The sequence below is a fragment of the Pinus tabuliformis genome, chromosome 3_1 (assembly GCF_031772625.1).
Source record: "Pinus tabuliformis cultivar Carrire ecotype Pingquan chromosome 3_1, CPIR1, whole genome shotgun sequence".
Taxonomy (NCBI): domain Eukaryota; kingdom Viridiplantae; phylum Streptophyta; class Pinopsida; order Pinales; family Pinaceae; genus Pinus; species Pinus tabuliformis.
In genome coordinates, this window is record NC_142301.1 from 299,550,444 (window position 1) to 299,622,532 (window position 72,089).

The following is a 72,089-nucleotide window of genomic DNA, read 5'->3' on the forward strand; positions in this document are numbered from 1 at the left end:
TTGGAATGGAGGCCTTGTCATGGGAGTGAATGTGGGTTTAGTTCAGTGAAAGGCTAGGTTAACTTAGGGGTCGGGAACCTCAAGTGGTTGATTAGCTCCTGGGAGTCCTGTAGCACCGGCAGGAGTGTTGGTTCATCAGTTCCACTTCCTTAAGGTGATATAGGAGGTCAAATCATGTCATAGTAACTCTTTGTCACATATTTACCCTAGTGGAATGGTAAGCTTCGGTAAGTGTGTGAGGAGGGTGTTACAAAGAGGTATCAGAGTGGGTTCCATTATCTTTGGTTGATGTTTTGTTTTTGTTCTCTTTCGGTGATATCTAATACCATAGAGTGGTATCAGAGCATTGTTCATCACTTTTAATGGATGGGAAGAATCTGTTTGTCATGCATGCATGAAGGATGTATATGTGTTTGTTATGTATGCATGGTGGTAGTCATTGTGATAGTTGTGTTTCCTTATAGGAGTTGATGATGTTGTTGTTGGGATATGTTAGTCATGAATAAATATCGATGGTATATGAATTTGTTATGCATGTCACAGTGTATAGGTTATTTTGCATGAATTTTTATGGTTATGGTTATGCATGCATAGTAGGTTAGGCATGCATCATGGTGTTCATTATGTAATTTGTTTCATCATGATGCTAATGCGTTGGATGAAATAGAGTAGGAGAAGCAGATTATTAGAGCAAGGTTGCAGCACTAGACCTCATGGTAAGAGCAGATCGTCATACAAGTTGTATGTTTGGCATGCAAATATGTTGGTTAATAGTTGTTATAATCATTATGGTCATATGCATGTTTGTCATTTTATTGTTTTTGTGGTTAAATGCATGATAGATGATATTCGATCAATGCTTTCATATGCACATGCGTTAGATAGTCATGTATGGTAGTAACTTGTTGTTATATGCATTCTAGTCGTACACCTGATGATTATGGTCATTGCATTTAAGATCTTGATATTATATGTATCGTGTTAATCTGGATGGTCCTATGAAAATGGTTATGGTTATGGTATTTAGGTACAAATCAAAATATTTGTGATATTGTGTCATACTAATCTAGATTGACTTGTGCAGATGTGATAATCTCCCCTGAGATACATTGAGGTATGAGTTTGATTATGTCATCTATTTGGCTTATCTGACATGGTATTTTACATGTTGTTTGAATGTTTGATCCATTACATGATATGAGTATGTGTCTCTGAGATTGTTTGAAGGAATGATATTGTTTTAAGATGGTTGTACTAACACATATGAGCTGAGACAGTTGATATGTACATGAGTGTAAGTGGGTGTTAGTTGTAGTATTATGATTGATGATTGTGAGTTCACTATTGAGTATGACATGGATATTAGTCTCGATAAAGGTTGATTTGAAATTAATAGACACGATGTCTTGATATTTGTAATGTGTGATTTAAATGTGTGAACAGTTGTAAGGCCACATGCCTGGTATTAGCATGGCAAGGTAACATTTAATTTGTTTATGTAACTAATAACTCGGTGATGCGATAGCAGATAGTAACACTCAATTGTAGCAAGGTAAAAGGTCAAAGAAAGGAATTGGGTGAGAATTCCTTTGGTTATGTTTGAAAACCACAATTCCAAATGGATGAGTGCTTTGCATGAATACATGAATTTTTCTTAACCTAGATTTTGTCTGAAATTATATGGATATGTGCTAAATTCATGAACAACTGCCTTCCATTTTTACCTATATTCATCAAGGAATTGGAGTTCTATGAGAAGTGTAGATGTTTAGTTACAAGGCAATGTGCATGGCACAACAAGGTAAGGTAACCAATGTATTGTTATGTTTATTTATGCACTGACAGTTATGTGTTTATGGCAGTACAGTGTAGGGATTACATGAAGAAAGAGACTGCCATGAGATATTGAAGAAGGCTTGGGTTGAGATTTCCCTTGAAATCATTGGGAACCCATGGGGTTGAGTCAAGGTGTTTGCTGCTAGTTTGTACTTTTGGTCTTTTTTCATTTGTTTGTGCTTGATTTGCAATTTCATTTATGTTTGATGCATGGCTATGCCACTTTGTTTATGGTGTCGTATTGTTATTGTTTTTCATGGTTTTCTTCTTGTTTGTTCCTTGTGCTTGCATTTTATGTTTTGAGGGTCATGGGAATTGATTTGGGAAAGAGGAAAGTTAATGGAGCTTGGTGAGAGCTAGATGAAACTCAACAGGTAATGTAAGAATCAGATGAAGCTCGGTGCATGTATAAGGGTGATTAAAGGCAAGAGTATGACAACTCGTTTGATTGGTTGGGTCCATTGGGATAAATGGACGATGAAAGGACAATCATGAGAAAGGTAAGGAGAAAGGTAAAGTAAATGGATTTGAGGCGTCAGATGCCTTATCTTCGTCTGGAATTGTTTTCTCAATGTTGTCCATGATTGGCATGAATAAAGGGAGTTCTCTTAACCTTGACCTTTTGATATCTGGTAATATTGTTGTGATTATGATTATGATGATGTCTGTATATGTATATATATGTGTGTATGTATGTTGTTGTCTGACAGGGTCGTCAGGGATCATGATCGTTTTATGTTAATTTTTATTTGTATATATGTATGTATGTATGGCGTTTTCTAAGAGGGTCATCAAGAAGCATTCTTGTGGAGGAATGATTTCTTATGTAGGTGAATGACATGAAGATGTTCCTGGTTTATGAGGAATCAAGTGGGAAGAGTAACCCTAACATATCTACATGGTGAGTATCATGTGGATATGAATTGATATTATATGCTCGTACTATGCCTATGTTTACGTTCTGGATAGGTGATGTTGAGGGATACATCAGTAGAATGGAAGCAATGTAATCGGTGGCATGCTGGAACATGCATGAATAATGGAAGGACACTAGAAGCAAGGTTTCTTGGTAGATTCAATGTGTGGTCTATGGATTTTTATTAATATTGTTGTATGTATGTTGTACATGTTGCACCTGTGATGTTGTGTGCATGCGGTGTTGTGTATATATGGTGTTGTACACATGTTTTTTATGTAGTGCTATGTACAAATGGTCTAATGTACATGTTGTTTATGCAATGTTATGTACAGATGGTGTTGTGTACATGTTGTTTATACAATGCTATGTATAGATGGCATTGTGTACATGTTTTTATGTAGTGTTGTGTACAGATGGTGTTGTGTGCATGTTGGATTTGCGGTGTTGAGTACATATGGTATTGTGCGCATGTTGGATATGTGGTGTTGTGTGTATGATTGTACATGTGGTGTTGTGTGCATGTGGTGTCATGTACATGTTGTACATGGAATGCTATGTTCAAGTGGTGTTGTGTACATGTTGTGCATCTAGTGTTTTGCATATGTGGTGTTGTGTACGTGCCATGCATGTGGTGTTGTGTATATGTTGTGCAGGTGGTGTTGTGTACATGTCATGCATGTGATGTTGTGTACACATTGTGCAGGTGGTGTTGTGTACATGTGGTGTTGTGTATACATTGTGAAAGTGGTGTTGTGTACATGAGGTGTTGTGTACATGTTGTGCAAGTGGTGTTGTGTACATGTTGCACATGTGGTACTGTTTCACATATGGTATTGTGTGCATGCCGTAAATGTTTTGATGTGCACATGTGGAATTGTGTGCATGTTGTATATGTTGTTTTGTGTACATGTGGTAGAGTGTATGTGCATTACGTATTCGTGGTATCATGACATGTGTATTCATTGTGTTTTACTCTGTGTATGTATATGTATTGTGTTGTACACCTGATGTAGGTGTATGTGTTGTGTTGTACACTGAGTGTATGTGTATGTGTTGTATACTGGATGTAGGTGTATGTATTGTGTTGTGTTGTACACCAGATGTAGGTGTATGTATTGTCTTTTGTTGTACACTGGGTGTAGGTGTATGTATTGCGTCGTACACCATATGCAAGTGTATGTGTTGTTTTGTACATCCGGTATAGATATATGTGTTGTATGTTAGGTGAACGTGCATGTATTGTAAGGCCTTGTATGTCGTGTGTGGTTGTATGTGTGTGATACACATTATGTGTATGTGTACATATTTCAAGAGAAGTGAAGGCACTGGGTGCTTTCCAGATGCAATAATAGATCTGGTGTGTGTATGAAAAGGACAAAGGACAATGGCAGAAGAAAAGAACCAATTGAAGGATAAGTATATGTATTTTATTTTAGTTTTATTTATTCATGTAATTTATGAATATGATTTATGATGATTACATGTGATATATGATTCTGATTTATTATGGTCGAGTTTTGACCTAGCCATATGTGATATGTTAATACATGATGATTTGATCAAGCAACTAGTTTGACTTGTTGTGACGGGAAGTGAACATAGTTTCAAATGTACCTTCTTGACAAGCCATCAATGAGGTATGATGTGAATTTATTTCAATTTATTTTGAATAACATGGAAATTATGTGCTTAGTATAGGAAAACATGAAAATTCTCGGTTGGGTGGTTGAAACTGATTTCAAACATTAGAAGTAGTAGCATAAGGAATTGGAACAAGAAGTAGTATGATGGTAAAGGACTTCAGGAGTAGGGCCATTATGGGACACTGGTACCCAATAGTGTCCATTGATTACTATGAGCATGCTATGATGGTATGATGGTTTTGAGGCAGGGCTATTCTTTGGTTTTTGGACCTTTCAACGTGAATAAACCTTACCAAGGGATGGATTGCCCTGGATAGTGAATGTTGGGGAACTTGGAAGCTGAGTGATTTCACAGAAGGGGATGACCAGATTGCTTGAGGAAATATGTAGCAGAGAAGGGAAGGTCAGGGAATGTATTTTTTTTGGTCATTAGGATTGTGAGATGGAATAGAAGCACATTGGGAGTGCACCTTGGAACAATGAGCATGTAACTGTTCACTTAGAGGACAAGTGGCACAGGATTGTGGCACTAGAATTTGGATGTAGATTTGATTTTGACATTGGATTCTCGACTTCCTGGGAAGGAGGTGAATCCTAGTATTACTTTGAGGGTAGAGGTGTGAGCCTCTGGATTCCATTATTCCTGATGCAGGTATCGTATCCTTTTATTTGCTGGTTGAGCAAATGTGTATATGAGTATATTATTGTAAATACTATATCAAGCTAGATTTTTATAAAACTCCATAGGTAGTATGATTATTTGTTGGTTGAAATAAATTAGTATGAGTATATATGTGGTTGTTATTGTAAATTTTGTAATGAGTTGTGTTATAAATCTTCAGTAAACGATATGTTTTTCATGTTTCAACAGGTTGTTCATTGTAAATATTGCATCGAGTTGAGTTATAAAGCTCCATGGGTAGTATGCTTTTCTTTTCAGCAGTCTTGTTAGTTGTGGGAGTCATAGAACATTGAGGATGGTGTTCCCCTAAGGGGGAGGGGTTTGTCATAGCCCTGAGTTAAAAGTTCATGTAATAAAGTTAAAAAAGGAAAAATAAGACCAAGGTCATGGGACACATATTCCAAGCTAAATGTTTGCAAAAAATCTTAGTGGGTGTTCATTTTAGTCTATTATGGCTAAAGGAAATTGGCAAAAGCAATGGAAAGGCTTTGAAAAGGAAAAGATGCATTAATTAGTATTTTATTTATGAAAATGATGTAAAGTAGGAGAAAATGGAGGTGAAATGTTATAGCTTTCATGTGAGGAGGGAAATGAAGGAAAACTAATGGAAAATGAAGAAAATATATGCCTCATGGATAAAAATGCTTTTGACAATCAGTTCTGGGACTTTTGACAATTTTTGGGTGGAGCTCTCTCTCCATTCACTCTCTCACACTTAGAGAATTCTTGGAACATTATAGTATTCGAGGGACAAAGGAAAAAGAAGGACAAGAAAGCAAAGGGAAGAAAAGATTGAGAAAGGAAGAGTGGGATCAAATGTCTACAATAGGATTACTTGCAATTATCTAGTTACATGTATGATTTCCTTGCTATGTTTGGCATGAATAGTACATGGATGTGTGTATTTAGTTCTCTTGTTGTCATTGGCATGGGTTTTTCCCTGTGTGATAGTGGATTTCAGCTTTGCCTTGCCATATTTGGATAACCATTGTGGGATGGGGTTTATCTTACTTGTTTGAGATGAATTGTTGGATGGTTTCAAAACTTACTGGGGCAGTGTTAGGAAAAATAAGAAGGCCTAGAAATCCTTTTACCAATAATGGTTGAATACACAGTAAAGCCTGGTTATGAATACCCTCATTAGGCCTGGGAATCCCTTTACCAGTAATGGCAGGATACACAATAAATCCTAGAAGTGAATACACTCATTGGGCATAGGAATCCCTTAACTTGTAATGGCATGATACACGGTAAAGCCTAGAGGGTGGAGACGGAGAAATTACACACGATTTAGGTGGAGAGATATGGAGGCATCCATGATTCTTTAGGGCCTAGTAATCCCTTGATCGATATATAGCGAGATTGCAGTAAATGGTGTAGTGTATGTTTATTGTTCGGCCCCAGGAAACGCTTGGTAGGATACATGGTAAAGTCTCAAGAAACCTTGATTAGTTTTGTTGTGTCTCCCACATTCATGCTTAGAATATGGAATGGGTGTCTGGCTGAAAGAAATATTTTAGTTCAACCCAATCTATGGTTAGGTGGTATGTGGAAGTCCCTGACTTGGTTTGCTTTTGCATATCTTAATAATAGCTCTTTTCCTCTTGTGTTCTATGTGTAAATGTACTTGTTATTATGTGGCTTTAATCGTTACTCTATCATTTCTATTCTATTAGTTATATGTTGGTTGTAAGCATGGTTAATGATAGATTTTAGTTCTATTCCTTAACATGTTTTGATTGGTAAATGAATGGCTATTGAATGCATGACCTAATAGATGTTATTGCAGCTATTATGAGTGATCTAGTGGATCAAATTAATGCTGAAAATTGAAAGTATGTGACATAGATGGAAACACGTATAATTGGATAGATCTTGGTGATCTGAATCCAATGAAACTTGTTTCACTCAAATTCGACATCGGATACTCCTTGAATCTTGTTATGGTCGATTTGGGAAACAACTAAAAATTTTGGAAAAAAAAGTTGCAAGTACACCTAAGCAACAATCTGTACGCTGACTGGGCCATAACTTGGCAGGTTACTGGGTTCTTCATCGGCTAATGGTTGGTCGACACTTGGCATCATTTTGATTGGATTGAATTTGATGATTTTTTAGTGGTTAATGGCTTGGTTGAAGTTGCCCAATGAGGGAGTGCCACGTGGCCTCCTCATGGCAAAAAAAAATTGTTTGGAGACCAAAAAACACCCCAGGATTTGAAATTGTGACCACATACCAAGCAACCAAGTCCAACACCACTGTTCCATTGTTGTTCCTGTTAAACTTTGCAACAAAAATTATGTTTAAACTTTATTATATGGTGCATATGGGGAGCGGTCGGGCTAAGCCCTAGCCCTTGGCCACCTCTGCGCCACAGAATGGTAGGAAAGGTGCCAAGGGCTAGGCCTTTTCCCAGCCCACAACATCCCTCATCATCTTTTCTCCGTTGCATAACCAGACATCATAACCAAGAGTGAAAGAGATTGGGGGCTAGCCACAAGGGGCCAACTCTAATCCCTATGGGGCCTCATATAACTAGGATTGAGTACAAAATGAGTATGAGTGCAGAAAATGGAGGGGGCTAGCCCCTAAGGGCTAGCGCACAGTCACCACATATGCCATAGAACTAGGGGGTTGGCTAGCAATAGGGGCTAGACAGAGTCCCCAAAATCCAACCCCCTATGTGGTTGCATACCGCCACGTGACCAGAAATTTTGGGACTGTGGGCGTAATGGCGCCCTCAATGGTCCAACAAATTTGCCCATTGAGTGAGAATTGTGTTAGGTTTTGTGCACCGGTTTCACGTTTGGGGTGGTCAAGCCAGGTTGAGGCCGAATTGTAGGATGGTTAGTTGTAGAATTTGGAAAAAGGAAGAAACAAGCATAACTTTCTCAATTTTTGGTCAAATAAGTGGCAGAAAGAACCAGAATAGGGGTTTTTGATTGTGTTGGATCCATTGGAGATATCAGTTCTTGTGTTTGAGTAGTGTAAAGCATGTAAACACACTTTTGAGCATTTTTAATGAAAGAGGCCCTGCATTGGAAGTTGGACCATGGGATGTATCCCAAGAGAGTGGTGAACTCATTTATCATGCTTGTGTTATGTGTTTTAGATACGTTGGTTTTGTCTCTGTTTGGCTATAAAATTTGGTTCAAATTTACTTTTTTACGTGTTTAGTAGGTTGATCCTCTACTAAAAACACATATAAATTTAACTTCAAAATTGTTTAAAATCTTCAAGTTTACACATTCAGATCATTTTGGTATCAGAGCACAATGTTTTTGTTAAGATTTGATTTGTTTGCAAGTTGTTTTTCAGATGCTTACAAGGTTGAATCTCAAGAGAGGAGAAGGAGGAATTGTGGAGCCAAGATCTCATATTGTCTCAAGGGGAACAAACACTCCTCAAGCCTCAATAGTCATGGAACATGAAGAGGGTCCTGAAGAGATGTTCGGACATGAGAAGACTTTCAGAAAGGTGTTATTTGAGATGTAAGATATGGTTAAAGTTCTGTAGGAAGAGAGGAATTTAAGACTATATGGGGAGAGCTCAAAATCTCATGGAAGAAAATGAGACAAGCCTCCAAAAGGGAATGGAGGGAATGGTGACAATCCACCACCTTCATCTCCATCATCATCCTCATATTCATCTTCACCCTCACCTTCAACTTCTTTTACCCTTTCAAAAACACATCCAAATTCCCCAAACGGTCATAGTAAAACTCCTTTGCTAAGCTTGATATTAAGTTTGAATTGCATATGTACAATGGAGAAGTAAATTCAGAAAGTTTAGACAATTGGATTCATCATATTCAAGTGTATTATAGGATACAAAGAATTAAGGATGATGAAACCAAGATTCAACTTGCTTCTCTTAGATTGGAAGGTGCAACACTAATTTGGTGGGAAGCCAAAACTCAAGAGGACATGAAGAAACATGGTAATGTTTAATCCTATTGGAATGATTTTTTTGTTGCAATAATAAGGCAGGTTTATCCATTAGCATACATGCAGAAAAATATTATGGATTGAGAAAACTTTAGGCAATATATAGGGAAAGATGTGCAATCATATACTCAAGAATTTAGGAAAAGACCTTTGATTTTGGATTAAGGGCAAAAGGGGGGGCTCTTAGGCACCTAATCCATCTAGGTTATGGTGCATTATGTAATCAATTACTAAAGTCCAAGAAACCCTGGAAATTGAAACCAACTTTTCAACATTGTATTTATATGTACACTATTCTTAATACAAATTGGATTCATTTTCCAATAGTGATTTCAACATTTTAGAGCATAAAACTTGAAGAAATGCTTGTACTCCAAAACTTGATCCCTTTGGACACTTCATAAAACGAAGGTTAAGATGGATCTAGGTGAGTTTCAGTTGTATATGATCAAATAAAATTTATAGATAATGAAAGGTTATATATATGTATAGAATTAATTTGATAATCTACAATTTAATCACTATCCTCAGCTCGCTGAAAAAGTACTAAAATTCATTTAGCACAATCAATGTCAATATATCTTTTATATTTTTGAGATTCTAAATGTAAATAATCAAAATTATATGTATATATATACTATCTAATCATTCTAAATTTACTTGGTTATTTCACCTTAAACACATAGAAAGCATTTTCTATAAGTACACATCAAAATTTACATGAAGAATGGGTTGAATTGAAACAATTAAATCAATCTATACATACTAAAACCTATACATATATTTTATTGTATATGACAATCTCTATATTATTTTTTTATGTCAATTTCAGTTTTAATGTCAATGCAAATTTATATTTCATTTTTTTTTAATTTATATATGAGCTTTTATTTGATTTCTAAGTCATTGATTTGAATTGCGTTGATAAATTAATGATAATAATATATATCTAAATTAATAAACAATTTAGAATGAAATCAATTAATTTGTTTTGGTTTATATGTCTATTTGTTATTTCAATTTTAATATCTATTTTCATTTCCATTTCTATTTCTATTTATATTTAATATCAAATTATATTTTATTCTTTTATTTATATTTCTATTTAATGTCAATTTTTAATTCTATTATAATTTATATTTATTTTTAAATATATTGATTTCAAGCTGCATTGATGATAAAAAATAATTCTAGAACCAATGCATCAATACATCTCAAGTTAAATCGAATGTGTTTACTTGTTGATTTCTATTTCAATTTTAATTTTATCTTTTACTAAATTTATAATGAATTGATTTTGATATGCATTCATCAATAAACAATCAAAATTATACACTAAAATGAATTTATGTTAATTGGAATGAATGATTGTGATCTCTTCACCAAAGTTCTATTTTAGCAAAAATCATGATGGGTTTTTAGTTAATGGCTTCGAGTCTTATTGTTGAAAATGAATAGTTTCTTCAAAACTAAGACATGTATATTTCTCATATAGAATATAAAAAAATTCAACATAGAAAATTAACAAAAAATTAATAAAGTTTCTAATATACTTTCTTTATATATATATATATATGTATATTGCAATTAGATAGGTATATTGATTATATTTAAATATAAGTTTCTTATCTATAAAATAATAAATATTATTATATATATAATTTTCATTTTAAAAATCTCTGAAGGTTAGTTCATTTGATCAAATTCCCATTGTTAAGTACTTCGCCAGTTGGAAGGTCACAGGGTCAAATCTCCTCGATATCCTTGGGGTAGGACCGTTGTTAAGTACCTCGCCAGTTGGAAGTTCACAGGGTCAAATCTCCTTGATACCCTTGGGGTAGGACTTGCTTGTTTGTTCGACTCGTGGATCTATTCAGGTTGATCTGCTTGGATTTTCCCATAGATTTAGTAGCTACCCAATATACCTTCGGGTTGATCTGCTTGGATTTTCCCGTAGATGTAGTAGCCACCCAATGTCCATAAACCACCCATTCAAAAAATTACATTTTAAATATAAATTATTTACCCTCTTTCCACTCATCTTCAAGACCATAGATATTTATAGAAATAAACAAAATTTGCATTTGAAGATGCAAAGTAAACCACCTATATACAAAAATTACATTGTAAGTACCCATGCTGAATTACTCTTTCCACCCATCTTCAAGACCATGGATATTTAGAGAAATAAAAAACTTTGCATTTGAAGGTGCAAAATAACATTGACGATAAAAACATGTAATGTTGTAAGAAATTTACTCTACAACTCATCTAAATGGAGTATACAAACACTCACTCGTAAAGGTGTGTGTAATTAATTTGGTAAAGGTGTCTAATTAAATTAATTAGAGATGGTTAACAATGTAGATGACGATCAGAATCAGAGGTAACTTTTGATAAGCCAAAGTCATTGCATTACTTCTTCTTCATAGCCCATTGTAGAAACACAAAAGGCAATGAAACCAACAATATTATAGGATGACCAAAAATATATAAATCGATTTCTGTTTAGCTTCCAAAGATCTACCAAGTGTCGATATACATGCATGTACATAGAGAAACATAAATTCTATCTCGATAAATGATGTAACGACATGGACACTTATTATCCCTGCTCAATATTTTATTGACTTGAGATGAGTCTAAGTTTGACTAAAAAAATTAAGTGATATCCCCAAAGTTAATATTAGTGAAACAATTTAGTTTATTTTGTAAAAATATTATATCTTATTAGTCTCTTCCCTCCAGGAATGGACTATAGTAATCGTTCTCGACGGATATAGTATTAGTTGACCTGCTCTTAGTCCCCGGTCATCAGCAATTAACCAAAGTTTTATTCCCAATCCTGATTTTACATCTTATTTGGCCTCTTTCCAAAAAACCCAAGCTAGACGTCAAAAACCAAAGCTAATAACTATATATTATCTTGCATTTTCACCGGTCTTTCTCATTCATCCTTCACAGCTGCATGAAGTAATGCTATCTTTGCGTTAGCATTAATTTGCAACATTTAATGTTAAGAAAACTTATGATGCGGATTACACTAATTTATAAGTAGCTGAAGTTGCCACTTGTTGCGATCGGTTACTGCATGTTGCATGCTTCGGTGTCTGCATGTTGATTCGGTGTCTGCATGTTCTGTTCATGTGTTGCTCGTAGTATTTACGCTAGCTTCTCTGGCTTCTTTATGCAAGTAGGTCTGGATTCTTTCTGCAACTCGCATCATCAATGAGTGAGGAACTAAGAGCAGCGTGCAATGAAGCGCTGCAAATTCTCAATACTATTGACCAGTGTGACTCCTCTGTTTATACTTCTTTGCTGTACGGATGTGTCAAGGAGAAAGCCCTTGCAGATGGTAAACGCGTCCATGCCCACATGGCTCAGACGGGATTTCAGGCAGACTTCTTTATAGAAAACACGCTGCTCAATTACAAACACAGAACAGTGGTCAGAGAAACCAACAAATATCAGTCAGGTGAATTTTTTTGTTCATCTCCCTGTTCTTCTGATTTTGTTAAATTTTTGATATAAGATGAATTCCATAGTGGTAACGAAATATAACTCACCTCGGCGAGTGTTAGCTGCTTGCTTTCCACCTTCTTGCTGTGCAAACAGCTGCTCAGCAGCTCCCCGAGCCTTATCTTGAGCTTCTAATTGCTTCGCTGGGCTACAAATGCCTCTTTTGTTGCCTCTTTTGCCTACAAGTGTCTCAAAAGAGAGAATGGTACCTATAAGGGACTAGAAAATCTGTTAATTTCCAGCTTTATAATCTTGCAAATACCTGAGACAGCATAAACAGGAACGAAATTTCAATGTATGAATGGGATATGTAAGTCTGTTTTCATTGCATTAACAGAATTTTGGACAGATCATTAATCTTATTTAGGAGCAGATTTAATGTTCTGCAATAGGAACTTCATATTAGTGGAAAGACTGCAATTATGTATTTTAGCTTGAAATTAAATCTCTACTTGTTTTATGCATTGCATGTTTATAAGTAGAGCACCTAATAAGGGACTAGAAAATCTGTTAATTTCCAGCTTTATAATCTTGCAAATACCTGAGACAGCAAACAAAAAATTACAAACCAATTTTCCTATTTGTTTGCTCTCGCCGTATGTACAGCGTAGTATATTTATCCCTGCAATTTGTTTACAGTGATTGGAGAACATATATTTTTCTCGTCTTGCTCCTCATGCCCTCTGTATTTTATATCTATCTTTATTCGATAAACAAGTATAAAATTCGATAGGGAAGCATTAAACAATTTCTTCCGAAACACTGCACTGCTCAACTCTTAATTAGAATTTAAAATATCAAATCCATACAGTTCTCTCAGACCTGAAGAATTCAAAGATATGAAATAACAGTAAAATCATGATAACCTAGGGGTGATTTAACAGAGAAAAATAAAGAAAGGAGAACTTTTAACGAATCAAGCCAGGAATAATTGCTTACAGAGCGCCGGAAAACAGAAAATTATGCAAGCCGAGGTTATTTGGTGTTTTCTGTTTTTCGGACAGTGAATCTTATAAATAAGGAAATATAATCTTTATCTTATCCGCTGAGAAAAAATAAAAAATAGAAAACTAGGAAAGAAACCTACATGCAGTTGGGTTTCTTGATCTCTACCTGCAGTTGGGCTGAACCAGGTTTCCTGGGCCGTCGTGGTATAGCTATAATCACTGATGTCAAGGGAGCAGCAGCAGAAATCCAGAATAGCTTGGGATTCCTCTTGCTCTGCCATACAACAAAAAATAATGAGAAACTGGATCATTTCAGCACTTGCATGTTGCCTGATTCAAATTCAAAGTTTAACAATGTTATTAACAAACGTTAGAAGACAACGGCATTCTTGATTTGCTTAGGGGAATGAGAAGACACAGGCAGAATAAGGGGCACAAAATCTGGGAAATTGAAATGGGCGACAGGACCTTTCAGGTAATACACTGCGGCGTCATAAGCACGGGTTGCCTGTTCAGCGGTTTTGTATGATCCCAACCATAACTTCGCTCAACATTTGCGCATCCAAATTTCAAAGAAAGTTGCAGTGATCTGAGCATGGTTCCGAGAAGCAGAGAGCTTCTAAGTTTTTTCGCTCAGCTATCCAACATGCACTTGTCACGGTTGTCCTGCGGTTCAGCCACGTTTCTATCATGCATTATGCGTTATGTTCAAACAGGGGATGACATGTTTATGCCACATAGCTTTCTCATGTCATCCAGGTCAGGTAGCTTTCTCCGCGTGTCGGCCTATGCATCATAGATAAGCGTCCACGTCATCCTGTTAGAACAAGGTCCACTAAGCACGATCTTGCATGCGCCCAGACTTCTGACAAAGGCGATCCCGATCAAACAATTCTTTAGAACGATTGACGTTTCCTCCGGCACCGTCAAAACATTGCAGAGGTTGGGTGACGTGGGATTGTAAACAATTATTGTGCGGCCCGGGGGGGTGCGGGGGCGGAACGGGTTTCGGTTCCCTGTGATCCTCGAAGCACAAAGATCCATCACTGGAAGCCAGGTACAACAGCGCTGGGCTGTGGAAAGGAGGTATCCACCAGGACGTGCCACGTGTGTCATCGTGTAAGAAGAAAATGGAATTGCCGAGTGATCTGGCAGATGATTGACATGAGTCGCCAATCAGATGGGAATGAAGGAAGAACTTGGTTGCAAGGGGCTCATAAATTTTAAACAGGTTTCCGTGGCCGTAGGTTTGTCTCTGGTGGTGGGGCCGCCTTCTCTTAATAAAAAAATTATTATGAAACATGAATATTTAAACTATATCCCTGCTGGCGAGATATTGGTTATAGCGTATAAAATTGGAATATAATTTGTTGGTTATGGAGAAATTATTTAATATTCTGTTCATGCATCACATTCTCTTTCTCAGTGCACTCTTCCTTTACTATTTCGATTTAACTGAGATTTTGAGGCATATTAATACAACGTTATTCCAGTCAAAGCAGCGCATATGGTATGGTATGCACCATTGCCAAAGTTTTGATAGACCCTGCCTCTTTTATATACTGTGCACGTTATACACCCAGGTCACTCGAATGCCAAGGTATTTTCGATGCTTCGTTGACTTCGTTTCGATCCCTACGTGGATTCTCATTGACTTACACGACCTAGTAGCAATCCTCCATGTCATACCTCTCAATTTAACATGTTCTAATTTTTATCAACATAAAGTTGTGTGTTAGGATTTCGTTCATAAATTACTATAATTAACCCCAACTTTATATTTTGTCTTTTTTACAGATAACATTGCTCCAACCATTGGAAGATATCATGATCACTCAGGCTCGGTGCTTCCATATTCGAATTGGTTGTTGGAGCCTGCCCTTAAAAAAGGACCCTGTTTCACTAGCAAATCTAGTTGGAGCCTGGATCCCATTGAGGAACCGCCTTATCACCGAGGAGACACGTATTAAGATCAACTGCTGCTCGTTCTAGCTACCTTTGCATCTACTGCCTGTGATTCTGCCTAAGCTGCTTTCTCTGCTGCCTATGCTGGTTATGAAGAATCTAAACCGACTGCTGTAACCGGGTAAACCGCCTTTTTTTCCTATGTCCTAGTGGGCTGTAGTTCCAATAGTCATTGTCCGAGCATCCAATGTGTTTCCCTTTGCTTAAGAGCTATATATTATGGCCTTTCGTTCTCCTTTAACTAAGTAGCACACGGTATCTATAAGCTTGTGTCAGGAGATAGTTTGGAATAAGCGGAACGGAACCAAGAGCGAATGATCCAGCAGTGAGATGAGCCGAAAGTAATCAGAGACAGCGACATTTATGCATGCAGGCCAATCAATTTCCACCAATAATTATGAATGTACTCGGGCGATAAGTCATTAGCTTACGAATCAAACGTAACCGGATCTGTCGTTGGGTCTCAATGTTGATATCAAAATGGATCTTAAATGGGCTATGGATATAAAGCTAAATCTATCACTGGTTTTGGAATGGATCTAACCCTTGCCTTGCTTCTGCTAGCTCTTGAACGGGCTATGCTTTGCCCTTAATGGATTAATTGCCCAAACTGGTGCTTTTGCTTGGGCAACCACATATGCATCTGGGACAGAAAGAACTGTAGATGGTACTGGAGAAATAGCAACTGAGTCAGTCCACAGGATGTATAAAAGGGCTTTACTACTTCATTTGGAACGAATGCATTTTGCTCTGCCCCTAATACAATTCTCTGTACCTTGTTAGATCTGGGACCTTCTTGCGCTGCGCCAAACGAACGGCCCGAAGCAAAGAATATTCAAGGGTATCTTGAACTACCTTGCTCAGGTTTATGCTAAATCAACAAAGGATGGTCGTTCATGGCTATGGCAGGGACTAGCTGCCTCGCAGCCATTCTTGTTTATCATAAATTTCATTCGCCATGTCCTCATTATTCTTATTGTGTAACGATGGTTCATTTGCACTATAATTCTTTGGGCGCGATGAACTGGTGTGCAATCCAGTTGGTCAACATTGCAACGCACGTGTCGAACCCTCTAGGGCTGGACATAAGATCTCCTCCCTGGCGACTTGGATAAACGTGTAGGCATCATTGAACTTGGCCACCTGAATGACTCATTTAAATATATGATTCCCCTGTCACATTGTGGATGATGTGTAGCCTTGTCAACGGTCGAAATGGCATGGGTTTCAATCAATGGTGGATGTGTTTTTAGGGTGAGTTTTCATTACATTCTTGGTGGCCTCTCTGTCCTAGTTCATTTGGCCTTGTGCCAATGAGTGTTTCGATTTGTGCAATTCTTGTCATTTGTAATGGGTTTTGCAGGTGGAAACCCTAAGCTAGACGACTTTTGGTAATAGGACGTTTCAAATTTAAGCTTCGAAGGCAAGATTTGCCTCTCCAATTTCCGCCAAATTAAATTTTATTATACATTTTTTTTAACTACTCCAATGTTATGCCTTGAATGGTATTTCATGCATTGGGGGACTATCTTTTGGTGTCATTCTCATAGTTTATTTTATTTATCGCAAGAAAAATTCCCAAAGCAATATAAGCCAGGGTAGAATGGAGGGGATGATCCCATACATCTATAACGCCATTCGGCGGTAGGCGAAGCAACGGTGTTATAATTCTTAGAACCACTTGGAGAATTCCTCTTGGCTCTCAGTTGAATTTCTTTCTCAAGTTGTTCAGTAGGCCGGAACTTACTTTCTTTTGGATTTTCATTTCTAGGTGTTGACAAATTCGTACCCTACTTGGTTTCTTCTAAATGCATAAATGATTTTCCCCGACAAACATTATTTTTCTCTTACGAGGTCTTTTAGAAAGAAAATGTTTTCATGGTTTTAACTTTCTTTCCTTTGGTTGTGTGTTAATTCTATGGTAGGTTTAGATTTATTTAAGCGCTCTCTCGATGGTGGTGAGGGTTACCCACTACTTCTCAACAAAGCAGGTTCTTTATATGTTTGATTTCTTTTAAAGGTTCATGTTTGGTTAATAGCCCAAGTTGTATAAGTTGTTTTCTTGAAGTTAAGGAAATGAAACCCTAGGTTCATCCACAAATGGGTTATCTAGCATGGAATTTCTACATAATGTTACTGTTATGTATATAGATATTTTATTTCATAAGAAATTGTTTAAACAAACTAGGTCATAATTGTATTTTTTGGTAATCTGACGCAAATTGTTCTTAATAAAAAACCTCGACATGGAATAGTTTTCTAGTTGCTTTTTCTTATTGCTGGAAATTGTTATTCCCTGGAAAATCTTTTCATTAGTACTGTGTTGTGATGATGGTGCTAGACCCGCCAACATGTAAGAGGATCTCCTTGGTAAGAAGTCCCAATTAGACCTCAGACCATTTAGTGTAGGAGTCCCAACAGTGGATCGTAAAGCAATGCCTTGACCGCGATGTCGCACAGAGGCAAGTAAGATAACTATGTCAATAGCAAGGGTGTGACTGTTGCAGTGAGCCAAGGAAGGTGTATGAAAGGTTCTAACACAGGTGGGTTGAGATGAGGGTGAAGGTGAGTTCCAAGTTGAAAGGGATTAGTCCCAACTCAGCTAGGAACACACAATACACAAGATATACACAGCTTCCGGTGGAGGAATCCACTCATATGTGGTAGTCACAACATACAAGGTAAGATAACACATATAGAACTCACAGATCAGTCCGAACGAGTGTAATGGTTGTTACAACAAGGTTCGTGTGAAAGGTTTGTTTGTTGTCCAGTAGAGTAGTCGACATAGGCAGGATAGCATTAACAACATATACAACACATTTCCATTAATAGATTATGCATTACAACAAATGAATCAGTCCAGATGTAGAACACGGATTAAAGAAACATGCATTACAGATGTTAAAGATCAATCATAGAACAGATAAAATACATGTGTGAAAATGTGTTGGCTCTTATTATATAAAGAAGTGTAGGTGCCCATCATACAATACATCCATGTAAGCCCGCTATCCCCAATAGTGCAATGTTACAGCCACATCCTCCTGCTCCTCCAAAGAGATGAACTAGCTCCATGCAATGGAGAAGCCAAGGCACGTTACAATACTATCCAAGCTCTTTCCAAGATAGTCTTATCAGAAGCTTAGCTGACCAAAAGCATATACAATGAGTTATGAGGGACTATTTATAGCAAGGGTGGGGTGACCCTTGACATTTCCCTCTGTGACAATTCAACTACCCTCATGACTCTTCACCTACTCTATGACTGCTACGTCCAACTATTGACACATGAATTACACTTGACATGACTCAACATTACAATGCACATGTACTCATGCGAGACAACATGGCTAGAGCAAGCCATGCAAGAAATCATTGACACTCGGTCCGCTATGATGAGACCAAATCTTTGACATGTTTATGATGGTGAAAGTGGTGAGTTCATGCCAAGCTTGGTCATCTGTGATGGTATACATGCATCTCATGGTGACATCCTGCTGAAGCGAACTCTTGCCTCCGTTCCAACTGGTGGATTGGTTCATCCCCTTCATCCAACTTGTCTGCTAACATGCACATGCATAGATTTTGTGAAGATCTTCAAGTGTGTGTTGGTGGTCATGCACATTAACTTGCCGAAGTACATGTTCAACTCCAGTTGGACTTGATTCTTGTCTTCACCTTGGTGAGTGTCTTGAATGGTTTGGATTGCATGAGTGCACGCAATGACATGCATGCTATTGAATCCCTTGCATGCGATCAACAACACCACTCACCATTCCTGCTCCATGTTAGCTGCTGGGATGGATCTTTAACATGTACAGGCGTAGTTTCATTCGAGAGTGCATGTTGCACCCACTGTTGTTCCTGATCTTGCTACAACTCATTTGCCTATCTGTGCAGCTTCATGTCTTTTCTTGAGTTGTTTCTTGAGTACATGCAACTCCTTATTTTTTCCATCCTCTATCTTCGTGCAACCTTCATGTCGTGTCGTCACCTCATAGCCTAAGTCTCCAAAGTTTCTTTCATTATCAGTGGATCTTCTTGATCTTGCAACTTTGTGCCGCCTTTGTGTTTTCAACAACCTTCCTCTTGCATTCGATGCATTTGCTGCGTTCATTGCATTCGCTGCATTCAATATGTTGCCTTTAGTTGTTGTTCATGATGTTTCTCATTGTGATGTTGCTGCATTCATATCTCGATTTCCTTGTCTATGAACAACTTGATGTCTTCGTGAGTAGGCAAGCTCATAAACACTTAATCGACTGCATCTTCAAGTGTGCTCTGAATAGTGTCTTCAACTTTGCCCTCTTGGAAACCATTATACCTACAATATTGAGAGACAGATGAACACCTACAATACCTGGAGACATGGCAACAGTCATGGGAAGCAATATGTCAGTCAAAAACTGAAATGAACTTGAGAACTGACTTGCAACATACCTGTGTGACTAATCATGAAGGTTGTGCAACTTTAGCCAAGAGGTCAGGAGACTGACTGCCAAGACTACGCAAGGCACAGTCTGGGCTGCTTAGAGACCGACCGAATGCTGGAACTATGCAATGCACTGTCTAGTTTGGTTGTTGACTACTAGAATTGCGCAATGCACAATCTCAGCTGGCAATGGCTGCAGGCTCAGTGACTGCATTGCACAATTTTCTAGGCCAACAGTCACTGTCCCTAATAATTGTGAAAAAAAGTCTTAGGGAACAGCTGCTAGGTAGAAATGCGCATTTTTGAAGAATAAGGGAGGGCCTTCCCTCTTAAGATTGCACAATGTTGTCTTAGTGAGGATCTTGGTGAAGCAATGTCCAAACCGAGGTTGGCTAGACTCACCGACGGGCAACTGAAAGTGAATGTGAGTGTGAATGCATGCTGATATTAAGTGTAAGCATAAGTGAATGATCATGCATGCAAATGCTGAATGAAAAATTCAGAAAATGGAACAACATGCGTGCGGGTGAGGTGAGTCCCCAAATCAGCGACCATTTGCGAAAAACAGTTTCATGTATGTGACAACAGTGAGATGTTGACGAAAACTAAAATGGTGCTAGGAAAAGCTAATAAACCTAAAAGAAAGAACAAGTGTTCAAAGAAATCAAGCAAACAATACTCATACAAGAGAAAACACAAAAAGTGATAGAAATGCAACACAAGGCATGGGAAGCGGGCTTATCCGAAAACAACTGAGCTGAATGTGCCGACAGCTCCTAGATGTGATGTGGGATACCAAAGATGCAAGGTTGATGCATCTGATTGATGATTTTTGATAACATCGAGGTTGTGACATGCATGCCACAAATCTAGGGAAAGCAACACTTGGTGGGAGGTTTCTGAAATGATCCTTGCATGTAACCTCTAACTACTAGAAAATGATCCCTGAAATAAGGGATGTCTTTGCATGCTGCCTTGGGAGAAGAAGCCCACGTTTACAAGCGAGGTTTTCTCAATCCCAAAGGGAACCGGTCAGCTCAGCTACACATGTAAGAGACTGCTTCACTGCTGGGAGAAAATGTGCATTTTTGGCTGGGAGCTGGGCTGGTTGCGCATGAGATTCATGCAATTTCTATGCAGAGCAACTGATTTCTACCTAGATTTGTGCAAATTCTCGGTTGAGCATCCCTGTTGGGGAAAATTGCGCAATTCCTACTGGCATTGTTGATTGGAAGAATTTTCCAATCTTGGATCCGAATAGGCTACCAGACAGGATTGCGCAATTTCTAGAGGGAAAGCTAGTTTCCCTCCAGAAATGCGCAATTTTCTTGGGGAAGTTGCTTAGCTTGCAGTTGTACCAAGTTCGAGTGAACAACATGTGAGGGGAATTCATCAAGCTGTGATTGACAAGCTTCCTTTGTGCAAGAAAAGCAATGAAGCTTGTGAACCTGATGAAGAAAGACAAGCTGCTGTGAAGGTTGGAAGGGAGGCTCCAAAACGAAGATAAGGCAAAATTTTGGAGGGTGGTTCTAGCCACTGCAACACTTGGTGACACACTGGTAAAACTCCAGCTCTCCGAATGGACCTTGTTCGTGAAAAGTAAGTCTAACACCTTCAGAAGTATTGCTCAGTTCTCAGCTCCTCTTGGTTTCACACTAGCTTGATTGTAAGATGTAGCATCTGCCAAACTCTTGGTTGATTGACACACATTCCAAGCCAAGTCAACAGAATTGTTTCGATTGGGGCTGAGGGGTATATTGATGCACAATCATTATAGTTGTAAGAGTCTTGGTTTCATCTTTGGTGTTGCTCCGCTGCCAGTAGGCCTGGACAGTACCCCAGCAGAGTCACATAGGAACACAAGCATGGCTCTGTTGCCAGTGAGCCTGGTCAGTACCTCGACAGAGTTACTTGCATTACCTCCCTGTGGAGGAAGCCATTATCTTCTTTCGCCTTATTCATTTTTCATTTTCTTCAAAAAAAATTCACTTTTTTCATTTTTTTCAACTGTGCATAGCACTTATTCATTTCAGAGGCGGAAGGGGGATCCTGACTTACTGAGAGCAGAAGAGGTTATTCAGGCAGAGAAGTAGTTTATGTATCTTTGACTTGCTTGTTTAGGTTTTTCCCCTCACCTTATTCTACTTGACTGAGCTAACAAGGCTTAACCCAAAAACAATCGACTAGAGCAGGTGACACTAGTTAGCACGCAAGAATTGTGTTTTCACCAAGGTTCACTTCCAACAGTACATATTTTACATAGACATATCATGGACTGGATGTAACAAGTTCTTCATATAGAGGTAGCATGACATATAACCAAGTAGTGATAGCAACACAAGGCCTCTTGTACATTACCTCGGTCATTTCAAGAGTCATACATGGTTTCACGTGAAACTATCCTATGAAACAAAACAAACGAACTAATAAACAATAAATAAAAGCAAGAGCAGAAGCAAAAGAGAAAGCAAAGCAAGTAAGTAAACAAGCATCCAAACAAACAAACAAACAAAATCAAGTGAGAAAACAAGCATGTAAGCAAAAAACTCAAAAGCAAACACTACTCCTACTCCTAAGCTAACAGTGCATGGTTCATCTCACGTGAAGTGATACTTCCAATGCAGCCACTGGCACATTAGTTGACCCATGTTAGTGAAGGCAAGGTTCGTGAACAAGACAGCTATGCGAACCAACAAACAAGAAATGTGTAACAGTGAAGAGAAACACACTCTGAGATTACAGGTGACCACAGAACAAAGATAAGTGATAATGCATGACATGCATTCTATGGTGTTGCAATGATGTTGTGCTACACTGCATGCAGATGTTGAGTGCATTCTCTTGACTGTGACATGCAAGCAAACATGAGAAAGGTAGACCACTTGTGTTGTGCATGTGTGCTTGTTGTGTAAGATTCCTCCAATGCATGAGCGATGGGATCATGTAGTTCAAGTAGAGGAAGCAAAATCAGGGTTTTTGGTTGATCTTTAGTGCAAAGAAAAGAGTGATGAGGAGCCTTGAGTGTTTCAACAATTTCCTAACTGGAAGTGAGACCAACGTTTGGACAGCAAGGGCCTGACATAACCATCAGCTTGGGCTGAAGTGCCTTGACATTTTGGGGGGTCCCGACCACATGGGTAGATAGATCATCGTAGATGAGTGCCTCGGGTAGATTAACAATGGTTGAATCAACATCGTCATCGGATGAGGAAGTGAATAGATCACGACAACCAAGATCAGAAAATTCAGGATGTTTGTTGGCATCCTCATGATTTGATGAATTGGGCAGAGGGGTAGATGAGAAGCAAATATGTTCACCCTTTGTGTTTTCAAGAAAGATAAATGAAAGATTGAATGGATTTTTCAAGGAAGATGTGTCATCTCCGCATTGTAATGATAGGTTGACATCTGAGGTGTCTTGTGAATGATCGAAAGTAGAAGCATCTGGAAATGAGTTTTCACAGGAGAAATCAGCAGTGGCAGAATCACAAGGGATGTCAGGATGAAGCAAATGAGGCACGGATGGAAGGGAGTCATCCTTCACCACGGGCTCTTATTTAGATTCCCGCACACACTCATCATAAATGATGGCATAAGTTGGTTGCATAACAACAACTCCATCAGCAGCTTGATCCTCATACACAATAGGTGAGGAGTTCGGATTAGGAGAACACAAGACAATACAATCTGGAGGATCAACAGAATGATAGGACGAAGGTCGAGGGAAAGAGTCCACTTGACAACCAACAAGCCTGCAAGCCAAATCTGCGCAAGTATCAGGAGCAGCTGGGGTGGAAGAGTGTGACAATTCAACATAAGCATGTGCATGATCTCCCACATCACTCAGTGATGATCGAGCTATTTGATGAGGTGAAGGCAGATAGTCACTTTTGACAGTGACTATGCTTGCCTATGATTGCGCAACTCCATCAGTGAAGTGTGCTGAGTGGGGTTCAGATATGTGAAGAAGATACTCAAATATTCCATAAAGAAATTCCCAATCAATTTCATCTTTTGGAAATTGGTATGAAAGATTATAAAAGCATGTGTAAAACTTATCAACGGATTCACCGAGTGCTTTTTGTAATTTCAGAATTTCTTGATCAAGTGTTTCATGGTCAACTTTATTGAAAGCACGGTCTATCTCTCTGACCAGATGAACAAGAGAATGAATAGACTTTTCGGGTACTGTGGCACACCAGTGCATTAGGTGCCCTTGAAGTGTGTATATGAACAAAGTGCATCTCATGTATTCCTCAAAGAGTCCATGTCTTTCACATGAGCCTATAACACCAACTGCGAGCCTAACCAAGGCTACGTAGCCTTCACCATCATATGTTTTATGACATAAGTTATTCGAGAGATTTTCCAAGATAATGAAGTCATTTCCATAGGACGTGCACTCCAGAAGAGCAACTCGGTAGGTAGTCATGATAGATGTGTAGAGATTCAAAACAGATGTGAGGATTCAACTTATCATCTATCCCTCCTTCTAGCGCCAGAATGTTGACGGTGTTGGACCCGCCAACACGTAAGGGTATCTCCCTAGTAAAAAGCCCCTATTAGACCTCAGACCGTTTGGTGTAGGAGTCCTAGTAGTGGGTCGTAAAGAAATTCCTTGACCGCGATGTCGCACAGAGGCAAGTAAGATAACTTTGTCAATAGCAAGGGTGTGACTGTTGTAGTGAGTCAAGGAAGGTGTATGAGACATTCTGACACAGGTGGTTTGAGATGAGGGTGAAGGTGAGTTCCAGCTTGAAAGGGATTAGTCCCAACTTGGCTAGGGACACAACGCACAGGACATACATGGCTTCCGGTGGAGCAGTCCACTCGGATGTGGTAGACACAACATACAAGGTAAGATAACACGTACATCACTCACGGATCAGTCCAAATGAGTGAAATGGATGTTACATCAAGGTTCATGTGAAAGGTATATTTGTTGTTTGGTAGAGTAGTTGACATGGACAAGACAACATATACAATACATTTCCATTAATAGATTATCCATTACAACAAATGAATCTGTTTAGATGTAGAACACAGGTTAAAGCAACATGCATTACAAGTGTTAAGGATCAGTATTACAACAGATACAATACATGTGTGAAAACGTGTTGGCTCTTATTATATAAAGAAGTGTAAGTTCCCATCATACAATACATCCATGTAAACTCGCTAGCCCCAACAGTGGAACGCTATAGCCACATCTTCCTGCTCCTACAAAGGGATGAACCAGCTCTATGCAGTGGAGAAGCCAAGGCGCGTTACAATACTGCCCAAGCTCTTTCAAAGATAGTTTTATCAGAAACTTGGCTGACCAAAAGCCTATACAATGAGTTATAAGGGACTATTTATAGAAAAGCGTGGGGTGACCATTGACATTCCCCTTTGTGATAGTTCAACTAGCCTCATGACTCTTTACCTACTCTATGATTGTTACGTCCAACTATTGACACTTGACTCACACTTCACATGACTCAACATTACAATGCACATGTACTCATTCAAGACAAAATGGCTTAATCAAGCCATGCAAGACATCACTGGCAATCGGTCCACTATGATGAAACCAACTCTTTGACATGCTTGTGATGGTGAAGGTGGTGAGTTGATGCCAAGCTTGGTCATCCGTGATGGTGTGCATGCACCTCATGGTGACATCTTATTGAAGCGAACTCTTGCCTCCATTTCTACCAATGAATTGGTTCAGCCCCTTCATCCAACTCATCTACTAACATTCGCACGCATAGAGTCTGTGCAGATATTCAAGTGTGTGTTGGTGGTCATGCACATTAACTTACTGAAGTACATGTTTAGCTCCAATTGGACTTGCTTTTTGTCTTCCCCTTGGTGAGTGTGTTGAATGGGTTGGATTGCATGCATCTGCGCAATGATATGCATGTTGTTGAATCCCTTGCATGTGATCAAAAATACTTCTCACCATATCTACTCCATGTTAGCTGTTGGGATGGATCTTTAACACGTATGGGTGCAGTTTCATCCGTGAGTGCACATTGCACCCACTCTTGTTCTTGATCCTGATGCAGCTCATTCGTCTATCTATGCAACTTCATGTTCTTTCTTGATTTGTTGCTTTAGCACATGCAACTCCTTCCTTGTTCCATCCTCTGTCTTCGCATGACCTTCATGTCACATCATCACTTCATAGTCTGAGTCTCCAAAGATTCTTTAGTTATCAGTGGATCTGCTTGATCTTGCAACTTTGTCCTGCCTGTGTTGTCAACAAGTTTCCTCTTGCATTCACTACATGCACTGCGTTCACTGCATTCGGTATGCTGCCTTCAACTATTGTTCATGATGCTGCTCATTGTGATGTTGTTGTTGTCATATCTTGATGTCCTTTTCTATGAACAACATGATGTCTTCATGAGTAGGCAAGCTCATAGACACTTAATCGACTGCATCTTCAGCTATGCCCTGAACGGTGTCCTGGACTCTTCCCTCTTGGAAACCATTGTACCTACACTGTTGAGAGGCAGATGAACACCTGCAATACCTAGAGACATGGAAACACTCATGGCAAGCAATCTGTGAGTTGAAAACCAAAATGAACTTGAGAACTGACTTGCAACATACCTGTGTGACTGATTATGAACATTTCACAATTTCAGCCGAGAGGTCGGGAGACTAACTACCAAGACTGCACAAGGTAGAGTTTGGGCTTTTGGGAGACTGACCAACTACTGGAACTATGCAATGCAAAGTCTAGTCTGGCTGCTGACTGTTGGAATTGTGCAACGCATAATATCAGTTGTCAATGGCTACAAGCTTAGTGACTGCATTGTGCAATTTTCTGGGCCAACAATTAGTATCCCTCAAAAATTTGGAAAACAATCCTAGGGAAGAGCTGCTGAGAAGAAATGCACATTTTTGGGGAGGAAGGCAGAGCCTTCCCTCTAAGGATTGCGCAATGTTGTCTTGGTGAGGCTCTTGGTGAGGCAGAGTCCGGACCGAGGTTGGTCAGATTCGCCCACGGACAACTGAAAGTGAATGTGAGTGTGAATGCATGCCGATACTGAGTGTAAGCATAATTGAATGATCATGCATGAAAATGGTGAATGAGAGATTTAGAAAATGGAACAACATGCATGTGGGTGAGACAAGTTGCTGAATCGGAAACCGTTCACAAAAAACAGTTTCATGCATGCGACAATAATGAGATGTTGACGAAAACTGAAATGGTGTTAGGACAAGCTAATATACATGTAAATGACAACAAGCATTCAAAGAATCAAGAAAACAATACTCATATAAGCGAAAACACGAAAAGAGATAGAAACGCAACACAAGGCATGGGAAGCGGGCTTATCCCAAAACAACTAAGTTGAATGTGCCAACAACTCCTAGATGTGATGTGTGATGTCAAAGCTGCAAGGTTGATGCGAGGAATGAGCTCTTCAACATCTGGTTGATGAGTTTTGATAACATCGAGGTTGTGATGTGCATGCTACAAATCTAGGGAAAGTGACACTTGGTGGGAGGTTTCTGAAATGATCCTTGCATGTAACCTCCAACTACTAGAAAATATCCCTAAAACAAAGGATGCCTTTGCATGTTGCCTTGGGAGAACCAACCCATGCATGAAAGCCAGTTTTGTTCAGTCTGGGAGGGAACAGGTCAACTCAGCTGCACATGCAAGAGACCGCTTGACTGCTGGGAGAAAATGCACGTTTTTGGCTAGGAGCTGGGCTAGCTGCCCAGGAGATTTGTGCAATTTCTGGTCAGAGAAGTTGATTGCTACCCAGATTTGCACAAATTCTGGGCTGAGCATCCCTAGTGAGGAAAATTGTGCAATTCCTGTTGGGAGTGTTCACTAGTAGAATTGCGCAATCTTGGATCCTAGTAGGTTGTTAGACATGATTACAATTTCTGGAGGGAAGGTTGGTTGCCCTTCATAAATGTGCAATTTTCTTGGGGAATCTTCTCAGCCTACAACTGGACCAAGTACGGGTGAACAATGTGCGAGGGGAATGCATCAAGCTCTGATCTATACGCTGCCTTTGTGCAAACAGAATACTGAAACTAGTGAATTTGATGAAGCAAGACAAGCTGTTGTGAAGGTTGGAAGGGAGGCTCCAAAACGAAGCTAAGGCAAAAGTTTGGAGGGTGGTTGTAGCCGCTACAACATACTGTAATGTGTTTTTTCCCCAATCTATATATATATATATATATGAAGTGACATTTTTTTTTATTTTTATTTTTAATGTTAAATGCCCACAATTATTACGGGGTCAGAATTTCATTAGTGATGTAATAGTAATGTAATTTAAATATTTCTCATCATCGTAGTGATTCCTCATACAACAACAATCACCTACATCATTTAGCTTCTAACATGTACATGAAAAAACAAGTGAAGTGACAAACAATTTTTTCGTTAGATACCCACAATTATTACCAGATTAAACTTTAGTTAGTGATATAATAGTAATGTAATTTAAATCTTTTTAATCATCATAGTTTTAGCTTGATTCCTCTTACAACAACAACCACCTACAAGATTTAGCTTCTAATCTATACATGACAAATTTATTTTTGAAATAAATTTAACATATTTCATTTTACCATGAAACTTATATTTTTATTATTTAATAATTAAATTTATGAAAACTTTATGCTAAAATAAATATACCTCTATTAATATTATTTAGGCATTTTAAATAAATATTAAAATATATTAATATGAATGTTATATATAAATGATATATAAAAATGGTTCTCAAAAATATATGTAACACAACCATTTATTTGTATTTCAATCTATGATTAACTACTTTTTCTAATTTTTATTTTTATTTTAAATTATCAAATATAAATGATAATTCCTATTTCTATTTTAATTATCAAATTTAAATGATAAATGAAATTGTTGAAATATATTATATATGTAAGAAAAATTAAGAGTACAGCGGCCGACTCATAAAATTTGAGAATTATGGAATGTATGTAACAAAAATTTATGATTTAGTGCCTATACTTATCTCACATTAATTTATATTCATTTTATGATAGTTTCTAAATGTTTTTTTTTTTTTTTTTTTAAGTTTGATTGATTAATTATTACAGAAAATATAATATTACTTATTAAATTTATTATAATTTTCTAAAAATAAGTAAAATAAAAAATATTTTCCATAAAAGCTAGTTAGGGAATATACAATCTACCGAATCGGGTAAGACAAATGTAATCATATAATATTCGCCAAAAATGCTCTTAAAAATAATAATAATAATTTTCTAAAAATAAAAATATATATTTCTTGTAATTAAAAAATGAATATATAATTAATTCAATAAATAGTTTTATAATTATAGCAAAAATAATGGTTCATGGTAATGATAAAACTTTTATCCATATTAAGGGTTTTTCCGAATTTAACGATTCAAAGATAGCTTTTTTTTGGGCAAGATTGTGAATTTTGATTATTTAGAGTGTTTTTTTAAATATATAAATAAAGAAAATACCCAAAAAAAAAAAAAAATAACTCTAAATTATGGAGATATCAAATTTATCATTTCAAAAAATTCTTGCCAAATTATATGTAATATTTAAAAAAAGCATTTTTCAAAAAAATTAAAAAACATCGGTTACTTAAATTACACTAATATAAAATATTGCTAATTCTTATTTATAATTCTCTCTTTACAATTATAATAATTTCCATCTTTTCAATATAATTAATAATAATTATTTAATTTTAAAATTATCACTAAACTTCATATCACATTAATGTATAAACAATTTTATTTCAAAGTTTTTAAACAAATTGTAGCCCAGTATCATCATGTATATTTGGAAACTACATAACACCATGTTCATTTGGAAAGTGCATTTTCATCTTATTTTGTGCAACACTTATTAAGTCTATAGCTTAGAAATCATATTTCTCTTTCTTGACAATATTTATCTTATGAAATCATATCAAATCTTTTTTAATTATAACCTTTATTGATATAAACTATTGATGAAATTTTGTGTCTTTATTGTTTTTAATTTTTTTATGAGAGTTTTTTAGAATGCAATTGTACATTTTCTCAAATAAAATACAAAATTTCCATGCAAATCTATACAAATAATTTATCCTTTTTAATTATAACCTTTATTGATATAAAATATTGATGAAATTTTGTGTCTTTATTGTTTTTAATTTTTCATGAGAGTTTTTTTAGAAGGCAATTGTACTTTTTGTCAAATAAAATACAAAATTTCCATGCAAATCTATACAAATAATAAATTAAAACGAAAAAAATATGATATTAAAATTTATAAAAAAATTATCCACAAAAGAGTTGTTATTATCTTCACCTACATAGACATAACACAATTATAAATTATCTTGTTATTTTAATTGTAATTTTTATTAATATAGAGTTGTATGTTATTATTGTTTTTCACTCTAATTTTGTTATATTTAGACTAAGTGAGAATAGCTACTCTATAGCCCCGGTTCAAATGTGGCAACTATTCATACTTTTCAAAGTCCAATAAACCTTTCAAAGTTCAATAATTAAACTAAATGGCAGGGAGCGCCATCTATGCGGCCTTGTTTGCTTCTGGAGGGGATTTGTATCTATGGTAAAGCCAATTCATTGAAGTTATTGCATGACTTTGTCAGCTTGTACAACAATAAACCAATGATTTCATATAGAGGTGTTGTCAACTCAATTGTTAAATCGAATGTACTTTGAATTTTGGAACTGAAATTTCCACATATGACCTTTATACTTGCTCATCTTTTATAAATATCCAACTTTACTGCAAACACATACTATTACCATGAAAAAATATGATGTAGGTGCATAGGCTAAGCATAAAATTTGATGAAGATTGAAAAAGAGCTTAAAAATGTTATTAGATAGTCACATGCTAATGTTGGGGGGTAATTTTGTTAAGATGTTTAAATGTTTAATTTAGGATAAAGTTTTGATTTTTTAGAAATAAAATGGAGAAGTTATTTTATAATGTAAATATAATTTTCAGTTTCCCTTATTTTGTGGAAAAGGGGAAACAATTCACAATTTTGTGACTCTTGGTTGTCATGGTTAGTTTATTTTAGGAAACAATAAAAAAAGAATGTTTGGAAGTTCCCGAGGAGAGGAGAAGAAGAGGGAAGGAGTAGAGAGGGGAGAGAGGATAAGAGAGAAACTCAATGTTTCTGTATGTAAGTACATTTCTGAAGGAAAAGCATGCACGTACCTTCAAATTTGTGTGAACAGAAAGGTAGTTTTGTGTTAATGGCATCATGAATAATGATTCGGATATGATTTGTGTGATTGTTAAATCAATAAAATATCTATGGTTACACTGGATCAATTTCTGCTTGTGAACCATTATTATTTGCAGGCTTATTGTTGTGTGTATTTATCAAATTATTTGAGAGAATGTAATTTGTTGAATCGATTTACATTAGGAGTTGGTACATTGTGGTTCCAATTGTTGTGTGATTTGTACATTATCTCTTGTATTATTGTTGTATTGGCCTCAAAATACCACAATGGAATGTGTTAATTGTGTTTTGGAAAAGTGGTTGTGTGATATTTACAACGATTTGAATGTTATTATAGAGATATACTACCTTTTTTGGAATTATGATAAATTTAAAATAAAAAACCCTACTTGATTGTTTGTTCGATTGAAAAATTTAGCATTGCAAACTCTAGTGAAGGAAGGTAGGTGAATTGTATATTGTTTCAAGGAGAAAGTTAGGGATGTTGGGAGTCGATCTAGGAAAGAGTTGAGTTGATTTATTTCTCTGAAACTACAATACATAATTTTAACATGCACTATGGAATCATTTCATAGCAATGAAAAAATAAATTGGAGAACAAGAACTACCAAATCATTTCGTAGTGACTGATTAAAATATTTTTATTTTTAGAGGACTAAGCTTCAGTTTGAAATCCATTTTAGCCTTTCCATTGCACCAATATTCTTATTCTTATTAATATTCTTATATTGAATGCATATGTTAAATATTCCATGAAATATTGTTGAATAGGATGTAAACTCGGAGATATGTGTGGAGTAGAATGGGGATATTGGCATTAGGGTAATTTGGGTGCCCTCGAGTGGTATCAATGCCTAAGAAGATCTTTAGCTTGATAGCTCAAATAGGAGGGATATGAATCTTTTAAAGAATATGGGTATGTACCAAAATAGATATGGCATGATTCTAATCTTGAAGTAGAGGATGTGAATAGGAATCTGATTTTCCTATGAAGTTGGTTTTATGAAAATAATATAGTAGAGTTTTCTGAAAGAAATCAAAAGAATCTGAAAGCAAGGATGCCAATAAAGTTCAAAGTTTGCAGCAGAAGCACAAAGTAGAGTCATAATTAGAAATATGATTAAGGTAAAAAAATAAAGTTCTGAAGTTTGAAGAAAATAGTGAAAATGCATGGAAGAAAATCTACTTAGGGAGGAAGTAGACAATATTTGTTTTGAAGACAGATCTAAAAACATAAAGTTTTGAGTAGAAAGATATTAAAATATTTTAATCTTGGAGGTAGAGCTCGCAGAGAAGACTGTAACAACAACAATATATGTTCAAACAAATATTTGGATGATGAATCCAAGATTGTAGTGAAGAACAAATAGAGTTCTTGATGATGATGGAAAAGAATCTTGTAATGGAGATGGAGGACAAGAAATTTTCTCAAAGGAGAATGGTGAGTAGTTGAATGGAGAAGTCAAAAGAGTAGAGAGTTCTCAGATGAAGATTCCTTAGGAAGGAGTCAATAGAAATGCTATGAGAAGACTAGGCATGGAAGAGCTTAGTATGGTATTTAGAAACAGGTTGATGGAGTCAACTTGTTGTAGTGGCTTGAATGCATCTCACAATAGAAAGGATATTTTCATAATGGTAAGAGGATTATGACTACTGATGGTCATAATAAATGTTCAAAGGTAAGCCATAGGAAATCAAATTGTGAAGTAGCTAAAATCAAATTATGGCTAGAGAGTTTGAGAGAACTGGTACAAAAATATGAGGAAGACTAGGGTTATAGATGGATTCTTTGAAAGAGTGTAAAATGGAATTTATTGATGGTGAAGCTGAGACAGATATCAAATGCTCACTTGATGGAGAAACTCAAATAGTTTGAACAGAGGATAAATGTTAATTGAGGAAGAGAAATGGAGTGAAAACAAAGGGCAATTGTTGAGGAGATTATTTGTGGACCAGAACAAGGATCAGTGCTTTGTGAGAGTCATTAAGAAAATGTTGAGGAAAGACTAGTTGAGAATCTCACAAGTTGTGTGGATAATCAACATATGATGGTTGAGGTGTTAATGGAGGATACAAACCATTATGATTTTTATTTTAACAATTGGTGTATGAATGCAGGAGTTGTTCCAAATAAAGGACAAAGCATTGATTTTTTCTATGCAAATAGGAGGAATAGTCACTAAGTACTATTATATAGGTTGGAAGGAAGACTGAGGATAGTCTAATATCATCCAAAATGAAAATATCTTACATTAATTCAATCTCATCTTCTTTACATCAAATATTGATCAATATTCCCTCCATTGATCCACCTAAAAATCATATTTACAAAATCTTTCCAATATTCAAATCTCCATGATAACCCAACCAAAATATTGATCATTAAAATAATGTAATTTGTGTAAAGCATAATGATTGTGGTTGTTGCCTACAATAAATTTGTTTCTAATTATTTAATAATTTTCATTGCAGGGATGATATAAACTCGGAAAGAAGAGAAAATTTACATCACTGCAATCACTTTTATCAAATTCATCAGAATGATTATGTAGAAAACCAATGCTCTTAAACTTTTCTTATTGAATTAATAATTATTCGAAGATGCATGAATTATGTTAAGGTGTCCTAAAATAGGTTACTCTAATATTGAAAAGTAAAAACCATAACACTTTTATCCTCTTACAACACTACATTGGGAGGAAACACTCATTTGGAAGGGAATGGCTGAAACTTTTGATAATTTTGCATCCACTAATATGTTCAAACCTTATAATATTGTAGAAATTTGTATTGTGACATCACATGCAATGGAAAAGCCAAAATTTCCATCAATTTTGAAATCCTACATCATTTTGAATTTTATGTTGGAGATAACTCTCACATGGTTCCACAGTGTAAAAATTACACTTCATTACTTTATTGATATTACGGGTTACATGTATAGGATAGCGATCACTAACTTCAACAAATCTAAATCCTAGGAAAGTGGATATACGACTAGGACCTGACACGACTACAACTCATACACATAGGAAAACTTGTAGATTGACTGCTCGGGACTCATATTGACACCCTGTAAATCACATGGAACTCATGAGATTTATGGAAGAATTACTTCCAACATGCTCCCTTAATGCTTACATGTAACAAATATTGAAAACACACATTACAACAAGAAATGAATCTTTGTCACATTTTTATGATATGGTCATCACGATCACTCACATCCACTTTGAAATCTCAAGGTTTCCACTCTTTTCTTCATTGCGCTTTCGAGCTTCCCACTTGATCCATTTAATACACAACTTCTTAAGACCATCATTGATGTACTTCACATAATTGATGCTTCTTGACCTCCTAGAGCAAGACAGATCAGTCTTGATAATGAACCATCCTATGGAATTGCCACCATATATTTAATCCACAACCTTCCATAGTCTTCATAAGTTATCTAAGATAACATTCTTGGTACAGAATGTCTTCTATGGATAATTATACAAATTTAACTTGTATAAAATAAATTGTATTGATGTTCCCAGAGCATGACGAGTCACACTAGCTTGACCTTATTAAGAACAACCTGTAACTAATTCTCCCAGAGAATAATGGGCCACATTATTTTGCTCAATAGTTGGCTTTTTATTTATTTTTCTACATCATTTGATTTTGCCACACTATAATATCACACTATAACTTTAACTCACACCACAAACTTGGACACATGAACAAACACATAACAAAAATAAAAATCCTTAAGTCCCTTTTACTTTTCGAACTGTTTAAGAGGTGATTCCAGTGGCTTCTCATCATCGCCAAGGGCATCTACAATACACTAGAAATGTGCTTTCTTTTTTATATTTTCATGCAGGCGAAGACATTGATCACATGTTCGTCAATCTCTAGTTCCAAGGCTCTTATATAGGTATTTCATAAGGATGTCATAATACACCGGATCCAAAGAAATAAACATCTCATTTAGAACACAATGCACCATTATCTAATTTGTTGAATTTCATGTGTCATCCTTGGTTCTTGTGGGGGGATCCTCTAATGTAATTTTCAGAGCCTATATATGCTAAGATAGTCTTAGAAATTGTTCCACCTGGGGAGACTTGTGTTCAATTCTAGCAATGATGAACTCAAAATTCTCTGCCTACACAATCATCCAATGGACCTTCATTTTACCTATGTGGAGGCACCAAAATATAAACTCTGCAGTGCCATGACAGCCCTGCAGACTTCCTATGTTAGATCTCCTTGTAGTTGCTTACCCATTTTGGAAACTTATGTGTGTGTAGCTCTGCATATAGCTCCAACATTTGTGGTTTCAAACAAGATGCATTCTTCTTCTTTCTCCTCCTGCCAATTTGCAATGGTCTCCCACACTAATGCCTCATCAATTGATGGAATTCCATTGAACGAAGTCTCCCGCAACCCCAGTCCTGCACATTGGATGTCCACCCATTAACACAAACCCACTTCATTTCTAAAACTGAGGACAATCATGATAGTGATGACAGTGTCTCCCTCACTTTATTCTTATTGTTTCTGATATTTTGCGGAGAGGGATAATTCAAAGGGATTGTGCTAGGAAGAATGCAATTCTTCATTGCATACAAATATTTTTGGGTTGAGGATAGAAAATCACTATAAACAGATTCACCCACACAACATCCAGAATTTCTCCAATCATAACTCTACCCTCAATGATGGCCCAGAACATTGATCAACTTAACATGAAAGAAGGGCTACACTATCGAAACCCTCAAAACCATGAAAATATTTATATCTACATGAACAAGAGATCTACACACACATATAGACAACAAATTTCACACACTAAATTAATTTATGTATAGAGACAATAGCACTCAAAGATCCCTCATCTTCCTGGCCCTCCCTTAATGGATTTAAGAAAAAAACAAGCTTTAATACCATATTATAAATTTTAAGAGAGCACACTATTATACAAAAATCACACACGATTATTTATTGATCTCAATAGTTACATATATAGGATAGATATCACTAACTTCGAGAAATATAGTTCCTATGCAATATCCCTACCCAAACTCATGTAACTACATAATATTATTGTAGCTTAATGACATCCAGAATCAAAAAGTAGTTATCGAATGAATTACAACTACGCTATGATAACCATATGGTTCACTTCGAGAAAAAGGAGTTGAAGGAGGGTTTAATGCCATGAAAAAAAAGTAGGACTATGCATGTGGCATATTAACCTTTGGGTTTGAGACTCACTAGGAAAGGCATGGAAAATTTTAAAGTCTAACATGCACATTAAAAAATATGCAACACTATAAGTAAAACCTTTAAATGACATACTCACCAAGAGGCATTGTTTTCTATTCTTCCTGAACTCGTTATGCAAACACAGAGTTATGTGTTTTGAGAATAAATAAATGAGGAACAACTTTGTGCTTTTGGTTGTTTGCATTTTATCCATGTTGACTATATTATTAAAGTGACACCAAACGTGGTTAAGTTACATGGGCGAAGATGAGAAGAAGCATCCTGGACATGAGGCAAGTAGTAATTAAAACCATAGTTACCAAGTTCGGCCGTATTGCAGAAAAAAATTCGAAAATTCGCCGGTTCGATTCGATTTGCGAATTAATACGTCAATTCGAGTTCGGTACGATGTATTAAATATTAGGTTCACAATTAACGTTGGCGTTTTCGCAGTGGGCTGAGAGCGTATGGAGTATTATGATTCGCGATTCTCCCACTGTTTAATAAAAGAAATTGTCGTCGCTGCCCGCAGGGCTCTTCTCCCCTACAGGATCTGCTTGGAATGAGCGCTTTTTGGGCTTCAGTTTCTTCAAACCTTACCCCCCTTGGATTCCATAAATCGATTGCAGGTACCCTCTGGTCAAAGGTACCTTACAACAAATATAATAACCAAAGTCCCCACTCGTCATTTCCTAATAGTTAAAAAAAAAACAGGAGAAGAAAGAAGAGAATTAGGGCTCTTCCTCTCCTCGGAGTATTTAAATGCAGGATTGCCCATTTACTATTTCTGTAAACTCCACAAGCCCTAGGAATCACATGTGCAGGAAATGCCTTGTTATCTACTCAACTTCGTAAAATGGACGACTTAGAAATGAGGGAACCGACTTGTACTCACAGATCAATTCCTACACCAACCATGACATCAGAGGCCTCTCGAATTGATAGATCAAGTCCGACCACCTTGACTTTCTCCTCGCTTGGGGATATAAAATATTGCTTAGCCATCATGATATCCGGATCCATAAAAAAAATAGAAAAACAGTAACTTCTATATTACAAAAAATTATAAAATGGAAAAATTCATTACTATAAAAGATATAAAATGGTAAGCTTCCAAATTGACAACTTTTATAAAAAAAAAATAGAAAAACAGTAACTTCTATATTATAAAAAATTATAAAATAGCAAAAGTCAGTTTACAATGGATAAGACTTATAAAAAAATAGAAAAAAAAAAAGATAAATCCAATATTAAAAAAAAGAATATTAAGTATTTGTAAGACGTATAATGTCGAATTTTTTCCGTATTGAATTTTATAGTGTCGAATTTTTTCCGTATCGAATCGAATTCGAATTCGAATTTGGTAACTATGATTAAAACCAACTGCCATTGAATGGAGACATATGTCAACCGTGTGGGAAACCAGCCTCAAAATCATGAGTGTGAAGTGCATTTCAGACAAGAATGGTGGAAGCACCTTGAAAACCTACAACGTGACCACATTCGACTTCCTTTTTATAACATTTCTCAGAAATGAGAGTTGATATCAAATGGGGGTTCGATGGCCATAATGGTTGTCACTTTGAGCATTGATGAGGTGTTATTTGTTCATTAATTGAAAATCTCTTATCCTGAAAGATCCATGGGAATGATGCATAAATAAGAGGAAAGAAAAAATAAAAGCTTAGTCGCTAATATAGAGATAAGTATTCATGCCATTTTTTTAGAAGGATTGCATATGTATTTATTGCATAAAGATTTTGTCAGCCTTATCTTTGAAGAATGTACATTTGTATGCAGTAATAGTAGCTATTACATCAATTTCATTCGGAAAATTTTATCTGTTTATATGAATTTTAATATATTTCTCCACGAAGAATTAGGTAGTGCATCAATAAAAAGAATGACTATTTCGGACTGAATTCTTGAGAAAGAAAATATGTTTAATGCATTATATATATATATATATATATATATGAAAGAATAACTACATGCATTTAGTTTATTGATAAGAAATATGTATTTTTGTATGCATGGAAAGAATAACTATTGTGATTTCTTTTGGAAAAGAATATCAGTAGAGGTGCATAAAAAAATAGCCATGATGTTGGGTCCGAGGAATTGAAGGGAAGAGTGATGGTTGAAATCAATAGGACTCTCCCTCTCAATTGCAAAACTGAAGGGATAACGCAGCATGCATGACTATCTCAGGGGAGTAGATCGAACTACATATTGAAGATCTGGTGAAGCAATGGGCATCCATGGATGGCTCGGAATTAGAAAGATCAAATTTGGGTTAACACTGCAGGGATTTGGAAGACCCTTTGAAACAGAGTAGTAGATGAGTAGATCTGGAGATGCAGACTTTGATAGGACCATAGTAGATAGAAATAGGCATCTGCATGCAATGAAGGTTGACAGATGTGGATAAGTTACAAGATTCATATGTTACAACATAACACTATATCCCCTTCCCCACGCAGTGACTGGTGTTTGTAGATCTGAACCGATCCTCCCAGAACGAAATCATGGGGTGCCCAAACAAGTCTATGAGCATGTAGATCTGTATCAGGATTAGCAGATCGTAAAAGATCTTAAGATTAGATTCCTCAATCTTATTCCTGCGAGGTTATTTCCCTATGTATACCTGGATCGAGATATGATTATGATCTCAAAAGTTTCAATCCTTACAGCTCTGCTTGGTATAAGCCCAGACCTGTTAGAGAGATGAAATAATAATAATCATATTGCATATCTAGACACAGAGTACGTCTATCAAGCCTGTGCAAAGACTTCGAACGACATACTGACAATGATCTTCGTTATGAACAAATATATAGGAAATAATGTAAATTATAATAATCATAAATAATGATTATTTAATTAGTAATTAGTTTGAAGAGTCGTGTCTAAATGAGACATGACTCTCCATGAAGAGACATGTGCTTGGTATATAAGCAAGCCTCTCACTCTCATTGTATCATCCTACTCACACATTTAATATATAATATTTGTATCCTCATATATATTTTTATATTCCAAGTTTATGGAGTAAGTAATCTGAAGAAGGAACTTTGTTTGCTTCATTTGGTATCATAGCAGTTTGGTTGTCTAGGCTATGTAACCACTGCACAGAGCTTGTTCTTCGATCCAAGTCTTTGACCATCGAAAATCGCCAACCGTGTTGTCGTCGTGACTGAAGAATTCACTATGTGTTTTGAGTTTCTTCATCGTTTATTCGTCAAAGGCCCTTGGCCATTTTTTAAAAGAAGAAAAAGAATTTACATATTAAAAAAAAGATTACATATTAAAAATAATAATAATAATAATAATAATAATAATAATAATAATAGATTATTAAAAAAAATAAATTTGTAAAAATAATAATAATAATGATAATAATAATAATAATAGAATATTATAAAATATATATATCAAAGAAAATAAAATATAAAAATAATAAAAGGACCACATGCCCATTGCTCAGACGTCGAACCAACCACTGCACCTCGCAACCAAATTCTCTACGACCACCACTAGCAAGTAGTCGGTTTCCATGACATTGTGCATGTCATCGCAGCATGGAGGCTTCTTCACAACCTGCAAAGAAACCAACCGTTGTTCTGTCCACCCTCCTCAAATTTTGATTTCCACTTGTGTCAACACCTTACCTGCAACCCCTGTCTCTACAATTATCCAGCCACCTTTCAAGGTGTAATACATTGTTGCATTTTCCCTATTCATCCACTGCAACCTGGGATCGCCACTGTCCACACCCCTAAATAGTGAAAACCACTATACCCTGATATCCATTTTTTATCAACCCTATCATATGCCTTGCAATCCCCTTCACAATTACAATGCAATTGTCATTGTCGTCCCCAGAAATATACCTTCATTTGGTATAAATAAATAAATAAGAGGTAAAAAGTGTTATACTAAAGATTAAAAGGGGTATTTTTAAAACCCTAAGGTCAAGAAAAATGGAGTCTAATAAGGAAATGAAGGCCAAAAGATTCCCAAAAACCTTACCCAAAGACACTAAAATAGTATTTAGCATTAAGGGAACTCTTGTAGGAAAAGATGTTATTATTTCTATTTCTCCCACCAAAGATAAAAATTATATAACACCTAAAATCACAAACCAATTAGTGATCGCGGAGTCAAATATAACCGAAAAAATAGACTTTTTTGGCAATAAAAAATATGGCATAGCCAATTTACTATTAAACATTGAAGATTATACATTTGTATCATAATTCTTAGTTAAAACCCTATGGAACAATCAAGGTGACATTATTTTGGCATCACCCTGGATGGAAACAGTTGGATCGGTCATCTTAAATACAAAGAATTTTTTTTAACATTTTCTTACAAGAAGAAGAAAATAACACTCCAAGATGTTATACTGAAGCCAAATTCAGTAACACTAGAAGATATATAAGATATTTCAAAAGTAATTTCTCAAGAAGGTAAAAAAGTATTACAAAATATGCAAAATGAAATTGACAAAATCACTACTGGTAGAAATGAAGAAGTCTAGTGACTTAAGGGTCATAGTGAAAAATTACTAATAAAAATTAAGAAGCTTAGAAAGGACAAAAAGTCATTAACAGATTAGTTAAAGAAACTTACTCAAGAAGTATTGAAGTCTCCAGATGCAACAGTCCAGGTTGAAGATAAGGGAATTAATATTGAACCAGACAATAGTAGAACTCAAGAAGAGGATCAATTAGTGGAAGGAAAAACATTGTTTCCTTGTTGGGGCCTGATCCAGGTTTGTAGGTGATTTAGCCAAACAAATCCTAGTACTACTGGCCCTCTCGACAACTTTCCACAGAGCGCGGACCGAGGTCTCACCTAAGGTAGTATGGGAGGGTGCTAGAACCAGGTTTCCACACCCTGGGGATGTCTGATGGGTTCAAGTGGTCCGCGGTTCAACCCTATGTGAATGTCACTATGCGCACTTACCTGTACCTCACAGCCTGTGATGCTATCTTCGCGTAACCCTACTCAGGGGCCAAACAGTGTTATTACCCAAGTCCTTACTAGTAATCCTATCTTAGTTGATTAACTTAGATTAATGTATGCTTTCAGTTATCCTTAACAATATTCATAATTCATACAAGTGTGCGTAGTAAATAAAAAATATGATTGCAATTCATATTCAACAGATGATAACCCAAGATAGATACATGTAATTTAGATAAAACTTCTCTTTATTATTCTCTTCCTTCGGTTCCACTCTATTCTGCCTTACACACTAAATTGCAGGGGTTCGCGCACTCGACTACAGACTCTACTAGGCCTTTGCGCACTCAGCTACAGAGCCTCTTCCTACTACTACAACCCAAGATACACTTAGGTTCTTCTTCTAAGCTTCGCTATCTCATTCTATCCATTAGATTCTATTCTCAGTTACAACTCAAAGCCTCACTCTATTTATACAATCCCATGGTTCGCGGATTATGGGTAGGCTGACATGACATTCAGACTTAGGGTAGACAGCCCTATGAATCTAACATACATTTCGTGCCTGCAATTCATGGAGCTTTACAATAATATCACTCAAAACTTGGGCTTTGAGCTCCAAAACATGTTGTGGGGGGATTCCACGCCCAATAGGTCACCAACACAAACATTGTGACTCACCCTCAAGTCACGACGATCTTGGTGTACAATCCCTCCAATTGGTCTTGAATGGTCCTGATGTATACAACGCACTGAGCTGCTACTTGTTGAACCTGTTGCATTTGTTCTTCTGAGACCTTTGTGTTTGACATGCTGGCATGCATCCCTTGAACATGCACGATCTTCCCTTCAATATTCATCGTGATTGGAAGGCCTCGTCAATCCATGGCTGGATGCGCACTTTGAGAACTGCTTCCTTGTGGCACATCACGTCTAACTGCTCCTTTAATGCCTTGGATTGTTGTATCCTTGCAAGATGCTGAGTGAGGAATATTGTCTATGCAGTACCTTTGACGTTATCATGTTACTGCTGGAGTTTGCATGCCTCTGTCTCTATGTGTTGCATGTTGGGGTCCTCTTGCAAAGTCATGAGGACCCTAAGTGCCTATTCCAACATGTTGGTACAGTCACGCACTACACCTCCAATTTATTCCAACCCTGCTGTGATAGAGCTAGCGTGTTGTTCTCAAACTTCTGGGGGAGTGGAAGGTTGCGCCTTCAACCACAACTCAGTGATCTGAAGATTCAACTCCAGCTGAACGTTTGTCATCTCTTCTTTAGCCTCACTGACTCTAGTTGCCAAACTTTGGATCCGCACTTCTACTGGTAGATCTGTCGGGATGGCCAGCTCTGGGACGTGTCAGCAAGTTTCATCTACCATCCACATCAACTGTTGATTTTATGACACTAGTTTGTTACACTGCAAGCTGAGTTGTTCTATGTTTATTTTCTACTCACTAAGAACTTGGATCGCACGGCTCTCCCTATCCCGCAGCTCTGTCATTATCCCATCCTATAATTGATACAGTGTTTCCCTGGGAAGAGTAGCCAGATTAAGGCCAAAGCCTTTCATTATGCTAATCGACAACCGATCCATCGCATTGGACAACACTAGAGTTCCCTCTGGAAACACTATTGTATCTGCCATCCTTACACAGAACATCTACTCTGTTGCTGAAGTTCTTGCTAGACATGTGTTGATAAGGTACCTTCCTGAGGGGGTCATACCTGTAACTCTTGTAACTGCACCTTGAGGGGCCCCAACATAGTCTGATGCTCCTCCATGAACTCCTGAAGTGATTCACTTGTGACATTGCAGACCGTCCCGCCGATGTCATGGAGATCACCTTCGGTTAAAGTGATCAGGTCAATGGCCATCTTCGAGGCCTTGACCTTCTTCCTTGGGCCCGATATCTCTACGATGCATGGGCGCTTTAACTGTGTGGACGCGGTCCATGGGTCCATGCTCCCTTCTGTTGTTTCTGGTTCCTCTACCTCCTGCCCTAAGGACGTTGCTTGGCCCTCGTCTACCTATGTTGTTGTTGCCTCTGCTGTCTACGCCGCTGCCGCTGCTTCTGCAACCTTTGTCTGCTCCGTGGCTTTCTATGCAGCTTCTCACGCTGCCCTAAGCTTAGCTATTGCTTTTTTGTTCTGCCTTTTCTCTGCCAATTGAGTGACACGCAACTTGGCATCGTCCTTTTTCTTCTGTGCTATCGCCTCTCTAGTTCTGCCAAATTTGGGGCACACCATTTGGGAGGCCATGTCTCCAAGACAATAAAAATTGTGTCGTTAGTGGTTGCAAATGGTATCTTCGTCCACTGCTTCGCCGAATCCTTTCACGCCCTGATATAAATGTTGTGCATATCAGCTTTGAAATCTCAAAAACTTTGTACACTATTGTGCATCGTAGGTGACAGGTGTAGCCTCTGATTGATCCACATCTCGATGCTCGCCTCCATGAGCACCCAGAAAATTTTAGTGTCGCGAATCTGTTTCGCATCTTTGTGGCCCAGAGTGAAGCGTACTTTGCGGCCTCTAGTAACTCTCTGTCAATGTTGAGGAATTGACCATCCTCCAGCAGTTCCCCTGCTACTACCAATATGGATAATAGCAACCACGTGTAGTGCAAGGTTTCACCCTGCTCCTGGGCTTCACGACCATTTGTCAAAAATTCGTCACAGACGAATTTAGACTAGTTGAATTGGAACCCCTCCATGCAATGCTTAGCCAGTGTAACCACTAGTGCCGGTACCTCATTGGGTCGGCACTTCCTCATCACTTTTCTAGCTAGGCATTGGTTTGCTATGCGCACCCCTTTATCCTTGATGCTGGAGATGGCATAGGCCCTCTTCTTCTTCTCTAGCTTATATTTCGCCTTCATGGCTTCTGCAAGAGCCAAATTGCTACCTTTTTCGACTATAGTTGCGAGGTCCTTTCCTTTACAGGGGAGCCAAGAAATAAGGTGAATGAGGTCTTCCATGATGGGAATAGGCTTCTCCAGCCATAGATACCCATCATGCACTAGGAAGAGCAGCTGCTTGATGACGAAAATGGTGATGGGCACGCGGTGGAAATGTCGTATCCATAATAGGTGTAGTAACCAAACCTTTTCCACACCACGCAGTCATTTCCGTTGGTTTAACATCTATCACCACCCCCTTAGCATTCTGCTTCATCAGAGTCACGGTCTCTAGATGAGGGAACTTCTCATAGTCAGCGAGGTCCCAGTCTTCTAACTTCATGCTTGGCACGTAGCCCAGGTGTGTGCCTTCAAACACGATGTCATCTAGCAGGAGTGGGGTCTAGAGCAGACTCTTGGTTTCATCTAAATTCTTCAGCACTTTAGTCTTCCCTTTCCATGGAGGGACACACATAGACAGTTTTGTTGTAGAGCGTAATAGTTGGATATCCTCCTCCATGTCTTCTTCTTCTTCTTTTACGGTGATCAGTGCCTGCAAGTCTTCTTCTTCTTCTACGATGATCAGGGCCTGCAAGTCTTCTCCTTCCTCATTTGTGTCAATTGTGATAGCTTTCCCTTTTCTTGCCATTGATAGGTTACTGTGTAGTGGGTTTCTTGGGGACACACATACTGGAGCCATGCCTATTTATATTTCTTGGGCCTCCGCATTCACGTGATTTGGGGATTTCTGCCACAACCCTGGTGCCTTCTGGAACATCCTCCACCATTTGGGTCTATGCAGCCTTGCCGGTAGTTACCTCTTTAATTCCCAACCCATCCTTAGTGGTCGTCATCATAGCTAAGTTGTATTCTGTCACTCGCAAACTTAGGGGCTCAATTATTGCTCGACTATGAATGCTTAGTGCTTTGCTCAGACGCTCAACTCTCAAATGACCAAGGCTTGTTTGTTGGCTAGCCCTTTGTGTTTTATAGTGCCTTTTGAATTCGAATTTGACCGTTCCCCCCACGGCATATTTTTCCAAATCTTGCCCATAAATCGCATCTTAAATGCTCACCACCCACTCCATTTGGCCTCAAATCAAACACGCCATAATGAATAGTGACACCAAAAGTCACTTTCCGGCCAATTCATGTGGCAGCGCAGCCCTCCACGTGTGGTCATGGACCCTATGATGCTATGCTTCTGCATGCATCCCTAATATCACGTAGCTCCCAGGCAGAATATTTTATAGTCCCATGCTCCCTTTCTTTTGCATGGATCGCTAAGACTATTCTCCCTATGGCTAGTCAGGTGGTCATACCACCCGTGTGGGAATCCATCCCGTCCTCCACCATGGTTCGCAGAGAATCCTCATCTTTCATTGTGGTGATCAACACCGCGCACTTTACTACTTACAACATGCTACCCTAGTCACTTCATTTGGCGACATGTAGTCCAATCCATGGTAGAAGACTAACCAGTTCATGGTGATAGTCCTCCAACTTGTTAATACGATCGTATGCATCTTGCCTTACCATTCTTGGTTTTTCGATGAGAAATGCTTCCTTTATTTTGTCTTCCAGCTTCTTGACCTCCACGTCCATCAAAATGCTTTTCTCACTTAGCCATACCCGGTTTTTTTCAAGTTTGCGAAGTCTAAAGTTTCCTTGTCGGATTTCTTCCTCAAGTCATATATGTTCTATTTCTCATCGCTGAGTGATTTCTTTTTTCCGATCTTCGTGAACCATTGTATCTACGAGTGCTATTACATGCGAACTCGGCTTCGCATGATCTACAGGGATTACAACTGCTGCTTCATACTTCTTCTTCAAAAGTGCTTGTGTGGTTAGAGTTTTTCACATGGTCCTATAAGCCGACACAACCGCTAGTACACGTCGGTCCCACTCAGTGCGTCTCACATGGTGGACCCTATTCAACACTTCGCACACCTTGTCAAAGGCTTCCTCGTGTGTGCTCTTCAGCTCGCTTGGTCTTATCATACTTCGTCATTTGTGTCCTTGTCTTGCCCGTTCTTGCTTGTTGTTCCTATTTCCTATCGTGAGGATGGTGTGCATCAGTAAAGGTTCCGTACCATACTCCAGTACCCATCTGGAAAGGTGGGCACATAGGCTATTTCCTCCATCATACCCGACTTCCATCTGCATTTGAGGCTTCCCAAATCATAAGCACATCATCTTTCTGCATTCACGCCAGTCCTCAAAGCTTCTCTTATGCGTATCCCACCACCTTGCAGGCGTAGCGCGTAGTGCCCATTTCAGAGCATCGAACCACTATTGTTCTCACAGTGCCCTTTAAAATTTCTTTAGGAATTCATCCACCGTGGTCAACCCATCATACATAGGCAGATCCCTTACCTCTGTTGTCATTCAGCGCAATGATCTTACCATCATGTTGCAGTTGAGTGTGGTTACCTCGTGTAATTGGTTCTTCCATCATTCTGTTTCCTCATTTAAATCTGATATGCAGGAACTTTCATGCTCCCAAGAAATCCGGCCATCCATTGTAGGGTTCACCCAATCGTATTCCTAAGTAGTTATCTTGTAGATACAGTCTAGCTCGTCGTCACTTTCATCGTCGTGCACTGGCTCTGTGTAGCACGATCCTTCCATAGGTTCTAAAGGTACCACTATGCGTAGTGACTTTTTAACAAAAATCATTTTGTGCTTCTTTAGATTTATCACTCCATTCATATCAGTGGCCCAATATATTCTCGGTAGTGCGGGATAGGGATTTCTGTCACCGACAATCTCTATCACTTCAAAATCTACAAGCGCACTCGCACCTTTGATGTCTACCATTATTCCCTGCAATCTTCCCATCGGTAGGATCTTCTGTTGGCTCGCCATTCACAATTGAATAGGGGGCCATTGTAACACAGGCCTACCCATGCACTCCCATGTCTACTTTGGCAGCACATTCACATCCAATCCTAGATCTAGATTTACTTGATCCATTTCATACTCCCTGATTTGTGCAGTCAATCTCATTTCGCTTCCTATTCACGATGTGTACTTTTCAAGCTTCCAGATTGTTGAGGCAAAGTGATTTCCTATCATTTAATTGTCCATCCGGGGGTTTCGTAAAACTTGTGAAGCATGTGTGCACTATATATGCTAGAAATTAAATATCAATTTAGATCAATCTAACTATGAAACCAAATAATGAAAAAACAAATTCATCTATTCTAATTCAACAATCAACTGAAAGGAAATTATAGTACAGTGTTTGGAATTGAAATCTTAATCTATCACACTTGTAGGAATTGAAATCTTAATCTACCACACTTGCAGGAATTGAAGTCTTAATCTAATACACTTGCAGGAATTGAAAAGCACACCACTCTTTCAAAAATGAAATTGCATGAAATGAAATCTACTCTAAGGGATCATGTGTGCATTATCAAATCAGGATCCTATGAAATGAATAATCAAAACCACATGATATGAAATGAAAGCAAAAACAATAATTCTTAACCTCTAGATATGAAAGCAAATAACAACAATCACTCTTAACCTATCACAGAGGAAAAGATATGAAAGAAATAAATCTTAATCTATGAAAGCAAATAAAAATAATCACTCTTAACCTCTCACATAGGAAAAGATACAAAATAAATAAATCTTAATCTACGAAAGCAAATAAAAACAATCACTCTTAACCTCTCACACAAGAAAAGATATGAAATAAATAAATCTTAATCTATGAAAACAATAAATCTTAATCTATGAAAAACAACAAATCTCACAAATTATAGATGGCCAATCCAAAAGAATGAGGGATGGAAAGTTGAGAGGCTCTAAATACAAGAATAACCAAATCAAAGTGAACATCACTCATGAGCATGGTGCCAAATCCAAATTCTATATTCAAAACATGAGCATTACCCCAATGTTACGCATGCCTTCGAAGGAAAAGGCTCTCCTATTTATACAAAAACATAAGAAGCTATCCTATTTAATGAGGATCCACTAAAATCTCATATAGTTACAACCAAATAGCTCATAATGAGACACATATCCCCTAGCTGTCTCATAGAGTTCTAATCCAAATAATAAATGATGAGACACCTTATAGAGTTACAATCCATATAGGACACGTATCCTTCTTTGACCTTTATCCAGATCTCCTTTGAAGGAAATTCGAATTTGAGCATTGGAGGCCACATAAGGGTGCTATGGAAGCTTCCAAATAACCTACACATGTCATAAAACTCAAGCCACATATATAGATACATGAAACCATGTTAATTTCCTAGTTTTTAATCATAAATTCACTTTAAACACATAAAATAAATAACTTTGGTAAATAAGGATCCTAACCCATATATTTATGAAAATTGTGGCTAATGAAAGGTTATATGGTTATGGAGATGTGACATGTGAGTGAAATGGTGGTGATAAAGGTGAAAGTGGATGTCATTTTGAAGACATTTTGGAGGCCCAACATACCCCCGCATTGGAGAAATTTCATGTCCTCATGCAAATATTGCATTAATTCCTTTGATTTGATTGCAACATCTTTGCTTTTGAATGAGCTTGGCTTATATCATATGTCCTTAAACTTTGCATTTGACAATTTTATTTATTTTTGCAAAGTATTCCTTGTCATACATTGAATTGCAACATGCTTGGTTGGTTCTTGTGTTTCAACCAAATTTTAATTGGTATTGGTTCTTTTGTTTCAATACCTTGTTTCTTTTTGTTGCAACAAGATTCATTGAACATATTTAAGAATGCATCTTTAAAATTGGCCATATAGTGTGCTCTTAATTTAGACATTATTTGCAAATCATATAACCTTTTGAACCATAACGCAATCATAATTGATTATGACAAGTATGCTAGGTTGAAATGAAAATGTGTGATGGTGTATGATATATGAATATGAAATGATGTCCCTTCCCCCCAACTAAAGATATGACAATGTGAAAAAGGAAGTGAGGAATTTTCCAAAGTTACAATTTTAGTATTTTAAGGAATTGCATGACTAAAAATTAGAAAGCCACATACCTTCACTTACCTTCAATGTGCATGAGTTATGGAAGTTGAAGAGTGTAGCTACTTCTGGATCATGGAATGAAATGTAGAATTCATCTACTTCTTGGTTTCATAAATGGTGGATGAGGTTGTGAAGTGGATTCTTTATTTCTGCTGCTAAATCTGATGTATCTACTACAAAATACTGAAATGACATATTCTTCAATCACTATAAAACCGAGAGTACAACTCTAGTCATGCGAATAAATGTGTTGGTGTCAAGCATGAAGAGAGGTCATTGGATTACCGACCATTGATGAATGTCATTAACTAATGCGAGGCAAACTTGCCATTAATTTCAATGAGTTCAAAGGTACCTAAGTACATCTTGCGAAGGGCGAGTAAATGAGTCGATGTCAAGCCACTTGCAAGATCCAATGATCAAGGGACATTGATGTACTCCCATGATTGTTGGAGAGAGAGCCTATCGTTAAGGCATACAAGCCTCAAGGTACTAATGAGGACTCTAGCTTTGGACCTAGATAATGTGTCGATGTTGATAGGCCAAGGCTTGTTAGAAGGAAGGCCTTAAGGAATCCTCCATCATCTAACGCGAGCATGAAACAATGATTTTGAAGGACTATGAATGGAAAATTTTGTAGTGGATCAAGGTTTATTTAACGGAAAGGAAAATGACAAGTGAATGGAAAGTAAAAGGACAAATCAACATGTAAGTGAGCTGAATGTCTTTATGAAAATGGGTTATGAGTTAGTGAAAACAAGGCAGGAAAATATGAGATGATAATTTTATTGACTGACTAAGTGAAATGCAATGCGACTGCAAAGGAAATGAGATGAAGGTTTTATTGACTGAAGGAGTATGGATGCAATGGAAACACTAGCATCTGAAAGTCTTGCAACTGCTAGATCTGATATGCATTAGCTTTTGTTGATGCATTGATGTTTCATGTTTGTTGTTGCTCTGATCATTTTCTTGTGAAATAAATGTGGTCTTTGAGAGACACTATTTGCTTATGGTCATCTATTCTGCCTCCTGGAACCTGCGTAAAACTAGTACTTCTTCTACAACAGATAGTAAGGTTATAAAAATAGAGAGGTGATCAATCTCTTTGTTAATGAAATTTACATAAAAAAATAAGAATCGGTAGTATAAAACAAGTTCATGAAAGAAAACCAAAAGAGTTTATACGTGTGTCAAAAGTAGTGCCTCAAGTTACTTGTTGTTTCTTTTCAGCAATGTCTTCATTCTTTACTATTTCAAAATCTGACAATAGTTTCCTCATTTTGTAGATCTCGTCGAGAATTTTCCAATGATGCTTGAATCACTGAATTTCGATGTTGTATGAGAAAGTTAGATTGTTTTGAATTTTTTATTAAACAGTGAAAATTGTCATGTAAAATATGGCATGGGAACATGATGCTTCAGTGAAAGATGATGTAAGCAGATGAAATGGTTAGAATTCATTGTTTGACAAATAAATCATTGAGTTAAATGCATAATGGCAGAATTGTTTTTCAGTTGTAGAATTGTCGATTAGCTGTAGAATCATTGTTAAGCTGTAGAATTGTCAATTAGCTACAGAATGGAATCAGCTACAAAATGTGCATAGTTTCTGTAGCTAAAATCTTGAACAAACAACCCAAGTTAGTAAATAACCAAAAATGAATTCAAAGAGAAAGAAACAATGTTGTGGTTTTCTGGACCATAATCCAGTGATAATTGCAATGCCTTTTTTAGAAAAATTAACAAATATTTTTTTTTTAAAGAGAAAGAAGTGTGAAACAGAGCTTCAATTTAATAATCGATGAGAAATTTGTCCATCTATTCCAAGATCGAAAAAACTAACTACAATTCACTCAATTTAAACATTCATCTTTTTCAATATTTTCATGTAACTTCAAACCCAGATTCTGTATTCCAACACTGTCCTCTTTCAGCAAACTGGATAAATTTCTTTACTTGTTCAAGATTCCAAGCAACATGTCTTTGGAAGGCATAACTTCAGTAAATGTTGAACAAGTGTTTTAGTATCAAGAAAGAACCAGTGGAGTGGGATAAGCAAGCAAGAGTGAATGTAAAGCCAATGAAAAAATTTCTAAGGCTCAAGAAAGAGGAGGAAATGCGTGCACGTTTTGAACACTCGTGCCATGTTCAAACAATTCACTGTGTATTTAATTGGAAACTATTTTTCCTCTGTGGTAGCGAATCCATGGATTTAGTGATAGAAAATCACAATCCCGATTCCTTAAACCACCATAGCATTCCAAAAATCGGATTTGATTCTTCCATGGCCGCGACTGCTGTTTCTACGCATTAATTAAAATTGTTTTTTTTCTCACGCAGGTGTCCTGAAGAATCCTAGATTTCTCTCAAATGGTTATAAAATTGAGGAAACCATTTTGGATTTATTTAATTCGGCCTATCTTGATAAAAACCCATGTTCCCGTTTTTCAAAATTCATTTTCATTTGGCCGGAAATCGTATTTTAAAATTGACATTTTTAAGTTTTGCGTTTTCTGGCAATGGTGATCAGCAATAAAATTCATTTCTGGCAATGGTGATCCAATATGCTGTGTGGAATGTGCAGGTCAAGACACTCTAAGCCATGGAGGTTATGATACCGCATCCATCATATGCTGTGAAGCAAATTCACTACACCTCTTTGGTCGGCCAGATCAGTATTACATTGTTTTATTCCTGCAAGTACTTCGATGGATTGTTTTCTACGGTGACTAAAATTGGGCTCTGTACAACAACAACCCATGATTTCTGACCAATGCTCCCAGCTGAATATTCAAAGCCTTAGCCTTGACGCTCAGCAGGAAACTTAGCTTCTCATCCCTCTTTGTATATGTCAATTTTGTGGAGATCAAAGTTTTTCAAAGGCCATGGGCCATTCCGTTGTCGTTTTATAAAAAAAGGGTTATGTATTGTTTTTTTCAAACTATAAATGTTACATTTTTTTTTTTTGAATTAAAAATATATAGATATATATTTCATTTAAAACAAAAAAATTTATTAATAAAGAAAATGCATTTGAATTTTTTTTTTATATATTTAAAAAAAAATAAAAAAATTTAAGTTTATTGAAAAATCAAATTGAATCAAATCATGAAAACAGGAATTAGTTGTAGAGTAGCTAAATAATTTTTATGATATGCTAACAAAACAATTTCTTTTTCTGATCCTCTAGGTCACACGAAGTGCAGAAGGAGAGCATACTTGAAAGATTTATTTTGTTAGCATAGTCAAGATTTCATCAATTGATTCCTCTGTAAATTTTGCAAAAATAAAATGAAAAGGCTTGATATCATACCTTAAATTATCATTTGTGATCTTCACTTGCGCTCCTTGTTCTCAACCATTTGTTTTATTGCAAATTTTTCCTACAAAGGGTTAGTACATGGGTGGATCTTGCTGCACCATAAAACATCAAATTTATCCTAAAAACTATAAAAATTTATTTCTATTTTTCCTATCTATCTAAAAACTATTTTTATTTTTATTTTTTAAGTATATTCATGCTTCCAATGAATCCATTTACGGATTAGAATCTTTGAAATGCTCATATCCCTACTTGAAAAATGTACCCGATTGTTTGTAAGGATATGCAAAATCGACTTGACCTTTCGATTTGCCGCAAGGATCGCTTGAAGAATTGACAAATATTGTGGCGTAACTACTTCTTGATACCATTCCTCAATGTAGTCTTTGGGCTACATTCTAGATCCTTTGTCCATAAATGGTTAATATCACTTTTTTATTTTTTTTAGAAAAATGATATGTAGCTAAACGATTTATGCATCTACTTGCTTTAATCATGCATCTAGAAAAAAAATGAAAAATATGAACTCTAGACTGAAAGCTAGTTCCTATACACACTTCCCCAGCAACGACACCAAAATGTTGAGGCAAAGTGATTGCCTATAATTTAATTTTCAACGCAGGGGTTTTGTAAAACTTGCGAAGCATGCGTGCACTATATATGCTAGAAATTAGCTTTCAATTTAGATCAATCTAACTATGAAACCAAATAATGAAAAAACAAATTCACCTATTCTAATTCAACAATCAACTCAAAGGAAATTATAGTACAGTGTTTGGAATTTAAATCTTAATCTATCACACTTGCAGGAATTGAAATCTTAATCTACCACACTTGCAGGAATTGAAGTCATAATCTACCACACTTGTGGGAATTAAAAAGCACACCACTCTTTCAAAAATGAAATTGCATGAAATGAAATCTACTCTAAGGGATCATGTGTGAATTATCAAATAAGGATCCTATGAAATGAATAATCAAAACCACATGATATGAAATGAAAGAAAAAACAATAATTCTTAACCTCTAGATATGCAAGCAAATAAAAACAATCACTCTTAACCTCTCACACAAGAAAATATATGAAAGAAATAAATCTTAATCTATGAAAGCAAATAAAAACAATCACTCTTAACCTCTCACACAGGAAAAGATATCAAATAAATAAATCTTAATCTATGAAAGAAAATAAAAACAATCATTCTTAACCTCTCACACAGGAAAAGATATCAAATAAATAAATCTTAATCTATGAAAAACAATAAATCTCACACATTATAGACGGCCAATCCAAAAGCATGAGGGATGGAAAGTTGAGAGGCTCCAAATCCAAGCATAACCAAATCAAAGTGAACATCACTCATGAGTATGGTGCCAAATCCAAATTCTATATTCAAAACATGAGCATTTCCCCAACTTTACACATGCCTTCAAAGGAAAAGGCTCTCCTATTTATACAAAAACATAAGAAGCTACCCTACTTAATGAGGATCCACTAAAATCTCATATAGTTACAACCAAATAGCTCATAATGAGACACATATTCCCAAGGTGTCTCATTGAGTTCTAATCCAAATAAGAAATGATGAGACACCTCATAGAGTTACAATCCAAATAGGACACATATCCTTCTTTGATCTTTATCCAAATCTCCTTTGAAGGGGATTCGAATTTGAGCATTGGAGACCACATAAGGGTGCCCTGGAAGCTTCCAAATAACCTACACAAGTCATGAAACTCAAGCCACATATATAGATACATGAAACCATGTTAATTTCCTAGTTTTTAATCATAAATTCACTTTAAACACATAAAATAAATAACTTTGGAAATAACAATCCTAACCCATATATTTATGAAAATGGTGGCTAATGAAAAGTTATATGGTTATGGAGATGTGACATGTGAGTGAAATGGTGGCAATAAAGGTGAAAGTGGATGTCATTTTGAAGACATTTTGGATGCCCAACACGGACTACACACAGTTCTCCTGACCCAATGCACCCAGTGATAAGCTTCTGCACTCTCTTCACAGCCTTTCTATTGCGCAACAGCTTCATACATGACTCCAGAAAGGTAGTGATCACTAAAGGATCCATCTTTGGCTCTAGTTGATCCTTACTACCTAAAGTGGAGGCCTCCATGAAGCTCTTCTTAGCTTCCATGAATGTCTCCTTTGTGCGCTCCAAATCAAATTCAGGTTCCTTTGTAGGAGCCTTGCAAACCCACACACTTTCTTCAGGTTTCTTACCTTTGTCATCTCCAGTTGTGATACCACTTCAGAGAATGATGTTTAAATTTAGGTCCTCTTCACGTGGCTCAGACCTCATCATTTGAAAATTCCGAGTCAGGGGAGGCTGGAGTATCCCTTTATCACGTAGCCTTGCTATCAATGTAGGGCAGTCCTTTGTCTCATGATCAAACTGAGTACAATATAAACATGATGCCCTCGTCAGATTTGTATAATCTCGGCATAATGCCCTAGACCTCCGCAATTGTAACAAATTAGTTGTTCATGACCCCTTCCTGGTCCCATTCCACCTCGGCCTCATCCGCGCCCCTGAAATCCAGCGTGCACCATCCCTCCATTTGGATCGAGGGCTCGCGTTTTGGTCTGCACTCTATAGGCAGGAGTCTGATCCATCATCATCTTGTAACTTCTGCAAGTGCACTCATCATGGCCTATTGACCTACCAAAATTATAGAACAATTGATAGGATGTCTACGTATACTTTTGTAATAGGTGACAGTTATCCATAGCATGTTTTCCTCCTATATGACATATCGCGCACCATAATGTAGGCATCGTGCTTGGCCCTGCTTGTGCCTCTAGTCTTAGTGGCATCGGCCCTCCTGCTGCTATATAATTTGTGAAGACTAGGAAATGGTCTTTGTCATGCCCCTAGCCTTTGCATTTTATGCACCATACCTCCTCACGTGCTTCTAGGCAAGTTTTTCTGTCCCATTTCAAACTCTGCATTTCCAAACACAAATTTTGCAGTTGCTTGTGGATTTGTTAGACTCCCAGGCCATGATCTTGTATTGGGGTCTTATGTAGTCTCATTGCAATCTCCAAAGCTTAGGCCTGGGTGGATAACTTCTACTGTGACAATGCCGTCCTTAAATGCGACGTTAGTGACGCTACAAAACATGCGTGGTGTTGTCCATCTGTCAAGGTCATGTTGGCTTCGCTAATCATACTCTTCAATCTCTGATCTAGAAACCATGGGGTCTCGCCTGGAACCATCGCGATTTCCTTAAACCCGATAATTGATTGTGTCTCCGATTTTGGCCTGCTGAATTCCCTGTTTAGTGCAGCCTGGATATCTACGATCCCCACATTTAGATGGTCATTAGAATGCTTAATGTAACATGTTAGTGCACGATCCTACAATGCACTTACCAACATTGCCTTTTTTATATTGTCATCTATGACTCCTTCTGCTTCCCATACAACTTTTACCATGAATAAAAAATGATTCGAATCTTCATTCCCTACTCCTCAGAATACCAGAAATTTTATCGCGTTCGCCATATTGAACTATGGTGGTGGCGGAGATGGAGGTGAAGATGGTGAGACTAGTGGTAGTGTAGGTGGAGGTGGTATGTGTGTAATCCACTGCCTTATCAAACTGATCACACTTATTAGTGAAACTTTCATGAGCTCTTCCTCGCTTTCTCGTCGAGGTGAAATAAATGGGCTAGTTTCTATTTCTACGCTACCTTCATTCTTATAGATCCTCCCACTTCACATAGCCCCAAACATCAATTTATTTGCATAACCCGCTTTTCACACAATAGCATATTAGTCCAATTGTTCAAAGATTTAATGTACTTACCTCGCGGTCCTTTGAGGAAGCATCGTTCTACCTCACTGTAGCTGACTGTCGTGTCTACCATGAACTAGGTGATAAACCTTGCTATAAGTCGATCGATCCAATGGTCCATAGCGTGCGCGACCTTATCTTCGATACTTCTAGTCTGCGCACTAATTCTGGAGTCCACCCAATCGGTTTATCGAGCCTATGCCTTCCCTAACTGTTTGCTAGCTTCACGATCCACTTATATAACTTAGAGGGGAAGGATGCAAAGAAAATTTCATGGATTTCTGTATATAAGTAGCACTCTAACCACTATTCCTTTGATACTCATGGATTTCTATTTTTCTGTGCTGCAAAATTGTGAATCCTTATGTCCAACCACCCTTCAATTTATTTCTTCGTTAGATTCCAGTGACACGACATCGGACATCCCTTATGTAGATCCTCGTCTCGGCGATGGAACCATTTGTTGGCTTGTTGGGGTTAGACCTAGGTTCAGACGTGATTTAGCTAAACAAATCTCAGTACTACTGGCCCTTTCAGCAACAATCAACGGAGTGAGGACTGAGGTCTCACTCGAAGTATTATGGGAGGGTGCTAGAACTAGGTTTCCACACCCTAGGGATGTCTGATGGGTTCAAGTGGTCTGCGGTTCGACCCTATGTGCACGTCGTTATGCACACTTACCTGTACCTCACAGCCTGTGATGTTGTCTTCGCGCAGCCCTACTTGGGGGCCGAACAGTGTTATTACCCAAGTCCTTACTAGTAATCCTATATTAGTTGATTAACTTATCTTATTGTATGCTTTCAGTTATCCTTAACAATATTCACAATTCATACAAGTGCGCGCAGTAAATAAATAGTATGATTTCAATTCATATTCAATAGATAATAACCTAAGATAGATACACGTAATTCAAATAAAACTTCTCTTTATTATTCTCTTCCTTCGGTTACAGACCCTATTCCACCCTGCGCACTCAGTTGTGGACTTTGTTAGGCCTATACGCACTCAGCTGCAAAGCCTCTTCCTACTACTATGACCCAAGATACACTTAGGTTCTTCTTTTAAACTTCGCTATCTTATTCTATCCATTAGATTCTATTCTCATTTACAACTCAGAGCCTTGCTCTATTTATACAATCCCATGGTCCACGGACCATGGGTAGGCTGACATTACATTCATACTTAGGGCGAACAGCCCTATGACTCTAACATACATTTAACGTCCGCAATTCGTGGAGATTTACAATAATATCACTCAAAACTTGGGTTTTGAGCTCCAAAACATGTTGTGGGGGGATTCCATGTGCAACAAACACATTTACATGTTACGATCTAGATGATGAAAATTCCAAACTAAGATTATGTACCTAGCTCAAAAATCGTAATACTAGAAGGAAATCAAAAAATTTCCACACACCTAATAAGGGAAAGTCAAACCAAAAAGGTTCCCTATCGACATCTGAATCATGAGAGTTAACAACTCAAAAAAGCTACGTATCGGGACCATTCAGAACAGAAACAACAAACTAATGTTCCAGAGAATAGTGATGTAACCTCAATCCAATCCTATGATGACAAGTCCTTACAAAATTCCATTGATTAGAATATTCCACAGAATATTAATCTAGGATGGTATGATCCCTTCTTAGTGAGATAGTTTTGTTTGTCATTTAGAAGATCATATCAACTTTTACCAATGAAGATGAATGTTCCAAGATGAAAAAACATTCGAAACCGAAAAAGATATCAAGCCTTTTTCATCAACAAGCTTTGAAGACAAAGATTTTTTAGGAGAAAGGCAATGTTATGAATAAATATATAGGAAATAATGTAAATGATAATAATCATAAATAATGAATAGTAAATTACTAATTAGGTGAAGGGTCATGCCTAAATGGAACATGACTCTCCATGAAGAGACACCTGATTGGTATATAAGCAAGCCTCTCACTCTCATTGTATCATCTTATTCACACATTTAATATATAATATTTGTATCCTCATGGATATTTTTTTATTCAAAGTCTTCTGGAGTAATTAATCTGAAGAAGGAACTTTGTTTGCTTCAAACTTCAAAATGTCAAATCGTGAAGCACGATACCCAGAACCACATGAAGAAGCCCTAAACCAAATATTTATTAGAACACTGAGAGGGAAATCTATTTGTATGAGGATCTGGAATGAGATGCGAATACAAGCTCTCAAGCAATAGATTCAAGAACAACTGGATATACCAACAAGTTTTCAAAATATGATTTATGCATGGAAACCACTGTAGGAGGACCTCACGGTGGAGGACTATGGCATTGTTCCTGATGTGACCATCATCCTCAACACAAGACTTCTTGGAGGGTGCTCTAGATCTATCTCAAAAGAACTAGCTTCATTCAAGGAGGGAGTCGAAGGGAAGGTAGAGCCCCAAACCAATCTAGAACAAATCCAAAATATACTTGGGCCCTATATCATGGAGCCGTAGTCCCAGGTGCCAAACTTGACAATCACTTCAGATGACGTAAACGAGCTTTATGCATATTTCCATAAAATTGTAGTTATATATAGATTTAATGGATTTTAGCCTAAATCGAAGGATCTTCATCAATGGATTTTCTCTACTTGGACACAAAACTACGACGTCCATCTATGTTCTAAAGGTTTTTTTAATTTCAAGTTTGATACAATAAAAGATAAGGATTCTGTATTAAACAAGGGACCATGGTTTTGGGGAAATGCAAGGCTCTTCAGGATACCTTGTTTTTAGGGATTTGATGCAACCACTATGGTGGTATCCAAAATTCCAGTATGGGTCAGGATACATAATCTATCATTGCATTTTTGGCACCACAAAGTATTATAAGGAATTGGTAATTCCTTGGGGAAATTTTTAAATTTGATGCAGATAGAGTCTCAAAAGGAATTTTTACATTTTCCATAATTTGTGTTGAACTAGACCTTAGTAAACGTTGACCTAATCACATCTTATTGTTCCACAATAATATATAGTGGACACAACCTCTCGATTATGATAATACGACATTTCATTGTCGTATATTCCTTCAAACAGGAAATCTTCAAAGTACATATCCACAAGTTAAAAAAGACCCCAAAAGAAAAAAGAGACAACCACAAAAGCCAAAAGGTTGGCAATTTTTAGAACCTTAGGAAGAAGAAGCAGAAGATGTAGACACCCCAGAAAACACCTCAAACATCAATGATGAGAAATTCCAGAACACCTCACAGAAGGATGAGGTCGAGCATAATTTAGCTTTAGTTCTAATGTCTTTCATTCCATAGCAACATAGTGAGAATATTACACCTGAAAAAGAAGTAAGTGGTACCAAATGAATCCATGTGTCAAAAGGTTCGGATTCTCATAAATAAATCCGAGTAAATGTAAACAAGAATCAAATGACTATTGTATCATCCACACCCAACACTAGTGGTTGGAAAAAAGCGGAAAAAAGAAAGGTAAAAAAGAGTATATTAGTTTTAGCTCTTTGATGAGATTATATATGTAAATTTTTTCATTATGAATAAATTTTTGATTTTTCCTTGGTGAAAAAAATAGCCATGATGTTAGTTCTCTTTAAAAAAAAATAGGTGTTTATGTACATAAAAAGATAGCTAATGTGTTAGTGTTCTTGGAAAATAATGCGTTGTTTTAAGCTCAGTTATATATACATTGTTCTTGCATGAAAAGAATAAGTCATTATGATATATTTATGGGAAATAAAGATACATACATTTTCATACAGAGTAGAACATAATTATTGTGCTAGACTTTTTGAAGAAAAAAAATAATTTGCATGACAAAAAAAATTATTATGTTAGACTTTCGTAAATAAAAATGTAATTTCATGCAATAAAATGTTATCTTTCCTTGGAAAATAACACATATTTGCATGTAAGAAATAATAAATATTAAGTTGATTGTTTTTTGGAATAGAACATGTATTTTCATGACAAATAGTTATTATGAATGGACCTCTCTTGGAAAAGATGCTTTTGGAAAAGAGAACTGCATTTGCGTGCATGAGAATAATATATATTATGTTAGATTTCTTTTGGAAAGGGATATGCATTTTCATGCATAATAATAATATCAATTTTGTTAGTTTTGTTGCAAAGGATATATAGTTGCATGCACAAAGAAACTAATGGTAGTTTCTTTTAATAAAGTTTATATAATTACACGCCCAAAGATCAAAGATAAGAGGCTGATATCTTTTAAATAATATGGGCAACTAAAGTGGTTTTCCTTTGGAAAATAATGTGTTCTTGTGCAATGGGAATAAAGATTAATGTGGTCATTAACTATAGACATGCTTGATAGTTATATGTTTTTATTTAATTCATATGTAGTGTTGTTAAAGGAGGCATGTTGTGATATTTTGTTCACATTTTATGCATGCACATGAATAGATGTTGACACTCAAAAATAAATATTTATTATGGGTTTGATTAATATTTGGTATAATCATGTTATCAAATTTTTTTGACAAGTATTAGTTGTAGGAAAAGATTATGATGTATGCAAAAGATAGATTTTGTTCGACATTGTGGAATGAAAATAACTATGGTCCATGCAGATTGAGGAATTTGAGCTACAAGATAATACATTGATGGTAAAAACAAGCCACAAGGACATGTTATTCACGGATTTGTGGGTAAATAATGACATGATTATTGTAATAGCTTATAGTTGGTTATTTTGTAATTAAGATGATATTTCTTTGTAATATTTTATGACAATGGTCAAGGGATGGGCTCCCTTACAGTCATTGAGTGAGGGTGAACACCCTGAGGAGCATTTAATATAAATTAAATGTTTGTTGGTTTTCATGTTACAAGGTTTCTAAGGTATATCGGTTTTCAATGATGTGTTTTCCTTTTGTGCCATTCTTATGATGGTGATTCCTTGCATGGTGTGACATTTACAATATGAAATATATGATTAACCAATTGTTTTAAAGGAATCATGGAAATAATACAAGATTACATAAGGAATAGTATGTTATTACACTGCAACAATGGTTGTTATGCAATGTGATTTACTATTCCACTCCTAAAGCTTACTATATGTAATGATGATGATGCTATCTAAAGGTCTATAAAGAATATGCAACAATGAATATTGATTATCACATGTTGGAAAATTCTGTAAAGCAAAAAATGTTCTAACTCCATGCATTTTTAGACAAGGTTATCGAGGGATGTTACATCCTAAGAAAGTGGATCTATGACTTAGACATGACACAACTACTACTCATACACATTCCATAGTAAACAACAACTTCTAGGCTGACACCTCAAGACTCACAATGATAACTTCTGAATCACATGCCACAAATGACATACATGGAAGTATTACTTCCTACAGTTGTGATATTACATGTAATGGAAAAGCCAAAGATTCCATCGATTTTGAATCCATACATTACTTTGAAATTTTTGTTGGAGATATATCTCAAAATTATAGTTCCATAGTATACAAAATTTATTTGATATATATATTTTTAAGTGAAATATAACATTAAAAAGGATCATAAAATTAACTTACTCATACATATATTATGCCAACTTTATATAGAAGTTTATAAAATTTAAAACTAAAATGTAGTCATTGTCCAACTCACGGTCATGTATAAGAAATTTTCATCCTTTCAAGTAATTCATACTTGCAACAACAACTATTGAAAAGTTTTAAAAATTTGAATTTCACGATAGAAAATGTTTTAGAAAAAGAATGATCAATTTAAAAGTTTAACAGATTGAAGTTTAAGAACAGAAAATGATTTATATACAAAAGGATATGAGAACAATTTCCAAAGTAAAAGGACAAAAAGTAAAAATAGTTTAGAAATATAAACAACAATGGGTAGAAGCTTTTTTCAATTCAATATTTCCTCAAAAAATGCATTTAGTAAAATAGAGGATAGAAATAACAGTTTGAAAATATAAACAACAATTTGCATAGGATTTATTCAATTAAATGTTTAATAAATAAATCTAATTAAGGAAATAAAGGTTATAAACAATAGTTTGAAAATATGTGGAACATTTTGCATAGGATTTATTGAATTTAAGGTTTAATAAATAATTTTTTTATTGACATCATTTTAAGTAAAGGCAAATTGATGATCCTCCTACTATTAATAGAAGACCCAACCCCCATCATCTTGGACCTCTGTGCTGCTAGTGCTTGCATTTCATGCAACATTAAAATGTTTGAGTGCAATGTCAACTTGACTTTGCGCATTGTTACACGGTCACCGATCTTGGGTGCAGGTGACATGAATCTCTTACCAGGTTTGGCAACCACAGGTCCCATATTCCTCGACCCCCTATGTGGTCGACCTATGAAAAATGGAAGACAGAAAATATATTCATCAAACTGAGTAGCTCACAGGTGAGGAGCTTCACCTAGAGACTGCCTCTAGCAGAATGCTCTACATTGCATCATTAAACATCATGAATATATAAAATTTACAAGCAAGTAGGATAATTAGAACAAACACCTATAATGTAGGAACTAATTCCTAATATAAGTTTCACACAAAACTAGTGAACAAACTCTCTCCAATAATACATTTCTCCATTAATTTCATTACTCCCCCTTAATGGAGAAAGGGTTCACTAGTACTCCTAACATCTCCCTAAATAACTCAAATTTAATTCTTTCAACACGCCTGGAAAAAATATCTACAACATTGTCACAAGTATTACAATATTCAATATGGATTTCCTTTGACTGAACCTTTTCCCTAACAAAGTGAAACTGTGTATCAATATGCTTTGTGTTTTTATGAAACATTAGATTATTTGAAAGCTTGATTGATTTCTATTTGTCACATCTAATAATTTTTACATCTTTTTGTTCATCGCCGACATCATGGACAAGTCTTCTCAACCAAACTGCCTCACATGTTGCTACACACATTGCTTGATACTCTTATTTTGTTGAAGATAAGGATACATTTTTATGTTTCTTGTTTCTTCATGCAATAACCCCAGACCTAATGCTAATTTCATAACCTGTTATGGATCGTCGGTCATCCATATTTCTATCCCAATCAAAGTCTGAGAAACCTGTCAATCTAACATCAAACGAATCAATATATTTAATACCAAAGTCTAAGGTTCCTTGAAGATACCCTAATACGCCTTTCACTACAACTCAATGACACTCAAGAGGCTTTGATATATTTTTGGCTTAAAACATTGACTACAAAAGCTAAATCAGGTCTAGTTGTAGTTAAGTAAATTAAACTCCCAATTAGTGGTCCATATCATCCACCTCCTTTGAACGATCATCATTCTAATGTTTGGTTTTCTACTGTAAAGGAACTGAGGCAGCTTTGCACTGATCCATTTCGAGCTTTTTCAATAAGCTCCTGACATACATTCCTTGAGACAGAAAAGTCTAGCCAGAATCCCTCCAGACTTCAAGGCCCAAACAATAGTGTAACTCTCCAAGGTCTTTCATCTCAAAAACCTTTTACATATACTCTTTGATTTCTTTAATTAATTCATTAGCATTTCCTTTGACGATAATACCATCTACATATAAAGAAATCAAAACAATTTTCCCCCTTTCATCAAACACGGTATACAGATTAAGGTCATTCTTGCTTCTTTTATAACTATGTTGTAGGAAAAATGAATCAATCTAATCCTACCATGACTTAGGTGCCTAATTTATTCCATAAAATTCTTTCCTCAATATATAGACTAAATTTCGCTCCCCCTGTTTAACAAACCCTTCAGGTTTCATTAAATACACTACTTCTTTTAATTCCCCATTTAAGAATGCAGATTTCACATCTAGTTGATGTATCATCCAATTCTGTTTGATAGTTAAATCAATTAACATTATAATTGTGTTTAATTTAGCTATAGGGGTGAAGGTTTTCTCATAGTCTATGCCTTCTTTCTGTGAATACACCTTTGCAACTAGCCTAGCTTTATATTTGTCTATGCTCCCATTTGCTTTAAATTTAGGCTTGTATAGCCATTCACAACCTATGGGTTGTTTTCCTTCAGGTAGTTCAACTAGATCCTAGGTTTTTTTTAAGTATTGAATCATATCCCTCTTCCATGGCTTCCCTCCATTCACTATATATACTTGCTTCTTTATAATTAGAGGGTTCAACAACATTTAACATACCAGTTATAAGAGCATGATCCCTATATCTTGTTGGCAACTGAATTTGCCTACCTGATCTCCCGAGTGGTGGACTGCCTTCAAATATGTTTTGATCATCCCTTGGTGGACTTGTCGTGCTAACTACATCTGTACCGTCTATGTCTTCCTTTTTCTGCTACTGCTGCTGATATTGGTTTCGTTGTTGTTGTTGTTGCTCATGGTTCTCCCTTGTTTCATAAATTCCATCTTCCACCAGCAAAGGCATGTGATATTCTTCATTGCCTCTATCATGGTTTCCATCATCAACCTCCTCATGGAATACTACATATCTACTTGCAAACACTTTATGAGTAGAGGAATTAAACAATTTATAAGCTTTAAACATTGTGCAGTACCCAAAAAAATTCCTTTAATGGCCTTTGAATCCAGTTTCTTCCTATCCTCTTTTGGAACATGAGAAAAATCTTTAGAGCCAAAAACTCTTAAATGATTAACTGGAGGCTTAAAACCTAATAAATCTTTGAATGGATTTTTAAATCAATGCTTTTTGTTGGACTCCTATTCTTAAAATATACTGCAATATTTATTGCTTCTACCCAAAAGCCATTAGACATGTTCTTACCTTTTAACATGTTGTGTGCACACTCCACAAGGGTTATGTTCTTCCTCTTTGCAACCCTATTCTATTTAGCAGTGTGGCGTATTGTGAATTGTTGAACTATCCCATGGTCCTTGCAATATTTGATGAAACCACCCTTCTTGTATTCTCCCACTTGATCTGAGCAGAGAATTTTGATGAATTTCCCTGTCTGTTTTTCAATCATGCTTCTAAACTCTTTAAAATATTAAAAAGTACAACTCTTCTTTCTGATAAAATATACCCAAGTAAATCTCATGCAATCGTCAACAAATAATAAGAAATAATGGGCACCTCCTAATGACCTCATCTGCATCGACCCACATAAATAAGTGTCCATAAACTCTAGTATATATCTCTTCTTTCTATCTATGTTTACAAGAAAATAATCTCTGTGCATCAAGTTCCCAAGAGCACATGCTTCACAATTAACATGAAAATTATTTAAATAGGAATACCATTTACTATACCTCGTTTCTTAAGTAGCAGCAGGTCATTGAAATTGATACGACTGAATGTTTGATGCCATAAGTCTTCTGCAGTCATAATTGATGAAGTCAAGGCTTGGTGTGGTGCGCTTCTTACATTCATCTTATATAGTTCTCCTACTTGAATACCTGATGTTATTGGCTTCATACGATCCAACAGATCTTTAATAAAATAATAAGACTTAAAAATCTCTACCTCAAGATTCTGATATGTTATCATAGAAACAAAGATCAGATTCTTTTTTATTCGTACATACATTACATTTTGAATATGCCTAATATTTCTATCAGGCCATATGGCAGGAATATTACCATACCCTTTGATTTGGTACCCTCTATTATCACCAAGGTAGATATTAGCACCAGTGTTGGTTTCTTTGAAATTTTCAAACCAATGTCTATTACCTGTCATGTGAGTGGAAGTTCCTAAGTCCATAAACTAAGTTGCTGCTTCATCATCCTTAGCAAATAACACAAAACCAGATATGAACAATTTCTGATTCTGATTCTGATCTTCATTTGCAAAATGCCCCACATGCTTCTTATGTCTATGTCGAGTTTCATCAAGCTTCTTCTTACGGAAATGCCTAGCAATATGACCAACTCTACCACAATAAAAAAAATATTGGCTCAAAATCTCTTTTGTTTGAGGACATACCTTGAAGTGGCTTTCTTTGTGGTGTACATCTGCCTTTTTTTCATGCATTTTCCTTCCCTTTGAATGGATTCTTCTTCACCATTAAAGAAATATCTAAACTTTGTGGTTTCAGAGTCATCCGACTTTCTTCCTCTTGCATCAAGATCCATGTCAATTCTTCAAATTTGGGGGCTTTCTCTCTCACATTCAAGCCTGTGATAAACATCTAATAGTCATCAGTCATACCATTCATGTTAATCATGACAAGATTAGTGCTTTAACACTCTCTCCTCTATCTTGCCCAACTTATCTCTGAGCTCCTTGATTTGAGAGATGAAGGTAGCTACTGATTAATTCTCCTCCATTTTAGTGGAGAGAATCTTTCTCTTCAGTAGTAGTAGGAAATTTGTGTTTTTGATCTTGTATAGGTCCTTGAGAGTTGTCCAGATGTTAGTTGTTGATTTATATTCTCGGATGTGAGGGATAATATAATATTTCACTCCCAATTTTAAGATCACTTTCACTTTATTCTCCCTCTTTTCTTAGTCCTAGATTGTTGTTGTTGTTTCGCCTGTTATGGTCAGCTTCAATTCATCACCATTTGCAATTGCCCATTGGTTTTTCCCCTCAAGCATGGTCTGCAACTTAAATTTCCAATTATAATAATTGGATCCGTCGAGCTTATTGCTCTTGTTTAGGTACACCTCTTCGATCTGATTATTCATCTTGACAGGTCTACTTCAAAAAAAAACTTTCCACTTCAAAAAAACCTTTCCACCTCCAGCAATTCAGGAAAAACATATCTATCTCCAGATCGAGAGCAACAATATCAAGAAAAATTCTTAAAAAAAACGTAACCCTGAGTGTACAAAACTTGCTCTCGCTCCTCCCCATAGGTGTCCTTTTTTTTATTGCACCTCCAGAAGGTATCCACAGTCGATCAACACCACGACGAATCAATAGCATGACCGGCTGACTACGACCAATCTGTACCATGATGAGGAAAAAGGTCCAGATCAATGCTTCTCCACAACTGATCAACACCACGATTCGTGCACTCGAGCTCTCTACTACTCCTCAACACAAAATCACAGCAGATCTCGATCCACTACCCGGCTTCCGTTGCAGTTGAAAAATCAGAACCCCTATCTTAGATCTCGATCCACTGCCCTTCTCATGCTTCTTTTTCAACTGGCTCCATGCACAAACAAAGATCTTATCAATTCGATCAATATGCACATAAGCATATAATACCTCCCACGCTTGACTCGGGAAGGCACCGCCACTCAATCCAGCAACTCACTTTTCCATGATCTGCTCATGACAACAAGGAACGCTACCACTGAACACAATAGGAAATTGTGCCTATATCGTGCGCCGAGAACTTACTCTCCTGCCAACACATCACCACTTCACCAATGCCAACTCGTAAACCCCAAATGCTTCCACAACAGCCTCCACACCATGACTTTACGGCATATCCATGACACTCCAATGGATTATCTGCTTCAATTTGTTGATCTCGTGCACAAGTGAGTTTCGGTTGATTTTCTGTCTGATCCCCAAGCAGCACACCGAGCCGCTCACTTTCCTAGTAGCAACACCTCAACGCTTAATAGATCCTCTCTGTTTTTAACTTCACCAGAAATTTGGCAGCCTAGAATCTGGTCAACCTCCACGTGGAGCAGCTCCTCTCCATTGAGAAAGTATTCGCTGAGAATGTGGTGCCCCTTAGATGGATCAACATACCATTATTAAGTTGGAGGGTAAGGAGCCTTTTCTTTGGCACGACCACCGGTTGGTGTTTTACTTCAATCACGAATACTCATCCCACTGTGGGTAGGCTTTTATAATTTTTATTTATATAAAAAATTAATAAAAATAATAATTCCTATATTGAAAATTTTATGAAATGGTAAATTGGAAATAAAAATAATAATTTTTATATTGAAAAAATTGTAAAATAGACATATTGTAGTTGTAAATGAGTGTGATAATTTTTTTTTAAATGATATATTCGAAAAAAAATTAAAATGGAAAATTGTGATATAAAAAATCCATGAATTTTATATTTGAAAAAATTATAAACTAACAAATGGCAATTACAAATTGATAACTTCTATCTCAAAAAATAAAAAGCTTTAACTCTTCTATATTAAAGAAATAGAAAATAATTGAACCTTTTAAAATATAAAGATAGTTCATTTAACCTTTTATTAAAAACTAAATTAAAAGATAAATATTAAAAACTGAATTAAAAGATAAATATTAAGTAATTATAAGATGTATGCTTCAGAATTTTTTTTTGGGTATGGTATTGAATTCTATAAGTTTAAAAAAATTGGGTATTGTATTGAATTTTTTAAGTTTAAATTTTTTAGTATCAAATTGAATTCGAATTTGAATCTAGTAACTATAAATTCTGCTTTATAATAACGTAGGATCGTCATTCTATGCCGTACACGTAGGAGTGTCATCATATGGCGTACAATGTTTTGCACGTCAATAACAAGAAAAGCAGATGCTACACCATTACATCTAGGGGGCAACTACCCTTCAACTGACACGAAATCTGCAAGCGGCAACAGTCGACAAATTAAATTTAATCGAAATGTGTATGAATCCTACTGCCGTGACATCCGCTTTAAAAGCCGGTTCCCGCGCGACAGAAGGAAGCAGCAATGGAATCACTAATAAAATGATGGGCATGGCCCTCTGGAATCTACGTATTGTCCACATATTATGACCTAGACATTTATTTATATATACTGCACTGACATCGTGCAGGATCTTTTGTTGGCAAAGAAGATTGGTAAGTTAAAAAGAAGCGAAAGGAATAAGGTGGTGGTCCCATTATTGGGTTAAGTGGTCGACACAGAAAACTCACGAGTAGGAATGGATTGGACACTTTAAGAAGAAATATGGGGTGAAGTGCACGCATTGGAGAAATTAGTGTGAAGTTGGAAATAATGCATGATAATGACAAAACAAATTCAAAGTGATTCGAAATCCATGTGCCGCATATGAAAGGGATTCGAAATCCATGTGCCGGAAGCTGAGAAACCAAATCCATGTTCGCTTCCTCGGGAGATGAGTGATGTGTTTCCTGTTTCAGTAATTCTGACGGAGTCTAAAAGTCAATGACTTCAATTATTGTGTTAGCTTCTTTCCGACGTTTTAATAAATTTTTAAAATTTTATTGGTAACAGTTTCTTTTCTTTTGGTAATTACTGACCACTTTTTTTAACCGAATGAGTATAGTTTGTCATAAAAAATCACGCCAGGTAGCAACAAAATCGGTGTATTTACATTGGCTTATTTCTGTTTCAATAATCTGAGACAAATTTTTTGGTCCCGCTAGACTATTGCAGTGGCTATGTCTATCTTGGTTACAAAAATTTCTTATTTTGGGATATCTACACTTATAACTGGGACAGAATTGAAGTAAAAAGATATATACATTTAAAGTTCATGAACAGAATTGGAGTAAGATATATATATATTTAAAGTTCATCATTTTAATAACACAAAAATAAAACCAATATAGAGATGCTCAGATATCCATAGGGGGTTGGGTTGTTTAGATCAAGTCCCGGGGAGGCCTCTTCTGAATCCTTGAAGTTTCCTTGGTCTGTCACGTCTTCCACATTTGCCTCCAAACCATCCTCTATTGAATCCACTTTGAATTTCAAATTATCTAACTGGTGACACAAGTGTCCACTTAGTCTTTGAATCACCTGATACATTCCTTTTTCTCAATTTCCCTTTCCGGCATGTTCATACATTTTTTTTATGCAGGTTGGGTTAAAGTTCCAACAGTAATTTCCACATGTCCCTCCTACCACCCCACTAATTACTTACAAATTTCAATCCTATAAAATTTTAGAATTAAAAATTATTTATTAACGAAAATAAATTAAGATTTTGAAAATTTAAAGAATCTTTTAAAAAATATACTACTTTCCTGAACTTTTAGTTTTAACTCGCTCAAATGTACAGTTTGTTGTCCCGGTTGTAACTTATAACCACAAAATCCAAAGCAAGGTGGTTCAACGTGCGCACATGTATGCTCTGGAACAACACATTTACAGTTGATTGTCGTGGAGAGGTTTCCCGATTTAAATGGAAATGAACAAGTTTACATGATTAATTTTTGAGGGAGGAGTTGGGCGAATAATTTCTACTTGTTTTGCTTTTTATATATTTAACGATATAATTTGGTTGTTAGGTGAGTTGTTTGGTTTTAAGTTAATTAGATGATTGTGTGATTAAAGTAATATTTCCATTTTAAATCAATATTTGATATAGTTATGTGTGTTTTTAGTAGAATATAAAAATAATTTCAGTGGGTAATTTTTTTTGTTAGTGTAAATTCAAGTTGAATTTTTTAAATACTTAACCACATATTGAAAAAAATATCAAATATTCCTTTCTTTCTAGAAAAAAATACATCAATTCTTTTGAATTCTCCTACATAAAAAAGAAAATCCAAAAATTGACATCTCTCCAAAAAAAAATCTAATCATAATTAAAGAATATACCTTCTCAGAAAAATCAAATATTCTTAAATCTTACTCAAAACCAATCCAATTATGATCGCAGATCTTATGAGATAGAAATGCAAATCCTCTAACTTTTTAGATGCTACAATTGGTAAGAGAGACATTATAAATAGCAAGTAATGTTCTTTTAGATTATTATACAGATCTAAAATTAAAAAAAAAAACTATAAAAAAATTTCTCATCTTAATAGAGAAAAAAAATTCAAATGCTATATTATTATAGAAATCTAAAAATTATTTAAAAACATAAAAATTTGTTTATCTTTAACTTTTTGAGAAGAGAATCTAGAAATAAAAAAGTGGATTAAGTGGATGAAAAAGTTGAAATTAGAAAAAAAAAGGTTTTTATATTTATATATTTAATTATTACTAATATTAATCTATTCTAACTCTTTATTTATTATAAAGATTAAATTTATAAATATATCACTTTATTTATTTATATATTTAGTTATTAATAATGTTAATTTATTTTAGCTTTATATTTATTATAAATATTAAAAAATATTAAAAAAATCAAATTCCTTTGAAATCCAACATTCTACTAACTACTAATAAACTTTCGGGGAAACGTATATTTTATAATTTAAAAAAATCATACATTTTTTACTATTATTATTACATATTAGTATTTTTACTATTATTTTTTACTATTAGTATTACATATGTTTTAAATAATTGAAAGGAATAGACATAACATTTTATAAAAATTACGAAAGCCTAACCTAAACACATCCTTTCCTTACATTATGTATTATTGTTCTTGTCTCAGGCACGTGGTATAGACATTTGATTCATTGGTTGACTGTTAATCCGTTATTTGACCAAGGTAAGGAGCACCATGGATAACAAGGAGGCAGCCATAGACATAACATATTAAAAAATAATTAATAGGGCAGTATTACTTTGATGAAAAGATAAGCATTGAAAACAGACTCACCTCTCTTGGCCACTTACTTGCAAGGGGATTATTAGCGATTTTTTCTATTTTCATCTATTGAAAAGAGTGAGTTAAGGAGATTATGAATGGTTGACCTTAGTTGTTAGTTTGCATATAAAAACCTATATTTTAGCTGCTGAGTTTTGGAGCTTTAGAATTGGTAAGCTTAGGTGTTATGTTGGAGATAAAAACCTACGTTTTGATTGTAGTCGTTGGTAGTGGGTTAATTGGTTGGA

General features: G+C 36.3%; 1 protein-coding gene and 1 long non-coding RNA gene across 3 annotated transcripts; one reads left to right on the forward strand and one right to left on the reverse strand.

The window, feature by feature from the left end:
* The first annotated feature begins 12,255 nt into the window (after window positions 1-12,255).
* Window positions 12,256-15,899, forward strand: LOC149186962 (uncharacterized). Its single transcript, XM_089412711.1, has 2 exons — window positions 12,256-12,502; window positions 15,291-15,899. Exons 1-2 carry the CDS (start codon window positions 12,256-12,258, stop codon window positions 15,461-15,463), a joined length of 420 nt encoding a protein of 139 aa, XP_089268837.1. The 3' UTR covers window positions 15,464-15,899.
* Window positions 12,324-14,409, reverse strand: LOC149186963 (uncharacterized). 2 transcript variants are annotated; one of them, XR_016256172.1, is made up of 4 exons: window positions 13,962-14,407; window positions 13,660-13,767; window positions 12,594-12,755; window positions 12,324-12,447 (listed from the first exon to the last, which is right to left on the reverse strand). It is a non-coding gene; the product is annotated as an uncharacterized LOC149186963 (long non-coding RNA). The 2 variants fall into 2 exon arrangements; XR_016256171.1 differs by having other exon boundaries at window positions 12,594-13,767; window positions 13,962-14,409.
* Window positions 15,900-72,089: the final 56,190 nt, after the last annotated feature.

What these genes read in the sequence shown, in the direction of transcription:
- LOC149186962 (XM_089412711.1), top strand. Translation starts at nt 12,256, where the DNA reads ATGAGTGAGGAACTAAGAGCAGCGTGCAATGAAGCGCTGCAAATTCTC. An exon ending in AACCAACAAATATCAGTCAG is followed by an intron (nt 12,503 to 15,290) that starts GTGAATTTTTTT and finishes TCTTTTTTACAG; the next exon opens with ATAACATTGCTCCAACCATT.